Consider the following 72089-nt stretch of genomic DNA (forward strand, 5'->3'; position numbering starts at 1 on the left):
TCCTAGCCTTTTGGGAGTATTTTTCCAAATTTCTACTCTTTTCATGGGAAGTTCTACACACTGTTCCATCATTCTACTATGTCTTTCATTAGAATGGGTAGAGGCAGTTCTAAGTCAAATTGGGAAGAGTTGAAGCATAATTTGATTTTTTTCCCACTCTAGGAGCCAACTCTCCTGTTCAGTTCTTAGTCATCTTGGGCCTCCTCATTCACACCATTTATCCAATCAAGTCTTGTCATTCTAGTTGGACAAGTTCCAATCTCCCCATTCACACTGCCACCATCTTCCTACCTCACATCATTTCTTTGATCTACATTTTTGCAATGGTTCCCTAAAGAATCTCCTTGGCTCAAGTTTCTCTATATCACATTGCTTAATGTCTCAGGGAGTGGAGATCAGTGGAGGAAGAGAGAAAATTTGGAACTTAAAAATTTTTAAAGATAAATCTAAAAATTATACATGTAACTGGGAAAAAATAAAATGTTATTTGATTGTTTAAAAAGAAAGTAAGAGCATTTGGAGAATTTTATCACTTTTCGGAAATCCATCTTCTAATTGAACTCTGCTGAACTTTCTTCATCACATCTGCAAACACCTTTGGCAAATATACATGTCTCCTGTTTATGCTTCACTTGATAATGATGATCAAAGGTCACTCACCAAGTTATCTTTGTTGTGGCTAATCTTACAGAATTCTGCATAGGGGAAATCTTGTTAGAGAACAGTCTTTAAAGTTGTATTTTGCTCAAGTGAGTTAATTTTTTTAAAAAAATCAACAATCATAATTGAACAATGAATTCTCCGTGCCCTTTAGCTCATTTCATCTTGGTGGAGATTTTTTTTTTGCCATATAATATTGTCCATGAAAAACTTTTCTTCTCATATTTTCATCAAGGATACTCTTAATGTGTATGTAGGTCATTCTTATGGAGATTTTCATAGGAGATAGGGATGGGGATTAGAGCCAAGATGTTAATGGCACAGGTAACTCCCAGGTGAGAAAACTCCCTCTATATAGCACATTCTCTGCAATTTATAGTCCTGAAGTGTTTCCTAGGGCACTGAGAAGTTTGATTTCTTGCCCAAGGTTGCAAAGTCAGTATGTGTCAGATGTTAAGACTTTGAACCAAGTCTTCCTAGTTTGAAGGCTAGCTCTTTAGCCACCGTTATTCTGCCTCTCTTAAAAACAACAACAAAAAGATTTTATAGACATGAGAAAATAAACATTCAGGATTCAGTTGTTACTGAGGAACCGTTGAGCATTTTGGAAAAAATATATTAGCTTAGGAATTTCAAATCATAAGTTTGATTTTGGGCCTGAATTCCTTATTTTGTCTTTACTACCTCTACACCTCTTCTTTCTTGTTCTTGTTCTTCTCTTCCCTCTTCTCCTTTTCCTTTTTTTGTCTTCTTCTCCTTCTTTTCCTGCTCTTTCTCTTCCTTTTCTTCCTTCAGGTTTTTCAGGTTCCTCATTTATAAACCAGAGAATTGTACTAGTGAAGTCAAAGCAACAGGTACTTATTGAGGATCTACTATATGTCAAGCACTATGTTATTCACTTAGGATACAAAAAAAAAAAAAAGAAAAAAAAAGAAAAAATCCCTTCTAATTCTAAGATCTACTGACTTGAAAGAATATATAATTTTTATAGCACTGTCAAATATATACTATCTCAGCATATGTTTGCATCGTAACAAGAAAAAACTAAGGAAATGAAGTTCTAATTATGGAATCTCAGTAAGAAGAAATGGGAAGAGGGAGGGTTTTTACATTCCATTCATTCTTTCGGTTATGAACACGTGTTTCCAGTAATTCATACAAATAAAACGATAGACAAATCTACATTATTTATCATTATTTAATTGCTTTTGGATCTACCTTAGGCTTATCATGACTTACTGCAATAATTATCAATAATGCAGGGTTGAGAACAGGATCCACCCTAAGTTTCATCTCAAAACTCTTCTAAGGCCACAGGAAATACATTTTTATCAATGACAGAAGACCTCTGGTGATTAATTTTAGTTCTGCTTTTGTAAACATATGTTTTTAGTGTAACCTAAGTTCCAAAGCTCAGATGGTGCTGTCTCCCATAATCTCTCCAACTCCACAGAATTGGACTAAGGATGGAGAGTATGGAGAAGATGAAGAAGATGAAGATGGAGGATACTCTCCCCTCTTCAAATTGTTCAAGTTTTACCTTGAGGAAAGTTTATAGTCTAAAGAGTGGAGCTTCAGTTCTTTCCACCCCATCCTGCCCCTGACATATGTGTGGAGCACTGGGTCTAGAAGTCAGTAATATGTGAGTTCAGATCCAGCCTCAGACATTTAAACTATTTGTGTGATCCTGGGAGGTTTATATCACTTTCCTCAACTGTAAAATGGGAATAATCATAGCACCTACCTCCCATAGTAGTTGTGAAGATCAAATGAGATAATAATTATAAAGCACTTACCATAGTGCCCTGTCAGTAATAGGTGCTATGTAGATATTAACTATTATGATGAGATGGTGATGAGAGTCCTGCACTAATGGACTTTGGGTGTAGGGTTACCAGGGGCTTTAAGTTAACAGAAGTATGACTTTGAAGAGCAGTAGAGAGGAAGACACATGAAAAATGCCAGATTGTACCACCTAGCTGCCAAATGGTGATAGTTAAAATGTAAAAAGGAAGCCAGGTAGATACAGTGGATAAAGTGCCAGTCTTTGAGTCGGTAAAATTCCTCTTCTTGAGTTCAAAACTGCTGTCAGACACTAACTAGCTGCATGACCCATGCCACTTTATCCCATTTTCCTGAATTTTTTTCATCTATAAAATGAACTGGAGAAGGAAATGGCAAACCTTTCTAGTATCTTTGCCAAGAAAATCCCAAATGGGGTCATGCAGAGTCAGACACAACTGAAAAAGGATTAAACAACAGTGATCAGTTTGCTTCTTTGGGAAGATTGTTTTGGCAATCTGGAGTGGAGGATTGATTAGAATAGGGAAAGACTAGAGAAAGAGAGACCACCAGACCACTGAAATATCACCTCCCAATGTGAGGTGAAGTCTGCACCAGGTTAATGGTAGTGTCTCAGAGAACAATAATGCTTTTAAATACATAGATTTATAAAGGAAATCAGTTATATTGAAATAAACATGTCACTTTGTCTCTCCAAAGTATTAGAAGGGGCCCTGATCTAAAGTGTTAGTGATCTTTCCAATATCCAATATCCTCTTTCTTCTCAAGTTGCACAATGAAAGGCTGGATTTTCAGGCCCAGGTCCTGAATTTGAATCCTGTTTCTGACTCTTACTATGTAGGTAACTGAGAATGACTCAACCATTCCTGGCTTTGGAGTCAGAGAAACAGGATTTAAATCTAGCTCTGCTGCTTACTATTTTGGGGACCCTAAATGAGTCTCTTAATTCCACTAGACCTCAGTTTCCTCATGTGCAGAGTAAAATAGTCTGCTTAGATGGTTTCTGAGGGTCTCTCCCATGCTAGTTCTGTATGACTACAGAACGCTATAGTGTTTATAGTTTGTTTTTGCTGAGGCAATTGGGGTTAAGTGACTTGGCCAGGGTCACACAGCTGGGACATGTTAAATGTCTGAGACCACATTTGAATTCAGATCCTCCTGACTTCAGGGCTAGTAGTTTCTGCACTGAGGATCTACCTTATGCCCCTGTAGCATTTTCTTAAGCAAATTCAGGGTCTGTTTCCCTATCACCACTTGACCTCTCATGAATCTCTAGGTGGGAGCTGAGTTGGGAATGTGAGAAGACTAAGAAAATTCTTGGTTCTTCCTTCCAATGCTATCTGCAGCCTAAATAAAGATTCCAATGGCAGGTAGGGTTTGTGACCTCAGGGAAACCCGGGGGAGCAGAGCACTAATTAAGGGCTCTGGCTAAAGAGTCCAAGGTTGACAAATGATAGGCCCTCTAGGGTGTCAATGGAAATAGAACCCAAAGTGGTGGAAAGAGGCTCAGAAACTCTAGCAGGACAGATAATAAGCCAGAGCGGAATTTGGAATGGGCCCTGCCTTGGAAATAAGTTAAAATACACAGGACACCAAACAGCCATTAGCAGGGTCCCGGAGCTGTCCAAAGATTCCGGCTCACGTCAGCCAAGTGGAAAAAGATCCATCCAAAGATCCATCTCCAAAAGGAGGGCTTCCTTACTTAGCCACGCAGGTGTGAAAGCAAGACTGGGAGAGCCTCCTTTAATCTCCAGCAATCAACTTCAATGGGACCTCAAGTCCTTACAGTTCAGAGGCAAAAGAACCCAGGAGGGGAAACCCTGGTTCCAGACAGTCTGGGGATTCCTTTTGACCACGAAGCTGTTCCCCCAAGCGATTCACTGCTCCCTGAACTATGAAACAATCAAGAGAAATTAACCCTCTCATTTGTTAGCCTTCAATAGCATACTTTAACTGATCTGGAGCCACCGACTCTCTCAGATAATTGTCCTAATTAGTCTGGCATGGGGTGTGGAAGGGGAAGGCAGAACTGGCATCCTAAGTCATTAAAACTGAAACTGGGGGAGGGGGGAAACCCTGGTCACTTCCAGTTTTAACATATGGGTTACAGATGTTGCAAAGAAAAGAGCCTCTCTGGGGGTTTTCAGGGGACTTTTGGAGGAGGCAAGCAAGGAGTTGGGGCGGGGGCAAAGCAGAGGAGTGTGGGAAAGGAAGGAGAAGCTCTCCATTTAACTGCCAGAAGAAAGCTCCGGAGAAACCTCTTATTTCTTCAACAACATAATGCTAGAAACTTTTAGGTTGCTAAGCACTTCACCTATCATTTATTCGTTCAGTAATAAACATAGTTAACATGACATAAGGTTTGTAAAGCACTTTACATGTGTTATTTCTTCCTTCAATAATAATCATCTCAGCTAACATTTTTAGCATTTTAAGATTGGCAAAGCATTTAATATGTATTAATCACAACTGACCAATGGGTCTTCTTATTCAGTAGGTCAGTCCCCTTCTACATAGTTCCTTCCCACCCTGTCCCTTCCCAGTGAGGCAGCTCTTTCCCAAGGGAAAGAGTATTGGGCCCAGAGTGAGAAGATTTGAATTTAAATCCATTTTCAATATTCACTAGCTGTGTGATGTTAGGCAAGTCATTTGCCTGTCTTAGTTATCTATTTATAAAATGGGATAATAATAGCACCCACCTCCCAGAGTTGTAAGGATCAAATGTGATATTATTTTTTTATTAAAGCCTTTTATTTTTAAAACATAGGCATGCATAATTTTTCAACATTGACCCTTGCAAAACCTTGTGTTCCAAATTTTGCTCTCCTTCCCCCCACCTCTTCCCCTGGATGGCAAGTAATCCAATATGTGTTAAATGTGTTAAAATATATATTACATCCAATATATGTATGCATATTTATACAATTATCTTGCTGCATAAGAAAAATCAGATCAAAAAGGAAAAAAAATGAGAAAGAAAACAAAATGCAAGCAAATCTCAACAGAAAGAGTGAAAATGCCATGTTGTGATCCATACTCAGTTCCCATGGTTCTCTCTCTGGGTGTAGATGGCTCTCTTCCTCACAAGATCACTGGAACTGCCCTCAATCATCTTATTGTTAGAGTCATGTCTGATAAAATCAATGTAACCTTGTTGATTCTGTGTATAGTGTTCTCTTAGTTCTGCTCATTTCACTTAGCATCAGTTCATGGAAGTCTCTCCAGGACTTTCTGAAAAGGCCTTTTTTTTTTTTCTTTTGCTGAGGCAATTGGGATTAAGTGACTTGCCCAGAGTCACATAGAAAGTGTTAAGTGTCTGAGACCAAATTTGAACTCAGGTCGTCCTGACTTCAGGGCTGGTGCTCTATCCACTGCACCACCTAGATGGCCCTTGATCATTTCTTACAGAACAATAATATTCCATAACTTTTATGTATCACAATTTATTCAGCCATTCTCCAATTGATGGGCATCCATTCAACGTCCAATTTCTTGCCATTACAAACAGGGCTGCCACAAACATTTCTGCACATGTGGGTCCCTTTCCTTCCTTTAAGATCTCTTTGGGATATAAGTCCAGTAGAAACACTGCTGGATCAAAGGGTATATACAGCTTGATAACTTTTTGAGCATAGTTCCAAATTGCTCTCCAGAATGGTTAGATCCATTCACAATTCTACCAACAATGCATCAGTGTCCCAGTTTTCCCACATCCCCTCCAACATTCGTCATTATCTTTTCCTGTCATTCTAGCCAATCTGACAGGTGTGTAGTGGTATGTGATATTATTTGTAAAGCACCTAATTCAATGCGTGTAGTAAATGGCTAATAAATGCTTATTTCCTTCCCTCCTCCCAGTACACACATGGGTCTCTACCCAAGTGGCTGAGGCATTCTGTGCTCTATGTGCTTTAGCCAGAACTCATGGGACACAGTAAGCAGAAAAAACTCAAGATGAGCACTTTGGGCTTGTACCTGCAGCCCCATCCCCAAGCATACTCCATAGAGAGGGCTTCAATTTAGTTTTATCCCTCTTCTCCCCATTCATAAAACACAACACTCTAGAATTCTATGTAATATAGTCTATATACTGTTCTCTTGGTCTTCTTTGAGAATGAAGGACAATAGCCAGCTCTATATACTGTGGAGAATTATACAACACAATCCAACTGTGTCTACCATGTGTCAGACACTATACTAGGAAAGACACAGAGAAATCTTTGGTGGTATCAAGGAACAAATATTATATGGGGGGAAGGGTGGGAGAGGGAGATGTGATGTTTCCCAAAAGAAAAGAGCATGAGCTGTGGACATTTGGATCTTAACCCATGAGAGCAGATTTCTTAAACTTTCTAAATATCATAGACCTTTTTGATAGGTAATCAGTCTGGTGAAGGCTTAAGGACTCCAGAACCAAGTAGTGTTTTTAAATATATAAAGTAAAATATATTTTATTACAAAATTACAAAAGAATTACAAAAGAAACTAAATATATTGAAATGTCATTATCAATCTACTAAGAAAATAAGTTCCTAGACCCCAAGTTAAGAGTCCCATGTTCTGAGAACTCTGAGAAATCCTTTTTTATTATATGTCATACTTATTTCTTTATTTTATCCCACACTCTAAAAAAATTCTGTGGATTTTTACATTAAAATCCTTAATTCCCTGACTCGCCTTAAGATGCATTCCAGTACCTCATAGAAACTAAGAGAGTGATAAACTTCATCTCCGAACCACACAGAAAAACAATAATTATGCCAGAGGTATAAATGTACCAGTTGAGTTGGAAAGGATTTCACTAACTCCTCTGTTTGAGTAAATTTTTAGAGAAACCAGCAAAGAAAAAGGAAACATGAGCAGTGCTGGATTCTGGGTACCAGAAACATGTTGAAATGATTATAACAAAGCTCCCAAATCTATGGAATGAACTTTTCTTCAGATAGATTTATTGACAAGACCAGAAAAGCAAGGAAAAAAACTATGTGCTATAGAAGGGATTTTCGAATTAAAAAGGAGCTTGGTTTATATGATCTCCCAAGTCTATTCTGACATTAAGATTTAAAATTTTTTTATTAAAGCTTTTTATTTTGCATGGATATGTTGAATAATTTTTCAATATTGACCTTGCAAAACCTTATGTCCCAAATTTTCCCTTCTTCTCCCCTATTTCTTTCCCTAGATGGCAAGTAATCGAATATATGTTAAACATGTTAAAAAGCATATGTTAAATCCAATATATGTATACATATTTATACAATTATCTTGCTGCACAAGAAAAACCAGATCAAAAAGGAAAAAAATGAGGAAGAAAACAAAAGGCAAGCAAAAAACAACAAAAAGAGTGAGAAGGTTATGTTGTGATCCATACTCAGTTCCCACAGTCCTCTCTCTGGGTGTAAATAGCTCTCTTCAAAATCATTGGAACTGCCCTCAACCATTTCATTGTTGAAAAGAACCACATTTTGTGTAACCCTGAGCAAGTCACTTAATCCCAATTACCTCAGGAAAAAAAAAGCCATGTCCATCAAAGTTGATCATTGTATCATCTTGTTGTATAATGATCTCCTGGTTATGCTCACCTCACTCAGCATCAGATTGTGTAAGTCTTTCCAGGCCCTTCTGAAATCATCCTGCTGGTTGTTTCTTATAAAACAATAATATTCCATAACATTCATATACCACAATTTATTCAGCTATTCTCCAATTGATGGGCATCCACTCAGTTTCCAGTTTGTGGCACTACAAACAGGGCTGCCACAAACATTTTTGCACATACAGGTCCCTTTCCCTTCTTTAGTATCTCTTTGGGGTGTAAGCCCAGTAGAAACACTGCTGGGTCCAAGGGTATGTACAGTTTGATAACGTTTTGAGCATAGTTCCCAATTGCTCTCCAGAATGGTTGGATCTATTCCTTGTTCCACCAACAATGTATCAGTGTCCCAGTTTTCCCACATCCCCTCCAACATTGGTCATTATCTTTTCCATCATTTTAGCCAATCTGAGAGGTGTATAGTGGTACCTTAGAGTCTGACATTAATATTTCATGTAACGATTATGACATTAAGAATCAAATTATAGTTTGTCCAATTGCTACTGATAGGCAACAAAGATACAAAGACTCAAAAAAAGAGAGTTCCTACCCTCCAGGGTATTATATTATATTATATTACATTACATTATGTTATATCATATTATATTATGTTACATTATATTACATTATATCATATTATATTATATTACATTACATTGCATGGAATATATGGTCATATATACACATAACCCTCATTCTTCTCAAGCTTGGGATGGTGTTTTTGAATGATAGCAATATGTCATTTATTGCTCTTTACACAGAAAGAGGAATGACTCCTGATGGACTGAGGGAACTACTCTTTGTAAAGTGGACACACGCACACATCAGGGAAGGAATTGGAGAAGGCAGTTGAGAGATCTCAGAGTGGATCTTTGAATGACAAATTGGTCACAGAAGCACCAAGAGGCTAGCAATCATTCTCCCTCAATTTTCAGTGTCTGCAACCCCAGAGATTGCTAAGGGAAGACCATACCTTTCATCTCTCCTTGATTGAGCTGGTATCTTAACTCACTCCCATCCAAAAATCTCATTTGCTTCTCTGCAGTCTTTTGGTCTGTATAATTTCTCTGCTTTCCATTAACTCCTTGCCTTGATAAAGAGTTGTAATAGCTATCTATCATGGCCTTTCATGTAATCAGCACTTGTTGGGAAGAAGCTAAGCTAGTGATATCTTCTCTTTGAGAGCAATCAGGGCCTTTTATTCTGAATCTATTGTGCTGCACTCCTAGACTACAATTTTTTTTTTTTTGTGGGATAGATATATAACTCAATATTCTTCTTGGAGATAAGAGAGTGAAGATAATCCTGCCCTGGGAGTCCTGGACTCTGTCTGTCTTCTCTGATAAGCTATTACTGATGCTTTACTATCTTTTTCCTACTCTCCACAAGGGTAGAAATTGTAGTCTCCTTTGGATTTCAGATCAGATACCCTTCTATGCTACATGTAAGCCAGCTGTACTTATATTGGACAGCTGTTATCTCTAGGTGTGAGTATATTCATATATATGTATGTGTGTGTGCATGTATTCACAATGTACATATCCTATATATATATAATATTTACATATTTTGCATTGATATATATATACATATATCAATGCAAAATATGTAAATACAAGGTATAATAAAATTTTTGTTGTTTAGAAATTTTCAGTCATGTGACACTCTCTGCGATCCTTTTTGGGGTTTTCTTGGCAGAGGTACCAGAGTAGTTTTCCATTTCCTTCTTCAGCTTATTTTACAGGTGAGGAAACTGTGGCAATCAGGACTGAGTGGCTTGCCTGGGCTCTCACAGCTAGAAAGTGTCTGACTGATTTCTACTCAGGTTTTCAGCTAGGTGATGCAGTAACATGCTGGACTTGGAGTCAAGATTCATCTTGATGAGTTCAAATTCAGCCTTAGACACTTACTAGTTGTATGACTCTGGACAAGTCACTCAATCCTGTTTGCCTCAGTTTCCTCATCTATATAAAAAGAAAATGACAAACTACTTCAATATCTCTGTTAAGAAACCCCCAACTAGGGTCATGAAAAGTCAGACACGACCAAAACTACCAAACAATAATCAAATTAGTACGGGGTAATTTGGGAGTGGAGAGACATTTATAGCTAGGGGATCAGAACATGTCTCACGTGGGGGCTGCTGAACTAAGCTTTGAGGGAAGCGTGGGATTCTATTAGGTAGAGGTAGGGAAGGAGTGAAATTATTGGCAGTATAATGGACAGAGAATTGACTCTGGATCGAGAGGCCCTGGATTCAAGTGCTCACCACTTATTTGTTCTTGGGCAAATAATTTAATCTCCATGAGCCCCAACTTCCTCATCTATAAAATAAAGGGATAGATCTAGTTAGACCTGGAGAGTCATTCTAATTTTTCATCTATATCCCAGTCATGGGGGATATTGTGTGTAAAAGCATAGAGAGGAACTGTCGGATGTGACATTCAAGAAAGCCCATTTCCTCAGCTTGAAGAATGCATGAAAAGGAGAAATGGGCAGATACAATTGGAAATGTAGATTGGAGTTGGATGGTCAACAATGTTTTGGGGAATTCTTAATCTGACTCCATTCCTATGACCTTGGGGAAAAAAATCTCTCACCCCTTTGCACCTTCCTAATCTTTTTTGCTGGATCACCAAATTGCTTCCACTTTCTAGTTGTGACCATACCTCAGGACACTTTCTTAGCTCCCTTTATCTTCTTTCTTTACAAACTCTCTTTTGTTGGGGTTTCTTCTTATGGGGGAGCATATATACATATATATATATATATATATATATATATATATATATTTAAATGACTAGTTTTTGACTTTTTAACAAGATTTCAATTTCCATTTTTCTCCCTTCCTTTATCCCTCCTCAAGAGAGTAATCAATTTGATATGTTATACATATACAATCATATTAAACATATTTCCACATTACAAACTCTGCCTTGTTAATGTTCCGTTTTTCCATCATGTTTTGTAGTTTAATCATTATCTCCATATGGACGAATCCCATATCCATCTCTATTTCCCATGTTACCAACAGCTTACTCAACATCTCTATTCGTAATCCCAAAGGCACCTCAAAGCAACATTGAAATACCCAAAATAGAGATCTATTTGCTCCCAAACCTATCATTCCTACAAACTGCTATTTCTGTAAGGGAAACCACCATCCATCCTTCCTGTTACTTTGGTTCTCCACCATAGAGTCATACTTGACTCCCTCTTCTTCAACCCCACCCAAGCCAATCGATGGCCATACCTTCTCTACTTTTCTTCCTCTATATCTATCTCTTTTATCTGTCTCTTCTCAATCCATAGGATCTCTAGAGGCTTTTAGGCCCTTATTATCTCTCAGGTTATTTATTATTATAATCTAATTTATCTCTTTATCTACATTCTCCAATGCATCCTTCATATAGTTATAAAGCTTTTTTTTTTTTTTCCTGAGTCAATTGGGGTTAAGTGACTTGCCCAGGGTCACACAGCTGGAAATGTTAAGTGTCTGAGGCTAGATTTAAACTCAGGTCCTCCTGACTTCAGGGCTGGTGCTCTATCCACTGTGCCATCTAGCTGCCCCTAAAGCCAATGTTCTTAAAACAAATATCTGGGGTTTTCTCCAGCTTCCATGATTTTGTACAGGTAGTCCCCCATGTCTGGAATAAACTCCTTCCTCACTTGTGTGAGATATGATTCACTGGAACGCCTACTCTATTCCAATTAGTATTAATCAGTTTGATATTTTGCATAAATCACATCAGGATAATTAGATAAGATAGCTTCTTATAGTAGCCCTCAAACTTTAATGTTCACTACTTGTTTACCGGTTATGAAGTTCACTCACAACCACAAGAATGTTGACAAGTTATCTCCATCCTGTTGTGCTCAAATTCCACGTCCAAGCCCAGCGTGGGTTGATTCTTTGGAAAATTCTCCAACTTATTTCTGTACTTTCAGACCGTTCTCTCATCCAACGTGAGCAGATGACCGTCTTGTGACCATTTACTCAGTGGCGATTCCCCATGCTTCACCCCACCCATATCCCCTCTACTAATGTGCCATTTCTAGCTGACCCATCATTTTTGGTCCATGAGGTAAGGTCATCAACCAGTGGGATTCTGTACTTTGTGTAGCTTCTCTAGGGTGTTCAACTATTACATCTGCTATCAAGTCTTATAAAAAGTAAGCTACTGAATGGCTCTTTTCAACAATGAGGTAGTTCAGAGCACTTCCAATGGTTTTGTGATCAAGAGAGCCATCTACACCAGAGGGATGACTGTGGGAACTGAGGGTGGACCACCACATAGCATTCTCACTCTTTTTGTCGTTGTTTGCTTGTGTTTTATTTTCTTTCTCATTTTTTCTTTTTGATTTGATTTTTCTTGTGCAGCATGATCATTGTATAAATATGTTTACATATATTGGATTTAACATATATTTTTACCATGTTTAATATATCTTGGATGACTTGCTATCTCGGGGAAGGAATGGGAAGAATGGGGGGTGGGGATTGGAACACAAGGTTTTACAAGGGTTAATGTTGAAAAATTATCCATGCATATTTTTTGAAAAATTAAAAAACTTTAATTTAAAAAAAAGTAAGTTCAGGGCAACTAGGTGGTGCAGTGGATAGAGCACCAGCCCTGAAGTCAGAAGGCCCTGAGTTCAAATCTGACCTTAGATACTTAATACTTCCTGGCTGTGTGACCCTGGACAAGTCACTTAACCCCAGTTGCCTCAGCAAAAGTAAAAGCAAAAAAAAAAAAAAAAAAAAAAGATAAGTTCCTGGAAGAAGGAGACATCTCAGTTTGTGAGGAAGACTTCATTAAAGGGGACCATGGACCCTTTAACGAAATTCCATTGGTTCAGATCTTTGCCTTAGTGATTTTTCTTGTAGATTGGGCAATTATAATCCCTCTTCCTCCTCCTTTCAGGATTCCTAAATTCCTTCAAAGTGCAGCTCAGGGGCCATAATCTCCAGGAGGCCTTTCCCCGTATCCCTCCCAGTCACTACATAACTTCATTTTGTATTTGTTTTGTTTTGCTTAATAGCAAATGTAATATTTCTTCCTAGAAAATGTGAGTACTTTGAGGGCGATGGCTGTTTAATTTTTGTCATTGTATTGCCAGTGTAGATAGTATACTGGCACATAGTAGGTGGTTTAACTCAGGTTTGTCAGATTAAATTATCCCATAGTAAGAATCTCTTTGAAAAGAAACTCCCCAAGCGAAATGTATGAAGAGATTCCCTCCTAATCAACATAGCCCGATCTTGGAGCTTTTATGCACCAACTCTGCCATGGGTGCTGTTCAAATACTGATCCTCTCTGGAGATGAAACAAATCTGTTATTCACTTTGTGGTTACAGACCAGACTGTAATGTTCCAACAAGGGCTTTGAACAGTCGAAAAACCCAATTAGACCGCCCGTTCCTAGAAAAACAAGATGGAGGGCGGGCAGAGGCGGCTCCAGGGGGATGGAGAGCATAAGGCAGAGATGAACATGGGCTCCAGAGACAATGAGCTGGCTGTATGGAGGCTGCCCCAGCTGCAAGTGGTTAAGGAATTGGCTTTCTGCTAAAAAAAGAAGAGCTGTTTGTTCTCGCTGGAGAGGGGAACGGAGAAGAGCCAACAAAGATGGAGTATCCCAACATCTGTATAACAGACCAAAAGAAGAGCAGGGATTATTTTTTTTACACTATGTGAAAAATGAATCTTTGTTTCCCTTTCCATGCTTTTTTTGAACAATAATAACTGACACCCAAAGGCCAATTTACTTATGTTTTTGTATATGATCCCTCATGTCCCACCTATGAGTTAGGGTTAGTTATTATATTATAGAAGAGGAATGGGAAGATCAGTAAACTTAAGTGGCTCACGGAAGGTCTGGGCAGAGGGCATAAGCACTGGGCTCAAGGAGGCTCAACTCTGAAATATGGGCTCGGAGCTCTTAGCAGTGATTGCTCTGTGGATCAGTCCCCTCATCTGTCAAAATGTCAGCTGCCTGGAGAGTCCCTTCCAAGGCCCCCTGATAGAGTCAATCAGCAAGCATTTACTTATCAGACCCACACTGTGCGTGACCACTCCAGGCAGGCGGTGACAGTCCCTGTCTCCAAGGAACTTCTCTCTCAGAGGAAACGAAACAATCTGTTCATAGACAAATACAGAGGAAGGAGGAGGGAGGGCCACGATTGGAATGACTGCCTAACAAAAGCAGAGGAGCTTTTTGGGAGGGGAGGCCCCAGTAATTGTGTAAATAAACACCTCACACAGGAGGCAAGTTGGGGCAAAGATGCAGCCAGTAAGAGCCCACTCTCTGTCCACTCTTCCAGGTACGTTATTCCAAAGGGAATAACAGGAGAAGTTCCATTAAAGGAGAAAGTTCCAGTTGTGTAGGATTAGAATGGCATGGCAGAAAGAAGCGCAATGCTGTTTGCACTCAAGTTCAAATTCTATCTTTGGCACTTGGAGCAGTTACTGGTACCCACTGGGCCTCAGTTTCCTAATCTGTAAAAAGAAGGGATAGTCTAGAGATTATAGGAAAGTGAAGTAGCAAAGGGGATAAAAGGCTGCACCAGGGGGTCAGGAAAACTGGAGTTCCAATCTGGTCTCAGATACTCTGGGGGTGAACTTGGACAAGTCAATGGAATTTATGATAGCACTCACTAAACATCTGCATCCCAGCTCAAGGGTTTACTTCTTGGATAATCTTGTTCAAGCTTCTTAACGTCCCCGTGCCTCAGTTTCCCCATCTGTAAAATGGCGTTTGTAATAGCACCCACCAAACATCTGTATCCCACCTCAGGGAGTTACTTCTTGGGGGTTTACTTCTTGGGTAATCTTTTTCAAGCTTCTTAACGTCCCCGTGCCTCAGTTTCCCCATCTGTAAAATGAAAGGGTCGGCTTACATGGACTCTGGGTCTCCTCCACCTTTGGCTCTGTGCTCTCATGAGCTACACAAGGAGTCTTTTTGGTGTGAACAGCAGGGACTCTTTAGGAGAGAAGGTGAACGACTCACCCTCGGCCAGAAACCCTGGAAGGGTCCTCTGCCCATCTGGTGAAGGGTCTGGGGTAGCTCAGAATGAGAGGGGTGGCTGGCAGCCATTCCTAGGACGCTCCTCTGCCTCTTACTGGGCAGATGCACCTCAGAGCGCACAGAGGGGTAGAACAATTGTGGGCTGTTTGGAGGTCTCTGCCACCCCCTGCTGGCGGGCCCAGAAAATTTCCAGGCCACCTGTTCTTGCCGGCGACCCTGTGTCTTGAGGGGAAATCTCTCCCTGGAGAAAGAAGGAGCTGGGCCCAAAGTCAGAGAAGAGCCGGAGGCCGAGCTGGATCTCTGGAAGATTCAGTCCCAGCGAGCAGAGCAAGGGCAGAGAGCCCCAGCAGACGTCCCAGGAAGGGAGGACGGCTGTCCCGGATGTCAGGGGAATGGAGACCCTGAGCATCCTCCAGCCCTGTCTCTGGCGGGCCGGCCTTTGAAACTACACGAAGAGAAGCCAGCTGCAGGTTCCAGGGCCCATCCTGATGTTGCGCTGGCCTCTCAAACTCAACATTCCCTCTCCCCGAAATCTGTTCTTCCTTCCGACTTTCCTCATGCATGCAGCCTCCTGTTTGTGACTGGCTCTCCTGGGGTTATGAGAGGCCGTGTGCTGCCGTGGTAAGAATAAGAATAAAAATAATAACATCCTTAAAGGCCCGTCCGTTATGTAGCAAAGTGGGGAAACGTTAACAAGGGCACTCTACATTATGTCAGCTGGGAAGGCCCGTGAGGAACCTTGGACCTCTGGTGAATTGGATCATGGTGATAATTAGCGATTGGGTTAGCGTCCCCCAAGAGCCACCGAAATGGATGAAGCTTGAAATCATCACAATCAATCAGCTTGATGTGAAGGACTGAAGCTTTGATTTCTGTGATATCAAGAAGGCAAGATAAACGCGACCCAACATAAGCAAGGATATCCTACCCTTAAGAAATGCTTTATTGCAAATAACTGTTTGGACATGTACACATATATTGTATCTAAGTTACACCTTAACATAGTTAACATGTATTGGTCAACCTGCCATCTTGGGGAGGGGGTTGGGGGGAAGGAGGGGAAAAGTTGGAACAGAAGGATTTCCAACTGTCAATGCTGAAAAATTACCCATGCATATATCTTGTAAATAAAAAGCTATAATTATAAAAACATTAGCCCTAAAAAAAATGCAGGAGTTCATCAAAAACAAAAACAAAACAAAAGAAGAAATGCTTTATTACAGATAGTTCTGGCCACTAAATTAAGCTAAAGATGAGTTTGCTTGGAATAGGCTGAAAATGTGAATGCTTTCATTACGTGACAATATCATAGCAAAAATGAAAACAAATTGTATCAATAAGAAGCAAGGACTTTTTACCATCTTTTGTCAATAGTATCCTCAGCCCTAAGTCATACAACAGTATACAAAGCAATTGTAAGATATAACTTTATCAGGACTCATTTCCAAAATATATAGAGAATTGATTCTAATTTATATGAAATCAAGCCATTCTCCAATTGATAAATGGTCAAAGGATATAAAGACAATTCTCAGATGAAGAAATTGAAACTATTTCTAGCCACATGAAAATTTGCTCCAAGTCATTATTAATCAGAGAAATACAAATTAAGACAACTCTGAGATACCACTACACACCTGTCAGATTGGCTAGAATGACAGGGAAAGATAATGGGGAATGTTGGAGGGGATGTGGGAAAACTGGGACACTGATACATTGTTGGTGGAACACATCCAGCCATTCTGGAGAGCAATTTGGAACTATACTCAAAAAGTTATCAGACTGTGCATACCCTTTGATTCAGCAGTGTTTCTACTGGGCTTATACCCCAAAGAGATACTAAAGAAGGGAAAGGGACCTGTATGTACAAGAATGTTTGTGGCAGCCCTGTTTGTAGTGGCTAGAAACTGGAAAATGAATGGATGCCCATCAATTGGAGAATGGCTGAATAAATTGTGGCATATGAATATTATGGAATATTATTGTTCAGTAAGAAATGACCAGGAGGATGATTTCAGAAAGGCCTGGAGAGACTTACAGGAACTGAGGCTGAGTGAAACGAGCAGGACCAGGAGATCATTATATACTTCAACAACAATACTATATGATGACCAATTCTGATGGACGTGGCCCTCAACAATGAGATGAACCAAACCAGTTCCAATAGAGTAGTAATGAACTGAACTAGCTACACCCAGCGAAAGAACTCTGGGAGATGACTATGAACCACTACATAGAATTCCCAATCCCTCTATTTTTGTCTGCCTCCTTTTTTGATTTCCTTCACAGGCTAATAGTACATTGTTTCAAAGTCCAATTCTTTTTGTACAGCAAAATAACTGTATGGGCACGATATTGTATCTAACTTACACTTTAACATATTTAGCACATATTGGTCAACCTGCCATCTAGGGGAGGGAGTGGGAGGAAGGAAGGGAAAAATTGGAACAAAAGGCTTTGCAATTGTCAATGCTGAAAAATTACCCATGCATATATCTTGTAAATAAAAAGCTATAATAAAAAAAGAAATAACTTTATCCTTAAACTTGAATTAGATGAAATAAAACATGGAATTATGGTATTGCTAAAATCTGAAGAGGAAAGTTGAATTTGTGATCATTGAAAAAGACAAACCTTCATTTAATGTAAACCCCTAAATTCTACTTCTAAATGAAATTAGTAACTTTATTATTTATAAAGATAAAACACATTTATTATTTATAAATAATATAAAATAAAATATTAAAAAAAATTCGAAAGCAAGTAAATAAATAAATAATGAACTCGAATGACTTTAATGATTTTAAAAGGAAATAGACCTAGTTAGGTTGGAATTTCAAAAAAGCTCTGAGTTCTATGCTTTAAATCTTTAAATGCTTTAAAGGCGACCAATTATGAAAAATTGGAATTCAATTGAATATGAATTCCAAAAAATTGGAACTCAATATGAAAAAGTGGAACTCAAAAAAGCTAGCATTGGCTATAAATATCAGAAAACATTCTCCCATAATTTTTGACAGATTTAAGTCCTAAACTGAGATGTTGATATTATCACTATCAATAGAAACACCGGAGTCAATAGCAATAGATTTTCAGAACATGAATTTGGTTTTATTTATGTTGACTTTCAAGTACTGGTGGGATTCCCTGGTACAACTATGCAACTGGCAGTCAGAACTAATAGGACAGAAATTCAAGAGAAAAATAAGACTGTATATGTAAGAATGAACATTGCTCCCATTTTTATGTAGGTGTTTGAGCTACCTGGAAAAAGATGAACATCTTTTTTTTTTTTTTTTAAGAGATGCTCATGGAATGAGATCCTATTATAACAGAATCTCTTCTATAATTGATTTGTCAAATAATCATCTGCCTTCTGCTCAAACGTTTCTCCAGACTCTCTTCCTCCCAAAATGATCCATGTATGTCATTTTTAACCAACTATTGCTAATTAGTCATTAATCATCTATGTGGTTGGAAATATGATGGCAGAGTAGTAGGAAGAAGTAGCTGAAGTCTTATCTCATAGGTCCTCCAAATAGATCTAGAAAATGTACCAGTTTAGGTCCTGATTGGGAAATCCAAGAAAATTTCAGTGCCACTTGGAAGGAGGGGTTCACTACTCCGTTGTGGGCCACAGGCTCAGGGTGGAAGGAGAAGGGCACCTGGCTGAGATGGTGTGCCAGGTTAAGAAGCCATCACAGGCCCCAGGCCGTGGAGCAAGGAGAAAGTTCAGAAGCAGACAACCACTGTGTGGTTCTCACTCTAGGAGCAGAGGAAGGTCTCGAGCCTAATCTGAAACCTTCAGAGCAATGCAAGACTGAAGGGAAACCTGCTGTTCTGTCCTTCTGAGTCAGCAGCAGTTTACTGCAACTCCAAATGGAGTAAACTTATTGCCTAGACCTGAACCCAGGTCAGGAACTTGCAGAGCTCATACCAGGGGCCAGCCATCACTTTGCTCTGTATCAGACCATTATGGGAACACTGAAAACTTGTAGGTGTTCAGTCTGAGTTGTCACTGAGATCTTGGCTAATACAATACTCAATTAATGGAAGAAACAGCAGGACCAGTCCATATATTCCCTCCAGAAATATCCAGAAACTGGCCCTAAGGCCAGTAAGTTAGAAGGACATATAAAAAGTTGTTATGGTGAGAGGGGTGCTCATAACACAAATCAAGCAGAAAATGACACCAAAATATTGATAAAGAAGGCCTCAAAGAAAAACACAGCTCGAGCACAATTTCAGCTAGAAATTCCTAAGAGACAAAGCAAGAGTTTGAATTTTTTTTTTAAAGTTTTACAAATGAGAACACTAGAGGGAAAAAAAAAACTGGAAAGAAAATAATAGCTTTGTAATACAGATATGGGAAGCGAATTTATAGCTTGGGATAAAGAGGTACAAAACCTTGCCCAAGCAACAAATCCTTGAAAACTAGACTGGATCAAATAGAAGATAAAAATTCCATAAGACAACAACAACAACAAAAAAAACCAAAGTCAAAAAAAGACTGGAAAAATGTAAAAATGTCATAGAAAAATAAAGTAACCTACAAAACACTGAGAGCTAATTTAAGAATCATCGGATTGCCTGAAAGCTATGACTAAAAATAAAGAGCTTGGTCATCCATATTTTAAGAAATCTTAAAAGAAAACTAGCTAGATCTATTAGAACCAAAGAGCAAAGTGGAATTTTTAAAAACAGTCTACCATTTATATCTCCTTAAAGAACTTCAAAATGAAAACTCCCTGGAACATTATAGTCAAAATCAAGAGCTTACAGGTCAAAGAAAAAATACTGCAGTTAGAAAGAATTCAAGTGCTGAGGATTAAAAGTCAAGAACAAAAGTGATTTTGCAGACACTGCTATAAAGGAGTAGAGAGCTTAGAATATGATATTGCAAAAGACAAAGAATATAGGCTTATGACCAATAATAATGTATCTAACAAAACAGTAAAATGTTACAGGGGAGAAAATGGACCTTTAATGAAATAGAAAATTTCCAAGCATTCCTGATGAAAAGACCAGTACTATAAAGACACTTTGAAGTACAAACACAGGAGTCAAGAGAAACATAAAAAGATAAGCTTATAAGTGAATAATCATAAGGAACTAAATGATTTAAATTTTCTCATGGGAGATATATCTATTTCCCCTGAGAATCTTTTCATGGATTCTAGAGTGACTCCAATTAGAGGATTTGGGAATGGTTCTGGTATGTTTTGATGATTTTAACAGTAGAATGGAAAGGGAGGGAAAGAATACACTAGGCAGGGGGTGGGAGAGGAAGGATGAGGAAAATTAGCTTACATAATCAGGATTTACAAATAGAAATCTATGAAAAAAAAGAGGAAGGTATAAAGAGAAACACTTGAATCCCACTCTTATCTAAACTGGGCTAAGGAGAGAAAAACACACACCTGAATTTCACTGATCAGTCATTCTAATCATATCCCACTCTCAGTGACCCCATTTAGGGTTTTCTTGTAAATGGAGTGATTAGTATTCGGTAAAACAAACTGTACTGAAGTACAAAAATATCGATAGGAGCTTTTTGGGGTGGCAAATGATTAGAACTTAAACCCTTAGGTTTCTAAATTGTTTAGTTGTTGTCCTTTGTTCTCTAAGAGAACCATAATGACACCACTTACGATAAGAGTTCAGTTACAGCCTGTCTGACTGGGGCTGATCAGACCAAGGTGAACTCAGAATGCTCTGCCACAGGTTGGTCACAAATAGTGACAATATTGTAAAGACAAACAACTTTGAAAGAATTAGGAACTTTTATCAATACAATGTCCAGCCACAATTCCAGGGGACTCAGGATGAAATTCATCCCCTAATAGTGACAGACTGAGATATACCTCTTTATGAATATGGCTAATATAGAAATGTGGTAAATTCTGGGAATATAAAGACAAAAATGAAACACTCCCTGTTCTTAAGGAACTTTTCCTACCTCATCTAAAATCATACAGTGCTCTTCATACAGGTGTCTAATAAATGTCTGTTGAACTGAACTAAACATTTCTGTGGACAGCACCATAGAAACTGGACATTGATGGCAGCCACCAACTTGAATTTTGTCAGTTATGAATTTAAAATGAGGTAATGATGCTAATAATATTGAATAAGTAATTTTATTTTCATGATCTATTTACACTGTACAAACATTTTGGAAAAGCACCTCATCAGTTCACAGTACACATACAATATATTTACTTTTAAAATACACTTTGTTAGAAAAGATTCCAAAAAACAATGGCAGGTCAACAAATGATAAAATTCTTGGAGCAAACCACTAATTTTGTGAGGGCCCTGGTGTTTCCACCAAGAATGATAATTTTCACAATCACAAAGTCACAATATTTGCAATAATTATGAGTTTTTAATGAAACTTTAATTCTTCAGTGGAAAAGTTTCTGATGCCGGACTAACTTGTGTGCTTTCCAAAAGGGAAGATGCTTTATGGAAATTTAAATGTCCCAACACTGTCTGGATTACGAACAGCACATTGCTCACTCCACTGTTCAGGGTACACATTCTCTCTTACTTTTTCTTTTTTCCTTGTTCAGTTTCCACTTTACGTTTTTTTGAAGTAGGTTCATCTTTTTCATCATCTTTAAAAAAGAAAATTGTTTTGATTAGTAATTGTGAATATATATAGTTCACACCAGAAATTCCATTACTATTCCCCTACATATTCATGACTACAGTGGCTAAATTACCTCCCAAAGCTAATTTGCAAAAACTGAAAACATGTTCCTTTACTAAGTAAAATATGAAAACAAGGAAACCTTTCATTTGAAGTATTTTAAGCACCCAGAGTAAATTATTTATAACAGTGTAATTTTAAGGTCATTGCCAGGAAATTAAAAAGCTTTCTACCCTTTCCCCCATCTTAGCTTATAGTTAACTTACATAACATTATACAATATGCATTTGCAGGACAGTAGAGTGATCAGGATGACTATTTACAATAATAAGATACTCTTTACTTAACCATTAGTCATCTAGAGCTGGAAGGAGCTTTTCTAGTACAGCCCCTTTCATTCTACTGTTGATGAAGAGACAGGAAGTGCCTTGCCTAACTAAGAGAACAAGATTTGAACTCAGGTCTCCCAATTCTAAATTCAAGTCCTTTCCCCCATTATACTAGATACTTCTTCAAGGATATTCTTCTCCAAGGATCACTGATCTACAGTTGGAAGGGACCTCAGAGGCGCTCAGTCCAGATGACGAATCAGAGACATAGAAACATATAAAGATCCAATTCAGGCCACACAGGCAGAAACAGGATTTGAATCTTGACCCACTGAGTCAGCCTTCTTTTCTTTGTACTGTGCTGCCCTTGTAACTTTAAATGAAACATTCTTTAATTTAACTTGTTCTTCTATTCATAATAAAAATATAAAATCGAGGGAACAAACCACTTTATACTTTGGGTTCAGAGTGAGTGACTCACAATTAGGAGTTGATGCACAATCAATCCACAGCATACTTTGTTCCTGGTACTGAGCTAAGTAGTGCTGGGCCTCCTGACTTCAAATCTGGCTGTGTGACTTGGGCAAGTCACTGAACTCTGTTTGCCTCAGTTTCCTCAGCTGTAAAATGGACTGAAGAAGGAAATGGCAAACCATGCCAGTGTCTGTGCCAAGAGAAAACCCCAAATGGGGTCACAAAGGGTTGGATAAGAGTGAAACAACTGAATGACAACTATTTGCATTGCTCATATCATGACATTTTCCCTTCTCTAGAGAATATACAGTGACAGAATGTGTTCCCAACATATAATTATCACTCTAAAAAGTCACTTCCGTGCAGCCAAGTTTCCATGATCAGCTTCTAAGCTAAGTGCTGTAGGGCCCACCAGTTACTTGATGTTTTTCCTGGTCCATCTCATTTTTGTGCCTCTGTACCATACCCAAATGGGCTTCTCCTCTTTGCCCCTTAGTTTCCCAGCTTCTTTCAAGACTCATATCAAATGTGACCTTCTGCAGAAGGCCTTTCCTGGTGTCCTGCCCTCCCCCCACAGCCCTGGCTGCTCCACTCCATAAGGAATCCTCCCCCACCTCCCACTCTGAGATTAGCTTCCATCTACTGTCTCTCTATTTTTTATATACTTCTCTCATTAGGATGTAAGCTCCTGGAGGGATTATTTTTGCCTTTCTTTGTAATCCTAATGCTTAACACAGTTCCTGGCACATAATGCGTGTTTAATAAATCATGTTAAGTAACTGACAGGAATTCTCTCCAATTGACATCTTAATTATTTATGATGCCAATTTTGTTTAATTATTTAAATCTTGCAGCCTTTTCTCAAATCTTAATCCTTCGTTTTCTGAAGCCCCTGGGTTGACTCTTCTTAGGTACTCCTCCTTTCACGATTCAGCTTTTGTGACAGTGTTCTCCCTCTCTGGCTCCACCGTTTATCCAATCACTCCTCAGTTTCCCCTTCCTCTTATCCCCTAACGTATATGCTTCAAGTGCACATTGTCCTAAGACCTTTTTCTCTCTAAAAGCTCTCTTTTGATTCCAAATATTGATATAATTTTAAGGATTATCTCTGTACAGATTAAGCACTAAGCAATCATTAGCCTTAGTTCCAGTTTCACACTTCCAGGTGCTGTTAGAAATGTCCACTTGGATATTCCAAGAATAAACATGTCAAAAAAGGAACTCAACACCTTCTCTTGTAACTTTGCCCCTCCTCCCAGCTTCCCTATTACTGTTGATGGAATCACCAAGAACTCGGTCATGTTTCCACTTAGGTACCAAGTCTTTAGTCCTCCCATCACAGTGGCCATTCTACCTCAAAGCCACCAACCCAAGATTCAAGGTCTCAACATCACTTTCCCATTGGAAAAATCTACATCGATCTGGAAGCACCCATTCTTTCCCATTCCAATCTAATCTCCACATCAATTATCATCCTAATACACAAATCCCTTCATGTGTCACTTGTGTTCAAATAGTGATTCTATATTGCATCTGAGATAAAACAAAACAAAGAACCCACAAAATTCTTCAGCCTAGCATGTAAGTCCCCTCTATCATCAGGCTCTAAACCTACTTTTCTAACCTCACTGCTCCCTTCCAGCCAAACTAGATTACCTGCTATTCCTCACATTGGGCATGGGCATCCTAACAGGCCCTCATACATGGCTAGAATGCATGTCCTCATCTCTGTGTTAAAATCCCTCTCTTCCTTCAGGATTCTTTCTGGTACTGTCTCCTTTGTAATGACTTTCTAGTTGGGGATGGGGAAGAAATATATTTGGAAATGAATGTGATAAAAAAAAAAAAAAAGGCATCAATTTTTAAAAAGAAAATGGGCAAATCTGGACAAAATGTTGGTTTAAATAAAAAGATGATGAATTCCCCTTTAGAAAGAGTTTAGCATGTCAATAGGCCCTCCAGGCAGAGATATCCAGTGGAAAGCTGATGATGAAGAACTAAAGAGAGAGTTTAGACCAGAAAATAGAGATCTGGCAGTCAGATTCTACAACTAAGTAAGTGGGAAGAGTTCCAAGACAAAATGCTTTGTGAGGACCAAAAGGAGAAGAATTATTGACTGCAGACTTCCATTGACTTGAACAGCTTCAAGGAAAAGAGTTAGGTTTTAAAGAAATGAGAGGGAGGGACTTAATTCCAGGGATCAAAATGAGTAAAAGTATAAAGACAAGAGCACAAAACATGAGAGAAAAGAAGAGAGGGGTTCAATTTGGATGTAAAATTGAAGAAATAAAGAGTAATAGTATATAAGATTAGAAACAGACATCTTAGTACCCAACAGTGGAGGGTCTTGAATGCAAACCATAGGAGTTTAAACTTAACCTAACTGGCAATAGGGAGCTACAGAAAAATTTCTGAGCAAGAGAAATAACATGAAAAGACCTTTCAGAAAGTTTATTACTGCAACAGTTTTGAGATGGATAGCATGAAGTTAGAAGTCCTATTAAGAGACTACTAGAGTAGTAGGTGGATGATATTGAGGAATTGACTAAAGTTGTAATAGTGGAAATAGAAGAGAATTTAAAAAGTAACACAGTATAGTGAAAATAACATATAAAGGAGAATTCCAGTCTTTTACCAGCTATGTGACCTTGCAAAAATTCTTTGTCTTCTCTGAGTTTCAGATTTCTCATACATAAAGTGGAAGGATTAGACTAACCAGATTCTAAACTGTTTTTTTGACAACTGTTCCACTACTCAGACTACTTATTTATTAGGGAAATATTTGATCTTATATCTGCATTAGCACATATATCATGAAGATCAGACTTCATTAGAGTATCTGTTGTAAAGATTTTTTTTCCCTTAGTTGATCATTTCCCATCTTATCTTAGTTGCATTTATTTTATTGTTGCAAAACCTTTTCAATTTCATGTAATGGAGATTATCAGCTTTTCATTTTTACATTTTCCTAATAGCTCTATAAGGTAAATATTATCACCTCTATTTTTAAAGTGGGAAAAATATGACCCAACATAATAAACTGATTCATTCATCTAGATAATGAGAGAGTTTGTTTTTAAATCAGCCTTATCTACTCAGATTTCTATTAGAGGCAAAATAAAGTGAGAAAGGTAATTGCAAGGTAATAAGTTGTATATTTTTAGATTATACATGAAAATCCAATATTTTGTTGATACATAGAATATCAAAAAATGTGTTCAGCCTATATAGACCAATCTGTAAATCTATTTCAATTCAGATGACTACTATTTCTTGAGGAACAATTCAAAAACCCTGCTCTATTGATGTTGCATCAATCATCCTCTTCCTGTTGGAAGGTCAAATTCTTTTCAATTCAGAAACTCAATAATAAGATTTATTGAGTTACTGCTACCTAGTCAAAGTCAACAAGCAATTGCTTAAATTTGTAGCTCCTAAAGAAAGAAAAGTGAAAATCAAAAATTGATTCTATTTGCTATTATGGGATACTATAAACGTTCTGATCCAAGGAAAGTGGGATTCAAATCTAATTCTAATTCTAGTAAAAATCAACTACTAACTACTCAGCGGACAGATTAAAAAGCAGCCATATTTTTAGAGTGGACTTCACCTTGACAGGCAGGCTGCAAGCTTTGCTTCCCAGCTGATCAAGAGCAGTGGTCATATTCTTGGGCTCATCTTCCCTTACAAAGGCTGTTCACATCAACTATCTATGAAATCTAGTTCTTGGACCATCCCTCTTGACCTCTCTTTACCCTCCATCCATCCTATAGCTCTTTTTCATCTTCACAGCAACCTCTTCCCACACTACACTTCCTTGCTTCTCCAGGCCATTAACTCTTCTCGGGCCTTGATTCTGTGCCTTCAAAAGCTTTCTCCTACTGTTAATCAGGCCAATTTGACACTATCTTCTCCCCTTGAGTTGCCTGACACTTGCATTCTTCCCCAAACCGCAGGTTGGGGGTTCTTCCACCATCAGCATTCTTTGCTCCTGCTCCTGCTACTAATACCAATGAAGGAAATCACACAACATTGCCACCGCAGGCTCCTCCCTTTGCAAGCCTTTTACCTTTCTCTGCCTGACTCACCAACCTGCTCTCCTCAGTGTCTCTCCCAAACTCTTTTTCTCCTAAGCCACCTGGCCCAAGGATACTGCCAAATACTTCACAGAAACAAAGTCGAGGTCCTCCTGTCCAAGTTCTTTCTTTCCTTCCATTCCACACTTCAGCATCACCCTGACATTATTCCTTTGCTCTAGTCTCAAATATCAATCTCTCTACTTATGCCTCTCATCTCCTCTTAGAATCTGCCCCATGATCATTCCCTCTCTGGACATCTCTCATGAAAGCTGATCTGCCCCACCCTACACCCAGCACTCCAGGTCTGCCCATGACCCCCGAGTTCTTGGATAGTGAGAATTCACTCTTATCTACTCAACCTCGGACCCCTCTTGATATACTCTGCCCATGTTCCTGCCACATCGCCAATAGAGAAGATATTTCCTCCTCATTCAGCCTTTTAGAATACCTAGGTTCCCTCTAATCTCTGCTCAAGTGCTGTACCAATCAAAAAATAAGCACTGATTAAGTATCAAGCATCGTATGCAATCCTGGAGATACCAAGACAGAAATGAAACTGTTTCTGCCCTCAAGAAGCTTATATTCTTTTTTCTCTATATTTTAAATTTTTTACTTTTTATTGTGAACATAATCAGCAGCAGAAAAACATTTTAATAAACAAAAAGAATAAGAAAGAAGATTGCATAAGAAACTTTGAATAACTTTGGCTTAAGAAGACTAATGACATGTAATTGCCAGCACAAAATGGAGAGAAGAATAGTGAAGAATTAGAGATACCAAATGAAACAAACATTCACATAGCAAAAGTGCCGATTTCTTTTGTTTGTGCACATGCATGTTCATATGTTTGTGTATGTAGAATAATATACATGTTTCTATAAAAATATATTAATGTAATGTACATATATATCTCTCTATACCAGTAGAAGTATGTGCATACATATTATGTATCAGAACCCTTAAATGTAAACATGTTTTCCCAATTTATTGCTTCCCTTCTAATCTTGTCTGCATTAGTTTTGTTTGTACAAAGTCTTTTTAAAATAATATAATCAAAATTAAATATTTGGTGTTTAATAATGAGTTTCAGTTCTTATTTGGTCACAAATTCCTCCTTCTGCACAGATCTGAGAGGTAAACTATCCTTTGTTCTTCTAATTTGTTTATAATTTCATTCTTTATGTCTAAATCATGAACCCATTTCAACCTTATCTTGGTATATGGTGTTAGGTGTGGGTCAATGCCTAGTTTCTGTCATACTAGTTTCCAATTTTCTCAGCACTTTCTGTCAAATAGTGAGTTCTTCTCCCAAAAGCTGGGGTCTTTGGGTTTCAAACATATATGTATTATGAGTACGTTTTGACCTGTGTTCATATAGGTGTATGCATACTCACTAAAACCTGGTAAGATATCTTAAGATTTACAGGTAAGATAAGAAGCTTATATTCTAACAGTAGAGATAAATATGTACATCTGTAAGTAAAATATATAAAGTAATGTTGTGGAGAGAAGGTGCTACTAGCTAGAAGAAAAGATTCAGGAAAGGCTTAAAATAGAAAATCACACTTGAACTGGATTTTGAAGGAAACTAGGTAGTTTAAGTGGTAAAGACATGGAAAAAGTGCATTGTGGGCACAGCAGGCAGCCAGTGCAAACACAGAGTCAAGAGACAGTTAGGAATGAAAAACCAGTTGAATGAAAAAAGGGAAATAACATATTAGGCTAGAAAAGTATGGCTTGATCCCCTCATCACCACTTCTAAGTAACCTTATCCCAGAAATGACATACTCTGAATATGTTTTGTGTTTAATTTTCTATCTCCAATTGAATCTAAATTCTTTGAGATATGGCCTCTTTCCTTTTATCGTGGCATTGCAGATGTTTGACACAGGGTCTGGCATCTGGAACTAGTGCTGGAAAAAACCTCAGATGTCTTCAAGTTCAGCTCCTTCACTTTACAAATTAAGACACTGTGGCCCAATAAAGTTAAATAACTTGCCCCAGTTATTTAAGGTCACACAGGAAGGAAGTATCAAGAGGCAAGATTTGATTTTAAGTCCTCATACTTTGAAGTCAGTGTTCTTTCCAAAACACAGAGAGATTTGGAAAGACTTGTATGAAGTGATGCAAAGTGAAATTGTGCTTCATTCATTAACAAAGTCTATTTCTTTAATCATATAATAATATCTCCTCCATTGCCATTCTCCTCTATGGATCACTCTCACATCTTCCTGTTGATTCCAGGAAAACATATGAATGCCTAAAAATATGTACATGTTATGTACCTCAAACAAAATGTAAGCATCTTCAGAGTAGAGACAGTTTCATTTTTTTTATTTGCATCCCCAGTGTGTAAATAGTACCAGGCACACAGTAGGGACCTAATATTTGTTGATTTAACTACAGATCCATTACCAGACTCATGGAAGACCTGAGTTCAAATCCAGTCTCATATATTTACTAGCTGTATGATCCATGGCAAATCATTAACCTGTTTGCCTGAGTTTCCACATATGTAAAACAGGAATAAATAACAATAACCCTTCCAGGGTTGTTGTGGGAAGAAAATGAAATATTTGTAAAGTGCTTTGCAAATCTTCAAGTGCTATGTAAGTGTAGTTATTCAGAAACTAATTTTTTTAGGACTAATAGTTAATCTTATGAAAAATCTTTATACTGATTAAATAGAACTCTCCTGTTTTTGTCTGTTCTTGTAGGAAGCACGGAGTTCTGAATTTCTCAAGAATGCAGAAGAATGATAAAGAGGAAAAAGGTACAATTTTCCCAGCTATCTGCCTGCAGCATATTGAAAGCCCCCAATTGGGAGAAATCCAACTTTCTGGTCTTTCTTTTGATATAATTCAGGCCATCTCTGGCCTCAGAACTACAGCCTTTTATTATAAAACCTCAGGCTTAGAACCTTTATTATAGAGATAGAGCTGCTTCCCAGCAGTTTCCAAGAGATCAGACTCCACAGGCTCTGCTTATCCTACAGGGCATTTTATAATTTTTAAAAGAACAAGACATTGTAGCTATATAAATAGCCCACTTCAGCTAAACTCTTTACATTTCTATGGAGATTGTCCATTTGTCAAAAGTGTTTCTCAATGTACTGAGCGTCAATTATTCATGTGCCTTGGATGTTCTCAGGAAAATAGAAAGCAGGCTAGAATATGAAAGAGGGAGACAGGTTGTCTCAGTTGCCTCCTTTTAATATCGACCTATAGGAATGACGAGAACAAAGGAAGTCCTTCATTTCAAAATGGCTTGAGATCTGGTTTAAAAAATAATGAAAGTTTTTCTCAGTCTAGGATAGATGCTATTGTCACTATCTTCCTGTTACTATTTGGAGTGATGCTCAGCTAAGTTCACTTTTTCCCCCTATCCTAATCTTAGTACAACTGCTTTAATGTAAAAAGGTGGCTTTAGTTTTTCACAGTTGCAATCACAAGGAAAGAATAAATAATTGTGTCACTTTAATTATAGAACATCTCTTTATCTATGGAAGAGATCATAATGACCCCTAACAGTGCCCTTGGACTTCAGCCCATCACTTTAATATCAGCTCAATGTAAATCTCATATTGCAAAACGCCAAAATCTGAAGACTATCATAAATCACTCGGAGAAGCCAAAGACAGAAGCGCTTGTGGCACCCAGGAATGGTGCCGATTTGGGAATCAGATCTTGGGTTTGGGATTCAGATCTGTGGTTCAGAGCTTGACTCCGCTCTTTACTTTGGACTTCAGGTTCCTCCTCGGTAAACTGGGAGAGGTTGTTCCAAGCGATTTCCAAGCTGCCTTTCAGTCCAACAATGGGCTTACCTCCCATTCATTCCGCGCGCAAACTACACGCGGTGGAAGTTGTGGCTCCTAGAACCCGGCGCTCGCGAGCGGCATCGGATCCCCCTCTTTCTCCCGGTCGGAAGCGCGAGTTTCCTCGTCTTCCTCACAACCCTGCCTCCCCCCCCACCCCGTACCTGACTCCAGAGTCTCCTCTCCTTCAGGCAGTAACTTCACTTTTTGAGCATTCTGGGGGGCATCGTCCCCGTTGTCCTCGTACATGCTGGACCACTTGATGGCCATGTCCAGTTCGGGAGGAGGCGGTGGCTTCTTCTCTTTGACTCCGTACGACTCGGGGGGCGGCACGGCGTTGTTCTTCCAGGCTCGGAACTCCTTGGGGGGCTGTGGAGCAAAGTCACCGGGGTGAGAGCGGCTCTCGGAACCCCCTCCTCCACCCCAGTGTCCCCCGGAACCCCTGAATGGCGCCGGAGGCGCTCCAGAAATCGCGCTTCGGGGATACTCACAAACCAGCGCTAACCCTCCCCGAGACTTCGGGATTCAAGAAGCCCTGAGTGTTCGAGTTAGGGGACATTGGCGATGTCAAGGACCTCCCCCATCAGGGGACCCCAACTCTCAAGATGACTCTGGGGAAAGGGCAACGAGTCAAGCCAGAGACCCCAGAAGGATGGGGAGTCTTGGGAAAGAGCGCTGGGTTTGCAGCTCAACTCTGTCCCTCCTCCCCAGGTGACCCCAGCCTCAGTTTCCTCCCTGCTGCTAGGGGAGGTCTGGGGTTAGCCTCGGTTTTACCCTCCACAGAATGGGTTTGGTGTTCGGTGAGCTGGGTCCGCCAACCTGGGCTTCTCACCTCTTCGGGCGCCTTCCGGACATGCCGCTCCCAGTCAATCTGCTTGTTAAGCGGGTTGTAGAGGAAAGCCGGCCGGGACACGCTCCGGAACAGCTCGTCCGGCTTGGGCAGCCGCATCCCCCCTGCCGCGCCGCCCCCCGTGGCCGGCTTGGCCGGCTCCCTGGTCACTCGGCCCGTCTCCTCCGGCTCGCTGTCCTCTGAAGACGAGGACGACGACGACCCGGAGTTGCTACTGCCGCCGTAGGCAGCAAAGTAGCCCAGTGGGTCCTTCTCCTCAGCGGCCATGGCGGTATGCGAGAGCCCGGCTAGGATCCCGCCGCGATCTCGAACCGGATCCGCCTCCTCTTCTTCAGCTCCCTCTCCGGGAGGCGTAAAGCCGGAAGTGGCCGAGCTGGAGCGGCCCCGCCCGCCCGGTGAGGCCCCCGATTGCAGGGAGCCCGAGAAGCCCCGCCCTCCGGGAAAGGGGCTAAAGCGGGAAGGCCCCGCCCATCAACTGGGGGAAGCCCTGCCCCTGGTACCTCCCACTCCAGAGAAGCCCCACCCCCATGGGAAGTGAGAAAGTAGGAAACCCTGCCCCTTCGGTGGGAAGAGCCACACAACTGAAGAAGCCTCACCTCTTCAGACTGCCCAGGGCCGGAAGTTCCGTCCCTTATGGAGAGAGAAAGAAAGAGACAGAGAGTGAGATAAGAGACAGACGGCCCAGTCAGGAGAAGCCCCGCCCCCTGAGGAGGTGTGTTCGTGTGTGGGGAAGGGGAGGCCGAACTGGATAGCCCCGCCTTTTGGAGGGCGGGATGACTCTCAACAGGTTAAGCCTCGTCCCCGCCGATACTTTGATCCCACCTCTTAGGTGGGAGGAACCCCTGCTCTTAAAATCGCTCCCTGGAGAGGGGCAGAGTAGCCTGGGGAACTAGGAAGAGCAGTTAGGTAGCGGAGTAGATGGAATACTGGGCTTGAAGTCAGGAAGATTCTTTTTCATTTCAAATCCAGCCTCAGACACTTAATTAGCTTTGTGACCCGGGCGAGTCACTTATTCCTGTCTGCCTCGGTTTCCTCGTCTGTAAAATAAGCTGAAAAATGGAAACGGCAAACGGTCCTCCAAAATCCCCAAAGGGGTCAGGACCTAAAGGATTCAGCAACAGGGTTGGAGGCCCCGCCCCCAGCGGAGTTGCCTCCTAATTTGGAGAGGAAACCCCGCCTCCAGAATGCCCGGGTCTCTCCCCCTGGTGGAGAAACCTCGCTGTCTCAGGTCCACGAAGCCAAGGCAAGCCTTCTTTCTTGGGAGGGAGAAGAGGCTGAACTGATAGAGGGCCGCCCCAGGGGGCGGGCTCCCAGGGTCCGGAGAGCCCCTCCCCTAACAGGAGGTGTGGTCTAATGGAAACCCCGCCCCCCAGAGGAGTGTTTCTGGAGGAGTAACCTCGCTCCCTCAGATCTAGCAAACTAAGGCAATCCTTCCTGGAGAGGGAGAAGAGGCTGAGCTGATTAAAGAAGCACCGCCCCAGGGGGCGGGGTCCCAAGTCCGGGAAGCTTCGTCCCTGGGACGGAGGTGGGGCTTCAGGAAAGCCCAGCCTTCTCCAAAGGCGGCGGACTCGTACCTTTCACTAGGTTCTAGTCAGTGAGTCCCTGGCCTTTGACCCTCCGATGCTGGCCAGACTTCTCTGCGTCCCGGAACCGGGCCGCGTTTTGGAAGCCCAGGAAGGATTATTCCCCGAGCTGTGGAACTGACCGGTTTTGTGGGAAGTGGACTGTGCCGGCATGCCATAAGAGCTTAATAAATGCGTAGTGCTTCGTAGCTTGTTTGTCTTTGGGCGCCCCCTTCTGCGGCGTTAGGCTTCCTCTCTAAGGCCCTCTACTCTTATGCTGAGTGTTTTCACTTAATCAATTGCATCTCTTCCTCCTTCTCCCCAAATTTACCCCCTCTTTCCCTCTCCTCTCCCCTCCCCCCCCCATTCCTGGAGAGGCAGTGGGACATAACGGAAACAGCCTGGGTTCAAATCCTGACTCTGTTACTTAGTACCAGTATCACTTGACCTCCCACTCTCCTCTTCCCTAAATGCCACGGTCCTCTCCCCTTCTACATCTATGGCCCTTAGGCAGCTTCGTTCCGGACGCGGTCCTGGACGACCAGGTAGATACATAGGTTTTGAAACAGCAAGTCTCGGGTCAGGAACACGAGGTTCCGATTCTGAAAGGTGGCCCTGGGCACACCTACCTCTACATGCCTCACAAAACCTCCCAGGCACTGGTTCAAAGGCCAGAGACGATCTGCTCTGAGCGCTGATGCTGTTGTGTGCATCGTTGGACCATTTTAGCAGCCTAACTAGGGCTTGTCTCTGGAGGCTCCAATCTACTTTCACAGAATTCAGAGTGTAAAAGCATGGTAATACTAATCCGGCCTCACCCGGTGCTCCGGACTCTTCAGCGGTTTATAGCACAAAATACTAATTCCTTATCAAGGGATTTCAAATCTTCCACAGTTTGGACACTAATCTACCAGTCTGGCAGTATTTCATGGGTCCTTTTTATAAACATTTCATTCTATAGACAAAATTGACTATTAGTCATCCTTCTCCCCTTTCATCCCTATAGTTACCAAATGATATCTATTTGAACAGCAGTCCCATGTGAATGCTTATTTAAATCCTTCTCTTCCATTCAAATCCCAGCTCAGGTGTAAACGTCTTGAATTCTTGGTAAATTCTTCTAGACTGAATTTCATTTCACAACTGTTAATGCTCCCTTCTAAATTCTATTAGAGTACTCACTATCTGCCTTTCCTATATCAAATTCCGTCAGTTATATTTTCGAGAATGGAGTGACAGTGGGTTGAGGAAAGACCCATTCTAAGGCCACTCCAATCTTTATAATTAGGGGCAATTCATCAAATCTCTCAGGGTCCCCTCTACTGCTCATCCTCATTTATCTGTAACTTACAATCTTTAGAAATGGAGCTTATTTCTATAACAGAGTTCCTCACATAAATGAAGACACAGGTCTAGACACCCTTCCTCAAAGGACAAAACAAACATGTAAATATCCCTTATTAAAGCCTGTCATTTATCATATATGTATCCTTAATATCAAAGATTTGGAAAAGTGGAAAAATTAGCCGAGTGGTAACCAACAAGAGCCAGAGCAAATGCAATCATATTTGTAGGCATTGAATAGCAGAGGTGGCCAATGGTAGGAAGAGCAGCTTGGCTAGAATGGAAAATATGACAGGAGGTTGAAGGTCAATTTGGATTTTGGATATAGCCAGTTAACAGCCTTAAATGCTAAATTGAGGAATGACAATGATTTGCTATTACTTCTTCTCAAATCTTTTTCATATAAGTATTTAAAAAATTAATCAGTCCCTCCTACTACTCCAGTTAAACAAACAAAAAAAAAAAGATTCCAAATCCTCAATATATAACTAGTTCAGCAAAAAAACCTAATCCACCCCAAAACCAAAACCCCACCAAACTCGATATTAGCCATGGGGGAAAAAAAGATCAAATTCATCTTTTTGTTACCCCAAGGCATTTAATTTTATTTTTAGGGGGGAGGCAATTAAGATTAAGTGAATTGGCCAAGGTCACAAAGACTGTCTGAAGCCCAGTTTGAACTGGGGTCCTCCTGACTCCAGGGCTTGTGTTCTATTCATTGCATAACCTCGATGTCCCTCATTCATTTGTATTTGTGGTTAATTATTTCATTGATTAAAATTCTAAGGTTCTTTCAGTGTTTTTCTATAAAAATTTATTTTATAAATCGGTTCTGTTCACTATGCTCTGTCAATTCATAAGTTTTTTTAGTTGATTTTGAAATTGTCCATTTAGCGTTATAACAATTTTCAATTTCAATCATATAGCACAACTTACTTGCTCATTCACCAAATGGACACCACTTTTAGTTTTTAATTTTTCATTACCACAAAAAGAGATGCTTTATTTTTGCATATACAACTCCTTTTCTTCTGATATTTTTGGAGTATGGGCCTAGTAATGGCTTAGCTGGGTCAAAGAGGATGCAGGATAGTAATTCAAGGTATAATTTTACAAATTATTCACAGAATAGCTGGAGCAATTCAAAATCCTGTCAACATTTATGTACTGTTTTCCCAACATTCTGGTATTTTCCTTTTCTCATCTTTGCCTGAGTGTGAGATAGAATTTCAAAGAAGCTTAATTTGCATTTCTCTAATTTAATGAATTGTTTTTTCTCTTATGATTGATAGTTTAGATTTCTTCCTTTGAAAACTCTTTGTTCACCCACACCTAACATCACATACCAAAATAAGGTCAAAATGGGTTCATGACTTAGACATAAAGAGTGATTTTATAAGCAAATTAGGAGAACATAGGATAGTTTACCTCTCAGATCTGTGGAGAAGGAATTTGTGTCCAAAGAACTGGAATTCATAATTGAACACCAAATAGATAATTTTGATTATATTAAGTTAAAATGTTTTTATACAAACAAAACTAATGCAGAGAAGATCAGAAGAGAAGCAATAAACTGGGAAAATATTTTTACATTTAAGGGTTCTGATAAAGGGCTCATTTCTAAAATAGAGAATTGACTCAAATTTATAAGAATTCAAGCCATTCTCCAATTGATAAATGATCAAAAGATATGAACAATGTTCAGATGAAGAAATTAAAACCACTTCTAGTCATATGAAATAGGTGCTCTAAATCACTATTAATCAGAGAAATGCAAATTAAGACAACTCTGAAATACCACTACACACTTCTCAGATTGGCTAAGATGACAGGAAAAGATAATGCAGAATGTTGGAGGGGATGTGGGAAAACTGGGGCAATTATACATTGTTGGTGGAACTGTGAATGCATCTAGCCATTCTGGAGAGCAATTTGGAATTATGCTTAAAAAGTTATCAAACTGTGCAGTGTTTCTACTAGACTTATATCCCAAAGAGCTTTTAAAGGAGGGAACGGGACCCACATGTACAAAAATATTTGTGGCGGCCCTTTTTGTAGTGTTAAGAAACTGGAAACTTGAGTGGATGCCTGTTGGAATCTTTACAAACTGCTAACTAATTAGAGTTGATCTAATCTTACAAGAAGATGTTTTGGGCAGAACCTGAAACAAGGTACTAAGTAGAACTAATTAGTACAATGCTTGTGTTTGCACCTTTACTCATTGGAGTTCACAAGTATGCCAGCTTCACAAAGTAAACTTTGTAACTTTGGGAATTCACACCTCCCTTAAAGCTCTTAGGGCCAGAGAGCACTATGGGAGAAAACCCATAATCCCTCTCTCTCGTATCCCACAATTCATCCCTCTTGTATAAAAGAAACAGACGGAGGCTCTCGGTCAGATTTCAGCGGAATTACGCCAGAAACCCTCTCTCCGAGGCAAGGCAAGAGAGAATATATTTTCCACTTGGCTGGCTGGTCGCAGAAGAGAGTTCAGCTGGACTCTGGAGCACTCTGGTGCAGATAGAGAGCACTTTGAGAGATTTCACCAGAATGACATGAAGAGTGGAGCTGGCTGGAGGCTAAAGAAAGCAGAGGCAGAGGTTGAAGGACAAAACCTTTGGATTTGGCGACATTTGGAGGGAGCTCTTGGAACCAAGCAGAGAGATAGACCTCTAAGCTAACCGGGCTAGAAGAAAAAGATCACCACAGATGCCCATCAGTTGGAGAATGGCTGAATAAATTATGGTATATGAATGTTATGGAATATTATTATTCTATAAGAAATGACCAACAGGATGATTTCAGAGCCCCCTGGAGAGACTTACAGGAACTGATGCTAAGTGCAATGAGCAAAACCAGATCATTATACACAGCAACAAGAAGACTATACAATGATCAATTCTGATGGATGTGGCCCTTTCCAACAATGAGATGATTGATGCCAGTTCCAATGATCTTGTGATGAAGAGAACCATCTACACCCAGAAAGATGTCTATGGAAACTGAATGTGGATCACAACATAACATTCTCACTCTATTTGATGTTGTTCACTTGAATTGTTTTCTTACTCATTTTCTTTCCTTTTTGATCTGATTTTTCTTGTGCAGCAAAAGAATTGTATAAATGTTTATACATATTAAAACATTTTAACATATATAACATATATTGGATTGCTTGCCATCTAGAGAAGGGGGAAAGAATTTGAAACACAAGGCTATGCAAGAGTCAATCTTGAAAAATTATCCATGCATGTTTTAAAAATAGTTTAAAAAAAAATTTCCTTGTTCATATCCTTTGACCATTTATCTACTCAGAAATGGCTTACTCTTATAAATTTGTTAAATATATAGATATGTGCATATAAACCTTGAAATAGCTTTATTGAAGTACTATGTTGTAAAGACCCCACTTAACCCCTCCCCTAATTTTTATATTAGATCTGTTCATGTAAACTTATAAAATTTCATGTAATTGTCCATTATATCATTTCCTTTCACTTTAGTCATGAACTATCTTCTTACCCATAGATCGGAAAGGTTAATTTCTCCATTGCTTTTATAATTTCTGATGTTTATCATATATCCATTTGGATACCCTTGGTATAGGATTCCTATCTTAAACTGGGGAATGATGAAGCCATATGAAAACAACTGAGCTGGCATTCCATTCTGTGCTGATTTTACAGAAAATGTTCAAATGATGAATTTTACAAGAACAGCTGTGTTCTAGATACTTGGGCAGGCATTCATCACTCAGAAGTGAAGTTCTAGTCTCAAAAAGTGAGTACTTTTCCCAGAAGCTGGAGTCTTTGGGTTAATCAAACACTAAATTAGTAGTCACTGACTGCTGTGTCTTGAGACCCTAAATTATTCCACGGATCTACCACTCAATTTCTTAGCCAGTATCAAATGATTTTAATGACCACCACTTTATAATACAGGAAGTCCTATTCTCAGTTGCTTTTTTCTAGGACTTTGTAAAAGGCTGAAACTCTGAGTTGATGCACTGGAATAGGACAACCAAGCACTTAAGGCTAATTACCAATTGGACAATACTTTATTAGCATATGTTTGGAAAATGGCCCTTCCCAGTACTCTGTGCTGGCTCAGTCTTTTGATGTATACAGAGAATTGTAGGAGGGATTAGGGGGTGGAGTAAGACAAGCCAGAGTCACTTTGAAGGTAGAAGGGAGGTTGTGGAGATCCTGCATCCATCCCCTTCACCTCTATCCCTTAAGACCAAGGGATCTTATCCTTGCTTATCCTGACTCCAGCTAATTCTAAGGCATCCAGAGTGCTAACTCGGTCTTCAAAAGACTTAACTTCAAAATCTGCTGTGTGTTTCATTATTGGTTTGATGCAAGGCAATGGTAAAGCATACACATCACTTGAAGGTGAAAAACTTTAGAAAAGTATTTATTAAAACATAATTACATAGAGTTGTAAAATAATATTCTCTTCAGACTTTAGTCATGAAATATTTGAGGAAAGTGACATTCAGACTTAATGCAGCAAAGTGATTTTCATATTTATTAAATATACTTTTGCCTTCAGAAATATATCATCACTGAATTATACTGATATTACATATGCTTCAAATTCTTACATTCAATGTCTTTTATGCTATTCATTTCATATTTCTGACTTCTAGTTACATTTTGACCTGATGAAAATTGTTAAAGAAAACACAAGAAAGATCAAAAAGGCACTTGTTTAACTTTGGATAACCTTATTTGACTAACTTGAAAATGTGCGGCACTTTATATTGGAAATAGCTATCTTTTCAGGAATACAAACGATCTTATTAAAAACTAAAAGATAATCTGCAAAAATTTCACTAAAAACTGACACCTTTCAAAAGAACAAAAATCCTTAACTCCGGAAGTCAACCAAATTGAAGTCAATGATTGGCTCTGCCCGAGGTCCAGCCAAGGCACGTTTCAGAAGAGGGCCAAATCACACACACACAAATTCATAAATTCTCAGAAAGTATCCTGTGGCATGTATGAATTTAAACTTAAATCTACAGTATTGTTCCAGTGACACAATGACAATGAGGTATTTAGAATGATCGTTAGACACCTCTTTGATTAGGAACTTCCCACTTAATTGAGCTTTAACTTAAACACTGAACATTAAACATTTAGTATATTAAATATCTTAAGAGATTTGAGATCTTCCCCAAAATTTGAATCTACATGGCTGTTTTTTCAATGTAGTTAAATTTCACAGTATGATTAGTGCAAATATATAACCGTGAATATTTTGAAAATGTGGGACATAATTCATTAATTTGCAGGTAACTCAGGAAAATTAAAAATAAACTAGTTTTTTTTTTTCCCCCTTCAGTAATAAAGCTCCATTATGACAAATATACTAGGGTACTAGAAAAATATAATCAATTTCTACATTATAAGCTTAATGAAAAATGTTTTTGTGTAGCAACACCATTTAAAAATTTAATATTTACATGATTTGGTATAGATACAAATAATTTCTCTGAATACATTTAAATAAGTGGATACAGATTTCATTTAAAAGCATGTTTTTCTAAAATTTCTGCTCCCTCTGCTGGGGACAGGAAACATAAATCAGTCAGTTTTCTAGTTTTTACACATTAAGAAAATTGGGCCTCATAATATTGAGGAACCCAAATAATTCTGTTCATTCTCTCACACTAAATTTGTGCCCAAATGAATACTTTTGCTAACGATACGTGATGAACAAATGCTGTTTCCAAATCTTCCCAGGTCAAGAGAGTACATGAGAACTTAAGCACAAGAACCTTCCTGTGACTTTGAGAAGGTAGTGCCTCTTGGTCCCAAGTATAAATTTTTACAAGTTTCCAGTAAAAATTTCTAGTTATAAATGTTAATAGCAGCAGGTTTGGTCAAGAGTAAAGAGAGGAGGAAGGAAAATATTAAGTTGGTAATATCCAATAAGAAAAAATTCTTCAGATACAATGTATATATTTTTTGCAAATACTGAATTTTTCTAACAACAGTGCAAACTCCTGAAGAGAACGGATGCCTATCATAGTTTCTGTAAAATCACCATAGCACTTAGTAGTTTTCTTCACATGAGAGACCAATGTATGTTGGTCATGTTTTCTTATGAATCAGGTTATAAAATCCCCTTTCATCCATCACTACAGTAAAGATAATGTGAACAGATTGGGATGAGATTCTTATTTGGAGGGGAAATGTATTCCTGGGGAAAATGTATTATTGCTTTCAACTCCAATACACTGACATATGATTTTTGACTGCAAAGAACTTTATATATATATATATATATATATATATATATATTATATATATATATATATATATATATATATATATATATATATATTTTTTTTTTCCCAAAGAACTTTTTTTTGGAGAAAGAGGATACCAGGGCTACACTGGTTTCATTAATCAAAATCTAAGAATGGTATATAGCTGATAGGCAGGCTTTGTTTATTTTAGGAGGGAAACAACATAGATACTAAGGTATGGTATGTAAAGCTTTTAAAAAAAATTCAAAGACTATTTAAGGAGAAAAATATTGATTATTTGAAGGTTTAAAAAACAAATACTCTGTAAATTAATTGTTTAAAAGATGGCAGTTTTTCTCTTGCAACAAAATGTCTCAAGTTATGAGTGAACAAAAAAATTAAATGTTCAGAACTATTCTTATGAAAAAATATCATAGTAGGTTTTTTGTTTGTGGTTGACAAATTCACAATTATTTTCTAGCAGTACACATATCACAATCATTTGAAAATAAATTAAACTTAGTGTACTGCTTTAAAAATGGAAATAGGTATTTAGATTCTTAAAGAAAATTCAACTTAAAAACAACATTTCTGCCCATTGACTTCTGCAAATTTAATATAGTTAAGAAAAATCTTATGTGTCAAATTGATAAGTAAACAATAACAAATTTAATTATATGAGATAAAATGCAGCAAATGAATAAGGAATGTGACATTCCATTATAATAATTGATAAGACCACATGACAAGATTGTCAGCAAATGCTCTACTTATTTCAAGCAATGTTCAATAAGACTGAATTTCCTTAAGAAAATAATTTGTTCTAAGAGTATCTACACTTGAGATAATAACCTGGAGAAGTTAAAAGCACAGAAATTAAAAACATAAAATCCCTGTATGAAATATTAATGACTGATGTTATAAAACTTTTGTCTTAATAATACAAATCTGACTAAGAACATAAGAATCTTGAGAAATGCATTCAAGTCATTCTTGATGGGCATATCTGGCACAATAGATTAGATTAGGAGGTAGAGGCATTACATGAATTACAGAAGGATTTTGTGTTTGCACACACTACACTTTGAGCAAAACCTATACTGCTGCTGGTTCGCAGAAGCTTCATCAGTGAGCAACAGGTTCAATTCCAGAAAACCTCTGAAAATTCTATTGGAAGAAGTCTCAATTGTTGGTGAGAACTATTAAGTGGGGCCTGATCACTTCCAGAACACATTCTAAAATAAAACAATGCCTTAGTAATAACAAATTCAACCCAATTGGCCACATTATAAAAAAAAAAAATGTCCCTCATGGAAAAAATTCGATTGAAGTCATATAAAAAACAAAACACCACCAAACTAAAACTCCTACAATGAAAAAGCAGGAAAAGTAAACAGCATAATCAAAATGCGCTTCTTAGTTTCCTAAAAATGCATACATACTCCATTTACACAGCATGACAAAATGTTAAAAACGCTATAGTAGCTTGTTAATAAGCATTTACAGTAACTTCTCAAAGTTTGATAAACCCTTTTAAATATTTCTGAGATAACTTTTTAAAGAAGTGGTAAGTGTCATTGTCGACAAAAAGAACGTGATCTTAAGGGAAGAAACATATCACTGGAGTTCCCTTCTTCTTCTGCCTGTGATTCTAATGGAAGAGGAGGGGCCCCGGGGTCTCCAGGCCCAGGAAGGGGAGTTGAAGAGAAGACACTGTTTTCGATTCTGCCCACCTCTACCACAGGCAAATTAAAGGATGCGTTGCTGGAATAAAAAGAGGCCGTGCTGGCCTCCCCCGCTGGGTGGTAAATACCAGTGACATCTCCATCTTTCAATTTCTCAGAGAAGTCGCCCTCATTAGAATCTAACCTGGATAGGCAATTTGTTGCTCCGGGTGGAGGCGGCATGTAGCTATTGTGGTGCAATCCTAAAATAAAACCACAGAAGATGATTAATAAACTAATTAGTAAACCCAATCAGAGATGGTTAATTCAACAAACATTTAATCAAATAACTGCTATTAAAGTGCTAATTACCACAACATTTTGGAGGCCCAATATTGGAGGAAAAAATGCCCAATATCTAGGATGCCTCTGAAAATGGAATTAAGCATTACTGGTCAGAATTGAAAATAAGCCCATTTCAAATTTCTTCATAAAAGGAATAGTTTTCCGAGCTACTGAATAGCTAAAGTTTGTGAACTAACTGACATCCATTTGGGATGAGCAAATGAGTAGAATCTTTTCTGGAAGGCACAACTTAAACTTGTACTTATTTAAACTACTAACTTCTAGGACTTAGGAAGTAGAGAAAATTTTTGTAATTAATAAGCCTAGCTCAGCAACTATCCAAAGTTGACCAAGCAGCCCGCAGCAGAATCTGTTGCTTTGCAGGCTGATAACCTCTAATCCAGGTTACTCATTTCTGTGAGTTTTTCCAATTTCAAAACTCAAGATACAAAAAAGATGGCTTAGTTGCAGGGGTCCCTTTGGTTTTTTTCCCCCCTTAAAGTCTTTTTAATAATTGAATGTGTGTGTGTGTGTGTCTGTGTCTTTAGTTGGTTTTCTTGCAATCCTGTATTTTCTTGTATACATGTAAAAACAGAATTGTATGAAGGGTTCCGTAGACTTCAGACATAAGACACAAAAAAAGGCCAAGAATCTCTGTCCAGGGTTCAGGAAGATCTGACACACATTCTGGTTGAGGGATCTGGGGCAAGGCATTCACTTTAGCTCTCACTGCTCTGGGTAATATCAAAGCTTCTATGGTTTAAAGGAGATCAGGCCACATTGGCTGAGGAAATCTTATTTGAGAGTTCCTAATAACATTGAAAAATTACAAATCTAGTCCTTATTGAGCAAAACATTCTGCTGATCCACTAACTAAACTGGTATGACATTTAGCTGTATTACAAGGGGAATTGCAGTCCCATAACAGAGGCATCAAAAGTCTTGTTCCTTACACTCAGTCCTGTGCCTTTCTTTAGGAAGCCACTCATCACATCTAATTCTGTTCCTCCATTTGTAAAGTAGCCTAATTAAGTTTTACCTCCTAACTTCCGCGGATTTGGGAGGAAGTGCTATATAACTAAATCCACACATATCAGCTGTAATCAAATAGAAATCTCCCAATAACTTTCTGTTTTGTTAACCTCATAAAACTTCTAATACAGAAAAGGCAGTCTTAGTAGAATTCTTGGGGTAAAAACTCTGGGGAAAAATCAACTCTACTGAGTAAATTATTTTATTTTCCCTCTTTTCTGTTTAACTTGTCCCCTCACATATGCTTGTCACCTTACCTTTCAGATATTCAAGTTTGACAATCTTTAGTTTTTGTACTTCATCTGTGATCTTCTCTATCAGGAAGCTCTGTGTTTTTTCTCGTCGAATAGATTCAACCAGAGTGTCAAGTCCCTTTGGGTTTTCCTGTAAGTAGTCCAACAGCTTACCAGCTCTTTTTTTACTTGATGTTCTGCAAGAAATTTCTTCAGTGTCCTCTCTGGTGAGTATTTTCTTTGCACGTAGGTGATCAAAATGTCTCTCAGCTATGATTTTTTCACATAAATACACCCTCAGATTTTCTAAAGCCTAAAAGATATAAAACGTATTTTAAGATGATCTCGAATGGAAAACATAATGGTTATTATGTATCAAGCACTGTGCTAAGTACAGATGATACAAAACTAGGCAGAAGCCCTAGCTCTCAAGGAGCTTATAGTCTTAACTGGGGACACAATAAGCAGACAACTATGTACATACAAGATATCTATCTGTCTATAAATATAGGAAATAGTCGATAATCTTAGAAGGAAGGGACTGGGGTCAGGAGTGAGAAGGGAAAAATAACAGCTCACAAATCTAGACTAGGAACATAAATTAAATAGAAGACAGAAACAATTTTTATTAAGTAAATCTAGTTTGCTTCACATTTCATCTGGAGGAAATCTTCTACAAACATTTTCTTGATGCAATAACTGACACTATGGTTACTCTAAAGCAGTTTCTTAACCTGTAGGTCCTGAAGGTAGGGGTTGCAAAAAATTTAACAGTAAAAGATTTCTGAATAACCAGTGACTAAAAATTAATTCAAAATCAAAGATATCATGAGTCTGAGGTATTTCTGGCAGTGCATATCTGTGTTGCATTGCATAACTTCACTATAGTCTTGGTTCTGAACACACAATATATGCAGCATAATGCCATGTAACACCAATGAATGCTATCAGTAATATGTTAGCTCAGATTTGAGACTTTTGTATGTTATGAATTGCAGTGTTTGTACTGGACACACAGAGTTTTCTGTTCTTAGAGAAACAGTAGTTTAATTATGGAAAATGAAGACTTTAATATTTTCCTACCATCATTTCTCAGTGTGTGTTAAGTATCATATTAGTATAACTTTGGATTTTACAGTGTTAGAATGTTTGATTTTAAAATTTGCTTTTACCTTCTTCTTTTAAAGAAACATACTATACATATTTAACCTGTACCAGAATGTTTGCAGTCTTGAAAAGGGTGGAGGTAAGGGAAAGAGGGAGAAAAATTGGGAACACAAAGTTTTACAGAAATATTATTCGAAGTAAGTGAAGACAAAAGCCCTTTAGTTATATTTCTTCATCATCACCACTATATATGTTTGTAATGTGAACATTAATTTTTTAAATTAAGTGCAAATATAATTTCATAAACTGAAGTTAATATTTGAGAAATTAACAATATTTATATTTTAAGAAAAAAATTTTTTTCTTCTAGAAAAGTGGCTAAATTCAGACAGAAGAGGTAAAAACACTGATAATATATATAGCAGAGTCTTTGCTACCAAATACATCAAAATTGACAAGAAAAAGAAATTATGTCAAATTGTTTTTCTAATATGGATTTACTTCTAATGATGATAATTTTATGGAAAAATCTCTTTGTTTAATTTGTAATGATGTTTTGGCTGCAAAAAAGCATGTAACCAGCCAAACTAAAATGATATCTTAATACTAAGGATACAGCGTTCTGCAATAAACCAAAGGGACATTTTGAATGACTTTTAAAATCTTCAAATAAAGAAAAACAATGTTTTGAGAAATTTGTTACGTCAATGAAAAGTGTTTACTTGCATCTGGAGAAACTTATTTAATTGCAAAAACTAAAAAGCCCCATGTGACATAAGATCTTTTTACCTGCTGCTATTAAAATGTCAGAAACAAATTCATGGGAAAAAGTATGAGAATGAAATTTATAAAATTTCTTTATCAAATGATACTATTTCCAAAAGAACTTCTGAAACTAGTAATGGACAATTTCAGCAGCTTATTACTAGGCTTGGGAGCAGCCCAAAGGTTGTAAATACTTAAGATGAAACAACTAACATTTCTAACATGGAACAGTTGTTACTTCATATAAGATATGCTTAAGAAAGAAGCATGCATGAAGAAATATTGTTTTGTTGTCCTTTGGAATGTCACACATTGATTAATTTTTCACAAATGAAGATTTACAGTGAAAGAATTATGTTGGAATCTGTATAGATGGTGTTGGAGCAATGATGGGCGAGAAAAAAAGACCAAATAAAAAACTTTTTAAAAGAAATATTAACTTCAACTAGAATTAATCTGCCCATTAACTTGGATCTATCTTTATCAAAATATTTTTAAAAATTAGATCTCACTTTGCAAATTAAAAAACTGAGTCACAATGCCACATTTCTTCACAGTACAATGACCAGAAAAAAAAAATTGTGTAACACTGGACAATACTTGGAGACATATTGCTAATAAAATTTAGGAAGTTCATTTTTTAATGAAATAACTATTTTAGGTTTCTCTATCACTTTTGTAGTAGCCTCAATATCCTTTATCTTAAGAGTTTTATCTGAATACATGTTTAATAAATAAGTTTATTCTTCCTTCACAATAGCTGTCTCTTCTTCAGGCTATATATTTCTAGTTTCCTCAACTATCAGATGCTTCTTCATCCTGGTCACTGTCTTCCGAATTCACTTTAAACAGCCTATGTCCTTAGTGAAATGTAATGATACTATATAAATTCTAACCATTATTCAACTACCACCAAGTATAGTAATGTCCATAATCCAGACATTAGATTCTTGGACATTTCATCTACTCTCTTAGCTCCATTACCACTTTTGTCCACATAAATTTCAAATATAGTTCATTATCTCTAGAATGTCTGTGGCACATTTCTACCTATCTGTTCTGACGACAACTCAAACTTAAACAGTCCTAAACTGAACTTGTTTTTTCCCAAAATGCTGTCACCAACTTTTCAATTTCTTTTGATGTTATTACTAGTCTATCTCCACAATCTCACACATCTTCCCCTCCTCTCTCCTCATTTGGCCTCTACCCTAGTTAGTTTCTTATTATAGCTTGTCTGAAGTATTTTAACAGATTTCAAATGGGCGCCATTTCTAATGCTTCCAGATTCTCATCTTTAACCCATCTTCTACAAAGCAGACAAATTTCTAGTCTTTCTTCTTCTTCTTTTTTTTTTAAAATAAATAACTTTTTATTGACAGACAAATTTCTATTCTTAAAAAAATTACTATGTTACTACCCCATACATCAATCTCCAGTGGATCCTCAATGTCTTTTGGATAAAACACAAACTCTTCAGTATATTTTAGGAGTTCTCCACAATCTGGCTGATTCTATGTTGTCCTCCTTTCCCCATACGTTGAATTACCATCAAAGCTACTATTCCTCAACCTCAGCACTGTTATCCACTTCTGCCTGGAAAATACTTTCTCCTCAATTCTATCTCTTGGATACTCTAGCTTTCTTCAAGGGTAAGTTCAGGTTACCATTCCATCTTGCTATCAGTTTTTCTCCCGAAATTACTTTGTATACATGCTGTAATCCTCCAGTAGGCCATAAGCTCTTTGTGGGCAGTGATTTGTTTTTTTTTTTTTTGACCTTTGTAACCTTGCAGCCTAGCCTTCCAAGGTACTTCAGAAACTTTCTGAATTGAATTCCCTCACTTTATATCCCTCTTCTATGTCCAATCAATTCTACTTATTCTGATGATTCTACTTGGTCCAGTATCTCTCACATCCTCTGCACCCTCATCATCCATTCCCTTGTTTAGGCTCTTATAAAGATGAATTGCTATCAAGACAGAATTCTGTAAGAGATTCAAGCAGGTAAAAGAACCTCAATATCCAGACTCAGCATGGTTATTATATTCATCTACAAAGAGAACAAACATGCTACAGAAAACACCAAACAGAGAAAAAAAGCAAGAGGGAAGAGATGTTTGATATCACTTTGGTTTATTTTTGTTCATCAGTGACTTATCTCCCTTCCTTGGCGATGCTTTTATGATTGCTAATAAGTGTGGTTGTCAAAAGCATGATTGTCAACATTAATGACAAGTTTTGGCAAATTCTCTTATTTTTTTCTGCTTATTGTATTAAGATTCAGGTGGTTTTCCCGCCTGTCACTTCTCCTTGGTTAATGAACAGACTCAATTGACTTCTATGCCTAAATCAGTTTTGTCAATATACCTATAAGAGGACTTCAGGGTGAAGCTCTGTCTAAGCCTAGGTAATACCATCTATCCTATCTGTATATGAGGGCTCCAATTAATCTGATCAGATTATAATGTAACATCTTGATTTTGCTACCCATTTTTAACTGAAATGAAAGAGAATACAAAATTCTGGGGGGAGAGTGTACTGATTTGGAAATATACAGCAATCGTTTTTTTACAATGAAGTTGAATTTCTTTCCCTGCAAACTCAGAAGGCTCTCAGAACTGCTATTAAGTACAGGTAGAAAGCCATTTTAAATTCAAATATAATTTTAAAAACCTACTATTTTAATTTAATGATATAATAAATAGCTATTGCTAGAGTTAAGTAAGATTTTCTAGAAAAAAAATTAAATTGGCAGTCCTAAGCCAAAATTCTACTTGCCACTAGACAGCAAAAGAAATAAATTTTTTGACAATGTTATGACTTATGACTTTCTGAAGTACCTCTGAGGGGGCTGTATTTTATTGCAGCATTTTCACTGTCTTGAAACTTATTTCAATTGCTGTATTAGTCTCTAATTGCAGTTTTTCCCAAGAAGGTCCAAAGTAGTAACAGGGTCACTGAAAAATCTGATTTCTGTACTAAAGTTTTCTTAATTCCATATGAAAAGAAGTGTTTTAGAACTTGGAGATAATATCAAGGCTTCAATGTGTGTGACTGGTGCTGCTGGCAGAAACAGGGAAATTAACAAGAGGGGGGTGGAAAAGGTAATGAGATCTGTTTCGGAAACGTTTAATTTTGATGTCTACAGAACACCAAGTTCAAAATGTCTAATAACCAATTGATTAAGTAGGATAAAGTTCAAAAGAGGGAGAGCAGGTACCATAAATCTGGTAGCCATTTGAAGGATGATGTTTGAGCTCTAGGGGGAGTGACAGGGTCATCAAGTAAGAGAAAATGTAAAGAAAGAAAAAAGAATCTAGGAGAGAACCTTGTGAGCACACCACATTTAAGGGATGAGACACGGATGATGATCCAGTAAAGGAGATTTAGCAGAGATCAGACAGATGAAGAACCATCAAGAGAAGACAATGTTGCAAGTACTCAGAGAGGACAGAGTATCCTAAGAGAGACCCATTAATTATGTCAAATACTACAGAGAAGACAAGAAGTGTGAGGATTGAGAAAAAGCCATGGATCCTAAAGTCCTGATATAAAAGATTGGCTAAAAACAATACTTAATTTAAAAAGAACAAAAACAAAACCTCGCCTACATACTCTTTATATTTGGCCTCATTCTGCAATTAAGTGTATACACATCTCACCTTCCTGACTTTGTCATAAATAAGTCCTTTGAGTCTGCATTTATCATTTATTCACCTAGGCATCCCCCAAATAACTGCTGAATGAAGACAGGGAGATGGTTTACATTTGTTACAATAATTCACAGGGTTTTTTATAGTTATTATTTGCAACATACAAAATAACGCTATCCTAATTACTCAATTTAGGCCTGCATCTTGGCCCTTTCCTGTCAAGGACAACGGGGATTTTGCCAGAGGGAGAAGGGGCCCAAGGATAATCAAATCAAGACTGATTTTATTAAAGTTTTGGGGGAGAACCTTATATTCATTTGCTGTCTTGCATTAATTAAGTTGTAGCTACTTTACCTCAGCTACTAAAACTGTAAGTCTGAGCTTTTATTCATCTTTGTACTCTTCCTATATCTGGCAGACACTAAAGCACAAATACAGAATCACACAACTAAGCTTCTAAAATCTTGTGAATTAATCTTTTAGTTAACAATATGACAAAAGTTGAAAGAGAGAAGAAAAAGATGAAAAAGACTGTATTAGATATACTCTAAGGTTCTCGGTTCTCTGCAGCTATCAATCTATGATAGTAAGACATTTAAAATACTAATAAGCTTTCTAGAGTAGTTCTATGGCCCCATATTGCAATCATTTCCGCCAAAAGGGACAGGTAAGTCATAATTATTTTTATAGTGAGTTAAAAGAATTGAATCATACTTTGGCATTTAGACAAAGTAATGTAGTCTTGAAAGGAGACACTAGAATTAACCTTTGTTCATTCTGTCCCAGGTTCATTGAGTTCAAAGGAAGCAAAGTGTAAGGGAATGAACATTAAACAGTCCCAAATCTGCCACTAATTAGTTATGTGAACTTGAACAAGTCACCATCACTGTGGGTGGTGACTTTCCTAATCTGCCAAATCAAAAAACACTTAAATAAACATTCATTAAGTGAATTTTATGTACCAGGTACTGTGACTAGCTGTATGGCTAAAATATATTAGCTCCCAGCTAACTCCAGAATTCCAGGAATGCGATTCATAAAAACTATATTAGAATCAGCAAGTCAGAACATTGGCTGCTAAGGTTTCTTTTTCATTTTAAAAAAATAAAATGCAAAATGATGGATAATTATTACTCATGCTTAGACATCTAAGAGGGCAAGTACTTGCATGAAAAACAAAGAAAATGTAAACATGAACAATACATTTTATCTTAACTAATCATTAATATTTATGCTACTTTATAGAATAAATGGGTAGAAGCTTTCTCTTTAGGGAATTCTAATAGTTTCCTCTCTGGGATAATGGCCTTTCTACATTTGGGACATCATCTATGCCAAAACTGAAAGGATGACTTTCATTTTCCACTTTGGGCTTTCCTATACCCATTCTTTTTAGTTTGGTTTTTCCTTTCAACATTCATTAAGATTTTGAGTTCCAATTTTTAAGCAATTTGATATAGGCTATACAAGTACAATCCATTTTTTTTTTTTAAACACATTTCCTTATGAGTCATGTTGGGAAAGAAAAATCTTATCCCTATTCTGAGATACAGTTTAAAGCCGGCCACTCAGGGGTTTTGGCTCCTACAGAAATGACCTGTCAGCTAGTCACCAAGCACCTGAACTAAGTGCAAAGACGAGCAGCATCGTCAGGAAGTACCTGTTCAGCCGCTCAGGGATGTCAAATACAAGTGACCGGGTGAGTGTCAGCTCTCAAAAGAGCAGGGTGATGTGGAGGACACAAGCACGGGTAAAAGGGAATTTGGGGACGTGCTCGACCATGGCCAAGGGACTCAGCAGGCAACGAAGGCCCGCAGACGAGGGGCTCTCTGGCCGATGTCACTTTATCTCGGGGATCTCACTCCCCTCTGAAAAATGAGGGCTGGGACGAGTGATCCCTGGAGACATGAATGATCCCAGATTCAGGACCTTTGGACTGGATGGCGGCAGAGTGGCTAGAGGACACAGAAGGTCCTCGGACCCGCCCCCGACCACTCTGCTCCCTCATCCTCACGGGCTGTCCCGTGCTCCCCGAGAAGCCAGAAACTTCGCACGGACGCCGGCTGTTACTGCTTTACTGATTCTTCCCATGGTCCGAGCCCGGCCCAATCCGCCTCCTAGAAGGGGCACTGCCACGAAAGGAAGCACTGAGTTTGTGTCTTACAAAGAACATTTCCTTCAATCCTCTTCACAGCCCCGGGAGATAGGGGTCATTATGATTATTACCATTTGACAGTGGGGGAAACTGAGGCAGGCATTCAGAGAGCCGGCTAACAGGACTCCGCATTTGAACTCGGGGCTTCCTGACTCCGGGCTCCTCGTTCCACACACCACACCTCCTGGGGGTGCCCGGAAACCGCGGCCCTTTCCCCGGTCCAGCTCCCCCGGGAGTTTCTCCTTAGGCTGCCCCGCCCAGCCCCGGCCCAGCCCCCGTCACTCACATCCTTTTTTACTTCGGCCATGTCTTCCTCGGTGAGTGCGGGCGCGGTGGGCTCCATAGCGGAGGCGCCAGAACCCAGACCGCGCCGCCCCCGGTACTGAAGAGGCTTGAGAGACCTCCCCGCCCCCGTGCCCGCCGTAGAGGGGCAGAGTGCAACAGAGAGAGCGGAGGGGCTCGAGGCCCGAGAGCGGAGCGGCAATTTCCGCTTCCGGCTCTCAGTCTTAACCCCGCCACTGGAGCTCCGACCGGACGTACCAGAACCGAGCCTCCCGCCCCTAGTCGAATCTCGGAACGCGACTGGATCTTACAGCTGTCAATCCAGCTCAGAGGCGGTTCCGCTCCCACACGGTGAAGTCTTAGAGCCTATGCTTTACATCCCGCCTTTCACGGGACAAATCTCGTCCCTTACGGGCAAACTATGCTTCTCGCTTCCGGTGCTGAAACAAAACCACGCCTCTTTCTAAAGACCCTCTTTTAGTTTCCTATCCCCACTTCCCGTTTCATATGAACCACACCCCTTTAGGAAAATCCTCTCTCCATCTCCTCCTGCCATGGGGCCTAAGTCACGCCCCTTTCTAAAAGTTTTTCTCGTACTCCGCATGCTCACACACCCCATTAAAGCCCGCCTTACGTCCGCTGTCCTACAGGACTGAATCCCCACCCCCTTACCTGGGTCGCTCCCCCTCCCTCTTGTCTCTAGATACAAGCCACACCCCTCTCCTTTTATGGTCCACTGCTAGTCCCAAATTGCAAACCACTTCTCGTGAGATGGGCCCTCCTCTTAGCGCTTCTCCTTTGCTATAAGCAAGCCACTCCCCCTTCCAAAGATTCCCTTCCCCTCCAACTCCACCTCCCTACTAAGGAATCCCCTCACTCAGGGGTGTAGGAGAAGGCCCTCAAACCACGCCCCTTCGGAGGGCACTCCCTCTCCTTCCTCCTGCAGGACGCAGGCCACGCCCCTTCTCCCTGGTCCCAATCTTGGTTCTGGCGCTGTCCCAGGCTTATCCCTACTGAAGTGAGTTTGTGAACGGAGGATGATCAGACTTAGAGTCGGAAGGAGACCTGGGCTATGGGACCTCTGCCAGATCCTTTAACCCATCTCTGCCTCAGTTTGCTCCTCTGTAAAGTGGAGATGATAATAGCATCTCCCTATTGTCATCCTCCTTTCTTATTCACGGAAGCATCGCAGGCGCAGGAAATGCTTGGACTCCAGGACTTAGGGGGATTTCCATTGATTGCACTCAATAGGCATTTATTAAGCGTGTGTTGAGTTCCCCGAATTAGAAACATAGCCCTCTTTTTACAGTGTAGCAACAATAATAACAACAAAGCTACCGAAAGGGTCGGCGATTTTTTTTATTCACTCATTTTTAAAATACAAGGTATATTTAATATTTCACGGGAGCCCCAGATCGGCTTTGCTATATCCTCGGGGGAAAAAACTTTAAAAATCTTTGGTATTTCAATCAGAGCAACATCGAGTGCAGATATCTCTTAGGCTGTTGTGTTTTTCTACCTTCTTTTGCTCTCTTCACCTTTTTTTTTTGGGTTGGGGGGGTGTTAAGTGACTTGCCCAGGGTCACATAACTAGGAAGTGTTAAGTGTCTGAAGACAAATTTGAACTCAGGTCCTCCTGACTTCAGGGCTAGTGCTCTATCCTGTGCGCCACCTAGCTGCCCTTTTTTTGGTTTCTTTCTAAAAAGTTTTGTGGTAGTTTTTTTTTCTTTTTCTTTTAATGTGACCATATCATCGGTGATTTCTCCTCATAGAGCTCTTTCTTTTTACACTCATTGTTTCTGTGACACGGGGGCAAGCTATAGATATTATGCAAGGTGACCCGAAGTGGCAGCAGCAATAGCATCCTGATGCACAGCAGCTCCTACTTACTTGCCACAAGCCTACAGAAAGACAGGATCATTTTTCTATTAACTAGCAAAAGAATATAATGTAATTTCTCCCCTACTAGATGGCGACCTGCTTAAGTTTTTTAAACCCTAACACTTTGTAAACTTCTGGCTTAGTTCAAACTCTCTGATTATAATCAAATAATTTTTTGGCTCCATCATTTGTTGAAAGTAGTAAACATTCAAAAGAAACTATTGAAATGCTTCACAAAATCATTCCACAAAACTCCCACATTGGGAGGTCATCGACTGCTGCTGTCCATGCTCTGCGGAAGAGTGAAAACATTAAAATAGTGAAGTGCTAGCCAGGGGTCTGAACAGAGTTCCATGAGATATCACAGCAATTGCCAGCACAATACTGCTCCTACCTCTGTGCATTCATTGGTCTCTATTAGGATGAGTCTGGTCTCCAACTTCAGGGAGCCCCCCTTTTCAGCACTTAACTCAGAGTTTCTCTTTTTCCTGGACTCAAAGTAGAGATCACAGCAAAATGGCAAAAACCCAGCAGCTTTCCTCTTTTATCTCCAAGACTTGTTGGCTTTTATCTCAGTCTACAGCAGCAAATTGGAAGGGAAATATTTGGTTCAACTACCTCATTTTACAGAAAGGGAAATTGAGACCCAAAAGAGTAAAAAGCCTTGGAGTCAGCTTTCAAGGAGCTTACAGTCTGGTAGGGAAGATATACTCAAATAAAACAAATGAGAGATAGTCTGAGAACAGTACATATAGGAAAGAAGTGAGGAAGGAGGAAGGAAGGTAATAGGATAATAGAAAGAGATTTAAATGGATTCTTAAATGCCTAGGATTTACATGAGATTTTCTTTTTGTCACCTCTCCTCACTATGGGCAATAAATTCTGTCTTAGTAGATTGTGAATAGTCAATTTTCCTGGTAAGTAGAAGAAGGGCAATTGAAAAAAGATAACAATTGATTTGGCTGTTTTCTAGCTGGGACAAGTGCTGACAGGAATTGTGAAGTCACTTAAGAGAGAAGGTAATAACACAGGTCAATATAAATAGGACCTTCTGCCCTTGTCGAAGTGAATCAAGAAAAGCCAAATATGAATTTCTTTTTTTTAAAATAGCTTTTGACTTACAAGTTATATGCATGAGTAATTTTACAGCATTGACAATTGCCAAACCTTTTGTTCCAATTTTTCCCTTTCTTCCTCCCACTCTCTCCCCCAGATGTTAGGATAACCAGTAGATGTTAAATATATTAAAGTATAAATTAAATACAAAATAAGTATACATGACCAAACTGTTATTTTGCTGTACAAAAAGAATCAGACTCTGAAATATTGTATAGTTAGCCTGTGAAGAAAATCCAAAATGCAGGCAGGCAAAAATATAGGGATTGGGAATTCATTGTAATGGTTCTTAGTCATCTCCCAGAGTTCCTTTGCTGGGTGTAGCTGGTTCAGTTCATTACTGCTCTATTGGAATTGATTTGGTTCATCTCATTGCTGAAGATGGCCACGTTCATCAGAATTGATCATCATATAGTATTGTTGTTGAAATATATAATGATCTCCTGGCCCTGCTCGTTTCACTCAGCATCATTTCGTATAAGTCTCTCCAGGCCTTTCTGAAATCATCCTGTTGGTCATTTCTTACTGAACAATAATATTCCATAACATATGAATTTCTTTTTTAAAAAAGTCAACTAGACTTTGCTAAGTTCTCAAGATATGCCAAGTACTGTGTTAAACCCTAGGGGTACAAAGACAAAGCTGAAAAATTCCCTTGGGAATTTACACTCCAGTGGGATAGACAACATGTATGCATATTGTATTTAAAGATTATATATAAAATTAATATGAAGTAAATCCTTTATCAATTAATGACAAAGGGAACTGCATGAGATTTTGCTTTCTCTGCCAAAGAGAATGATCTTTAGACTGGAAAGAAGTGAATAAAAATGGATATCAAGGATCCTACTCAAGTTCATAACCAGGTAAAATGAACCACTTTGTGAGAAAAGATGAATTCTTCTCTCAGTCGAGGTCTTCAGGTCCAGATCCAATAATGATTTAAATATGACACTTCCAACAGGCATGAAATGTCTCTTCCAACTCACAACCTGTGATTCTGGCACTATCTCACTTGTGCATTCTTGGACCACTCACATTGGTTTGAAATTCCTTTTTTTAGCTGAGGGAGAGTCAACCAACAAAATCTTGATTGCTGCTTCAGCTGACATTTTAAACAACTCACATTTTTGTATAATTAAATTTTAGAATTAAAAAGCTAAGATGACGATTAAATGTTTCCAAAGTCACTTCTTTTTTTATTTAAAATAACCAATCACAATTAATGTTTGAACTTAATTTTTCTCCTGAATAATACATACATTGTAGGAAACAGAATTTTACAAACATCATTCTACGGTGGATCAAAATGTGAATTTCAGAAGCTCTAAAATTATACTGATTACCAAAAAAAGCCCATTAGTAGATACTGGTATAATCTTGTGCTATGAATAGGGGGGAAAACATGTAAAACAGAATTGAACTCTGTAATACAAATACACACATGTAAATATACACGTCTGCATGTTAATATACATAGGAACACATGCACTATGTATGGAGAGAGTAAAGACATTCAATATATTTTTACATATATATTATGTATATATGGAGATAGATACACATATATGCATATCTATCTTTACTCTCTCCATGTAGACCAGGAACTTCTATGCCATCTAGTTGCCCCTAAATCTTTTTATTTTAAGAATGAACAAATTCCAGAGAAGTTAGATGATTCACCTAAATCACACAGGCAATACCTGTCAGAGGTAGGATTTGAATCTAAGTTTTCTGTCTCTAAGGATAAGCTAGATGGCACAGTAGATAGCGCATCAAGAAGAAGAGTTCAAATATGGCCTCAGACATTTACTAGCTGTGTGATCCTTGAGTACATTACTTAACTCTGCCTCAATTTTCTCATCTATACAATGATCTGGAGTAGGAAATGATAAATCATTCCAATACTCCGCCAAGAAAACTCCAAATGGAGTCACAAAATGTAGAACATAGCTAAAAATGACTGAACAGCAACCAAAAAACCTTCTGCAAATGACTCCTAGTCTTCAAAGCTAGAACTCCCTGGGGCAACTGCAAAAACAATTAAATGGTTTGCTTTTGGTCACACGGTTATTCTGGGTCAAAGTCTCAGGGCATACTGATTTCAAAACCAGTTTTCTCTTCCTTACTCAATACTGTATGTTATAAAATCTATAGCTATCTTTTATTTATGTTTTACCTTAGTTTTCGTCATACATGTGCCCACAGAAAGCTGTTGTAGGTTCAAAATACTTTGTAGGTTTACATCTATACAAACTCAAGCCTTGTAAGTACCCAACAATGTGTAATATTATTTCAGAGCAAATGATATTTCATCAAACTACGTGAGAGTAAAAATCTTCTCCCCCAAACACAAAGGGCTATATATACTTTTCCACAGGTTACTATACTATCAGTATGGGAGGAAGCATATGCAGGGACCATGCCTAATCAGGGCAACCTGAATTTTTCATGCTAAGGAGTCTCTGTTAACATCATCAAGATGACTTCCGAGCTGCTCTCTGGTACATATTCACATTGAGCTGCTCTTGCTCTCAGCTGCCAGGTGTGGCTTATTTGTTGAATAGAAATAGCAGTCAGTAGGATTTCAACTCTGAAAAGCTCAGTCACAGTCCAGGCTACAGACTTTGAGTTACAGAGAGATTCCCCACCTAGATAGACCTAACTAGTTAGATAGAAAGCAAGTTCTCATATACTTTGTTTTTTAAACTCTATTTTTTTCATTGCTCATGTTCTTTCAGTCTAAACTCTTATTTAATTCAAATTCCTTTCAATGTCTTTCCATTTCCAGGATTCCTGTGTAAATTATAGGAGAAGAGGGTTGTGGTCCCTTTAAGAAACTATTTCCTATTGATCTGTGATTCCTTTCAGATTCCCAGCCCCTCCTGGCTGAGGCATATCCTCCCCAGACAAGTTGTCTTTCCAGGATGCCAGAGCCTTTGATTCAATTACAAATCCTGGTCAAAAAGCATCCCTTTGAATTCCAATAGGAGATTGGGGCTTGTCCCAGCCCCCAGTGGTTCTGATCTGGTCGGGCTTCCCAACCTTCACCAAGACACCCAATATAATAAGCTTCCATCAACTAAAAGTCTTTTGCAAATGGACCTTGGCAGCTCCCTTTTCTGCCAGGACTTTCTGTCCACTGAGAACTGCATTCTCAGTGCAAAATTCCATTTTCTATAGATCTGCCACTATAGAAGTCAGTCTCTGGGTAAACTGATTTCTATCTAACAATAAATGTTCATTTTGCAGCTAATATTTGGGAATGAGTGAATTCTTTCACTCCTAAAACCTGCGGCTGATTTAAAGGGGATTTTTAATAACTCTCTTATAGCCACTAACCTCTAGACTATCAGGAATCAAGACCACTCAAACAGCATCATATTGACCAAAAGGGAAGAGATCAAAAGAGGTTGGTGACTTTTGTCTTATTCCTCCCAGTCCTAGGAGCTAAATTGTTGTTTTTCCTGCATTTGCAAAGTAATAGGTTTAAAGAGGAAAAGTCTTTCTTATAGCATTGTATGGATGTGCTCTTTCACTTATTTTCAATCTTTCCTTTTCTACTACCTTATTTTTTGCTGCCTACTGTAGCCATGCTCTTGTCTCTTCCATCCTGAAAAAAAAAGCAAAACAAACAACAACAAAAAAACAAATCTCTGACTTTGATCCTCTTGTCCCTACTCTCATCCCATATTCTGCTCTTCATAGTTAAACTCCTCAAAAAGATCATCTGTAATAGATACCTCCATTTTTTTCTCCTCTTATTTTCTCCTTAACCTTTTACATTCTGGCTTCCAACCTTATCATTCCATTGAAATGTATTTGTTACTGTTACTGATGATCTCTTAGTTGCCAAATCCACTGGTCTTTTCTTGATCCTCATTCTTTCTCTTCTCTGAAGCTGGTGATACTGTCAATCACTCTCTCCTCATAACTCTTTTCTCTCTAGGTTTTTGAGATATCACTTTCTGCCACTTCTTTTCCTACTCATCTGATTGCTCTATCTTCTTTGCTGGATTCTTTTCCAGATCACACTCTGTAACCATATGTGTCCTTCAGGGATCTGTCCTGGATCTTCTTTTCTTCTCCCTCTATATTGGGCTTCTTAAACTTTTTCCGCTTGTGACTCTTTTATACCCAAAAAATTTTTCCTTGACTCCAGGTATACAGGTATATGAAATAGGTAAACAAATCAAATATTTACTGATAATAAATCATACGGAAATTTGTTTTAAAATGATTCTTTGATAAACATATAACATTAACATTTATTAAAGATGAAAGCAAATTTGCATACTAATGAGATAAATGTGCTTGTTTATTTTTACATAAAGAATTAAAATCTTGGCAGAATATTTGATATTGCAGGATGTAGAACATTCAGAAACCTTTTACTGTTGCCAATTTTTTTGACTCCCCCCATTTAGGAAGCCCACCATTTAGGAAGTTTTGATCTATACCATTTTAATTAGTGATCTCATCAGCTCCCAAGGATTTTCAAATCTATGTATCCCTTACAACCTAGGTATCTTCCTTAATTCCTTACTACCACTCCTCACCTCTCCATACACAATTTATTGGCACAGTGTCTTGATTTCACCTTTGCGACATCTTTAGTATATGCTCCCCTTTCTCCTCTGAAACTACTTCCATTCTAGAGCAGGACCTGGCACCTCATGACTGGAGTATTTCAATAACCTGATGGTGGATCTCCTTGCCTCATTTCTCTTCCCACTCCAATTCATCTTCCATTTATCCACTAACTTAATTTCCTCAAGCACAAGTCTGATTATACCATTTCTTCTCACTTTCCCCAAATTTCAGTGGCTTTCTATTGCCTTAAATACCCAACACAAAATGCTCTGGAATGAAAGCCTTTCATAATCTAGCTACCTCCCACCTTTCCTGCTTTTTTTATACCTCACTCCCCACCATATACTTTTTGAACCAGTGACATTGGCCTACTGACTAGTCAACAAAAAAGATACTCTTTTGACCCTGGGCATTTTCTCTGGCTGGTCCCCATTCTTGGAATGTTTTCCCTCCTCCTTTCTGACTACTGAACTTTTTGGCTTCCTTTACTTCCCAAGAATTATCTCATCTTCTACATCTTTTCCATCTCTTCTTAATTCTAGTGCCTTCCTTCGTTATTATTTCCTATTTATCCTGTTTATAGTTTGATTTGTATATATTTGTTTGCAATTTGCTGAGGTACAGCCGTTGTGCATGCTACAGTTTCTTGGAGCCACAGGTGAAAATTGGGTGGATCAGGTGGACACTGAAGATGGACACCTGGTAGAGGGCTCAGCAGCCCTCACTTCAAATGTCCTAGTCTTCCCCAAATCCACCCTACACTCCAGAATGGAAGGAGCTCAGAAGAAATGCAAGATGGACAAAGTGAGAAATGCCATCCCAAATGTTCATAGGGACTATTTGTGGCAGACTTGTGGCAGAGCATTCCGAGCTCATATTGGTCTGATCAGCCATAGTCAGAAACACTTACTTGATTCTAATACTCTAATACTTGACTCTAATATAGTCATGTCACTTTGATCCTCTTCAAGTATGAAGGACAACAACTAACCAACCAATATGAATGTTGTTTTCCCCATTAGAATGTGAGCTCTTCAAGGGCAGACACTCAGCAGTTAGCACAGTACCTGGGATATAGTAGGCACTTAATAAATGCTTATTGATTGATTGATGGTTAATCTTTCAGTGCTCTGTGCAACCTTCTATGATTATAACTAGCAAAACAGGTGCTGATGCACACTGGGAGAGGGCATTCCCTTGATCTCTATATTAATGAAATCACAGTTTGGATTGTACTGTAGATAGGAAGACCAGAAAGACATTTATTGCAGCAGTAAACAATATAACTAGCATTTATATAGTGCTTTAAAGCAACATACTTTTACAAATATTTTCTCATTTGATCCTTATGACAATCCTAGGATATGGGTACTGTTATCATGCTCATTTTTTAAAAAAGAAAGTTGAGGCAGAGGGAAATAGAGTGACTTGCCTAGAGTTACACAGTTAAGTATCCAAGGCTGGATTCGAACTCAGATCTTGCTGACTCTTGGTTTATACACCAAGGTACTCAGGTGTCTTTTAATAGAGAAAAGCTAATGGAAGTTTGAGTTAGAAATATACTCAGTGTTTTTTTTAAAATCATCATTGCCATTTCCATTGGGAAAATAATTGATCCTCCTTCTGTCAGTCACAGTCAACAAACATATTTATTTATTTGTTCACTAACTCATTTATACATGCATTGATTTATTTGCTTCTTTATTTTGTTGATTGTGTCCAACTCTTCATGATTCCATACAAACACATATACACAAACACACACAATTTGGTGTTTTCTTGACATCAATACTAAAGTAGTTTCCTTTTCCAGCTCATTTTATAGATGAAGAAACTAAGACAAACAGAATTACTTATCCAGGAGTACATAGTTAATATGTATGAGGTCATTTAACATTCTATCCACTGTCCCAAGTATTTTAAAGTGGTTACTGTCAAGCATTGTGCAAAGAGCTAGGGATATGAAGAAAGGTAAAAACATTGTCTCTTCCACAACTCAAATTTTAATGAGTTAGACAAATGCAAAAATTATACAAACAACATGAATACAGTATGAATAGGAGATGATGTCAGATGGAAGGTGCTAACAGTGGCAGGTGAGAAAGGATTACATTCTGGGCTTGGAGAATAGTTAGTAAAAAATGTGCAAGTGGGAGACAGAACGTCATGTTAAACAGGCATCAAGAAAACTGGTGTTACAGGATGGTAGAATGGAGATTCTTGAAATTTTTTTCACTGATGACCCCTTTTTGCTTGAGAAATTTTTACAGGACACTGGGTATATGAGTATATAAATAGGTATACAAATCAAACATTTACTGATAATAAATCATAAAGAAATTTATTTTTAAAATTATTTTGTATAATTTTTTACTATTTATTAAAGACAAAAGCAAATTTGCATATGAATGGATGAATGTGCTTGTTTATTTTTATATAAAAAAATAAATCTTTGTGGAATATTCGATCCTGAAGGATGAAGAACATTCAGAAACCTTTTACTGTTGCCAAATTTTTCATGAGTCCCACATTCACTTACATGATCACACAATCTATGGTTTAAGAAGCTTTCATAGAATATAGTGAATAAATTGTAAGATGATTAGAAAAGAACTATGTTATAAAGGGCTTTATTGGCTAAGAGGATTTTGTATTTATATTTGTATTTAATCCTGGATATATTTAATCCTAATTGGGAACCAGTGGAGATTATTAAGTGGAGAGGAGGTGGGACCAAAAATCACATGTACTCCAAAATCATTCAGTGACTGAGAAGATGGATTCAAAACATAAAGACCAACAAAGAGGCTACCACAAAAATTCAGTTTTGAGCTGCTGAGGGCCTATTCTTGAGTAATGGCAGAATCAGAAGAAATACAGGGGAGGATACAAAAGATGTAAAATAAAATTGACAGAATTTAACACCAGATAGGGGTCGGGGAAAGATGGAGCAAGGAGTTAAAAATGACACTAAGGATATAGATCTGGGTGACTGATAGGTTACTGATAACTTCAAGAAGGTTAGGAAGAGAGGAAAGTTTGAGAATGGGATAAGATAATGAGTCTAAGATGTCTCTGGAACATTCAGTTGGAGATGTCCATTAGGAAATTGATGATGTGAAACTGGAACTCAGAAGAGAGGTTAAGGCTGGATATATGATATGGGAATCACCTACACAGAGGTGATTATTGAATCTTTGGGGGCCAATGAAATAAACAAGTAAGATAATTTAGAGAGAGAAGAGAAGATAGAAGGAGAAGCCTGAATAGAGCCTTAGGAGACAACCACAATTAGCCGGCATAATCTAGATGAAGATTTAGCAAAACAAATTGAGGAGAATCAGATAGATGGGAGAGACCACTGTCAGGAACACCTAAAAGAGAGAGAATAACTAGTAGAAAAGAGTGGACAGTGTCCAAAATTAAATAGGTTTCAAAAGGAAAGAAGTTTTTTTTAAGCCATTAAATTTGGCAAATAAGATTTGATCATTGGTTATTTTGGAGAATAGTTTCAGTTGAATGGCTGTGTCTGAAACCTGATTCAGAAACCTCATCAACTATCATTTGGATCATCAATTTATTATTTAGCATCTCTGATATAGTTTCTTTCTGCTCCAATCCTTTGACAAAATAATCTTCCCCAAACTCATTGCACACTATTGCAGAGGGAAAATTGAGAAGAGAGGAAGTTGAAAAGCTGGTTATAGATGGCTTTTTCAAGTTACCTAGCTATGAAGAAAAGGAATAGTCTGTATTTTTCCTCTCCTTCATGGCTAAATATCTGGAAAAAGCCATAATAGCTAGTGGTATTAATCAGATCAAATGAGGGCAATAAAAACAGAACCTTGTAACAAAATAGGTGGAATCAAAGCAGAACAATTAATTGGCCAAATCTTCCTCTTTCTTACCTTACTTTCCATGATTTCTCTGTTTAGGAATATGAAGCATTCTTCACATCAAGTCTGATAAACTTTTAATCACCAATGATCTTAACTACTTCTTCTTCTTCTCAGCCCTCCTCCTCTTTAACCTTTGTAGCTTTTATCCCTCCTTCCATTATTTCTCCTTCCTTCCCTGGATACTCTCTCCATTTTCAACTTTCCTGATAACTGCTCTCCCTGGAGTCTCGTAACTCTGTTATCTCATTTCCCGAGTACCATCTATCTCCTATTCTGTTAGGTTTTCTGATTTCTTTATACTCTTTCCCCTGGTGAACACATGGTCTCTATTATCATTTGTATGTTGATCCCCAAATTTATATATCTAGACTTTATGTCTCTCCTTGAACTTTATACTCATACCTTTAACTGCCTCTGTATCTCACTACCAACCAGTCTCAATGTGCATAAAACAATCATAATTTTCCCATAAATTGTCATCTTCTTCAAACTTCTCTCCTTTTGTTCCTGCCTTCAGAATGTATTATCTTCCTCTTTTTATGGACATAGTTACCATCCTGATTCAGACTTCATCACCTATCATGTGGATTATTATAATAGTCTGGTTAATGATAACTCTTCCTCTAGTTTCTATATTCTCCAATTACTTTTCTACACAGTTGACAAAATAATTTCCCTAAAATAACATTACTTGAAAATCTTAGGGGAGTCTAGAACATAGGTTAATCTTTTTGGTTTATTATGCTTTTGTTAATTTAATTAAATATTTAACTAACATGCATTTGAGGCTTGAATAATTGACAATTGAATTCTGCTTAAAGCAAGGAGCGTGTCCAATAGTTGGAGATATGAGTCAAATGATCGATTAACATATATATCTCTAGATGACATAAGAGCATTTGACTTTGTCAAAGACGAGGTCAAAGAGTGAAAAATATCCATCATGCACCTGGACCTTTCTGATGACTTCAAGGAACTAAATAGCTGGTTCTATACCCTTATACTATCACCTGGGGGTCCAATTTGTATCGCTACTTTTTCCAAATAGAGAATGGAGAGCTGGTCTTAGAACTAGAAGATGTTCAGGTCCTGCCTCTGACACATACTGGTTGTTACTTAAACTCTCAGGGCTCTGAGTTGCGTTGCAGAGGAAAAATGCTAGCCTGCTTTATTATAGAGAGTCCCTTCATTATAGATTTCCCTATACTTGTAGTAGCCATCTCCAGTTGTTCTGATCTGTATCTTGCCATTGGACTTAGATGGCTCTGGAGGAAAAACGAGGCTGGTGACTTTGCATAGCCCTCCCTCATGTAAATCCAATTCACTTGCAAGTCATGGCATCACTTGTCTGATATCATGGTCCTCTCTGAGAAGAAAGGACCACCACCACCAACCTTATCCTAGAGAAATCACAGGTCCAGTTCTTATTTCTTCATAATTTTTCAATTGTAGATACTCTTGTGTTTAACATAATACGCATTCATTTAAAAGCATTACAGAATTCTGTTATTTTTAATTGACATATTTTTTCAATCAATGGATATTAATAATATATCTACTATCTAATAATGATACTATTACCAAAGACTGCAGAAGGTTCTGACATGAATTCATTTCAATTCAATTCATCAAACATTTAAAAAATAATTCATTTATTTATTTTTTAACACTCATAACTATGAATTATGTTGGGAGAGAAAAATCAGAACAAAAAAGAAAAAACATGGGAGAAAGAAAAAAAAATAGAAAAAAGGAAGTGAACACAGCACATGTTGATTTACATTCAATCTCCTTAATTCAAATTCTGGATGTAGATGGCATTTTTTTTTTTTATCCAAAGTCTATTGAATTGCCTTGGACATCAAACATTTTAAAGTTCTTACTATGTCATAGGGACTGTGTAGGGCACTGGGAATACACAGAACCGAAAAACAATCTCTGCCCTCAAAAAGATCATTCTACTAGAGGGAGAGCATATTTATGTTCACAGCTAAATAAACAAAAGATAAGTCAGTATAAGGCTAATATTTATGCTCTGAAGATTTCATCTGCCATTTGGGATTCTAGAGTATATTGAATAGTACATGGATAACTTGTTTTTACTCTCCTTTTGGATTGAGCCCCCTTGGACTGCATTCATCCCATTTGTTAGGAGCCAATAACTACAGTCCCACTTCTATTTATCCATTTAACATTGGGTAGCTTTTACAAAGAAATATTGATTTCAAAGCTATAGCCAAAAAAAAAAAAAAGTACAACACTCTCTCCAACATTTCCAGGGCATAATTTTTCTAATACAATCTTAGTCTGTGTAAGTGTGGGTTTAGGCTCACACAATCCCTACATAGTACTGATCCCATCAAGTTCTTGTCCAAAATTGCCATCATTGGCAGCTTCTTCTGCATTGGAGTCTCAAGGGTCATTTCAGATTATTGCTTTATATTCTGCAAGGCATCAAAGCTGGGACGACTATAACATAGCCTGCATTCCTGGACTTCTGGATTCCTGTGGCTTGTCCTGTAGGCTTTGAAAGTCCTCAGAGTCTAAGACTCCACATACCCTATGTAAAATGGGAATAAAAACAAATTAAAAGGCCAATATGGCCTGTTTCTCAGGGGGTAATTGATCTTGTGGGTAGGTAGATGGAGGTCATATAGTTCTTTCCTTTAAAATATGGTATCATTGAATGTTGTAAAGGAAATCTTTTTTTTCCCCATATTTAAATACAGCAAAAAGAAGTGGCCCATAACTGAGTTTTTTTTTTTTAACTTTTTATTGAGGCAATCAGTGTTAAGTGACTTGCACAGGGTCATACAGCTAGCAATGTGTCTGAGGTCAGATTTGAACTTAGACCCTCCTGACTCTGGGATTGGTGCTTTATCATGTCCTTTTGAAGATATTTCCAAGTCTGCATCCAATGTAAAAAGGCTCCTCCAAACATGTGTAGCCAATTGGAACCACAGAATATTCACACGTAATCCAGTCATCACAATTCTCTTGGAAGCAGCTCCTTGGCATCCTTAATCTGATGATGAGGTCTATATATCTGTCAGGTCTTTCTCCCTTACAGAACTTGAAAAACAAAAAAGAGAGAAAGAAAAGGAGAAAAGGAGGGCAAGAGGGAGAGAGAAGAGAGAAGAGACAGAGAGACAGACAAGAAATGCAAAGAGAGAATATTGAAAGAAGATTGAACAAGAAAGCTAGTACATGAGTTCAATGTTGAAGGAAAATAAGAATTCTGAGAGTTAGGGGAAAGGTAGAAGTACATTCCAGGAATGGAGAATTTCCTATGCAAATAAAAAGTTGAGAACCAAAGCCATGAGTGATTGAATGAAGGAGAAGGCTTAGACTGTGGAAGGGAAAACTTAGAGACATAAGCACTGCCTTCATATATTTGAAGGATGGTCATGAGAAAGCTGGATTGCATTATCTCTTCCTGGGCAGCCTCCCACTGATCCTAGCCTTGCTTGGGCTCCGAATGCAACACTAGGATCAATCTGTGGTAGTTATAAGGAAGCAAATTTTGGGCCAATGTAAGGAATTATTCCTAAGGATTAGAGCATTCTATGAGAAGTGGAATGGTCTGTTATGTGTTTTCTCTCAAGAGCTAGATGACCAATTTTTAGGACTATCGTAGAGGACATTCATATTTCTGGTAGAGGATAATTAGGTGGCACTGTGGATCTGAAGTTAGGAAGACCAACTAGCAAGTCACTTATCTTCTATCTGCCTCAGTTTCCTCAACTATAAAATAGAAATAAGAGCTGCTAAAAATGGTGAGGATCAAATGAGCTATTTATAAAGCCCATGGTACAGAGCTTGGCACAGAGGTGCTTAATAAATGCCTTTTTCCCTTATATCCTAGATGACATTAAAATTTCCTTTCAAATGGGAAATATAATGATTTTGTATATGAAAAATTGGGAGTCCATTGACTGTCCTCCCCACCCCAGGCATATAGACACTTATTCAAATTTTACTCTGAATATTAACATGACAATCTCTACAAGTAAGGACTTGATTTATTTTGTGGATTTCTAGACTTAAGAAAGTGGTGTAGAAAATAGTATTAATGCAGCTTACACTTAAAAGTGTTTTATACACATACATACAAACATAAATATATACACACATATGTTCAGAGAGCTAGTACTTAAAGATTTACCAACACACCCTAGACTCCACCCCATTTGTATCAGTGAGAACATGTTTTTTTGTTGAATCATTTGATCAATCAATCAGAATACTCTGAGAAGAAGACCTGGACACCTCCTCTTAGCTGTCAAAAACAAGTAAAATGAAGGTGCTAAAGGAAAACTGTTCCCATTGTGTAAGGGCCTTGGTAATGCCCTGTGGGGTCTGTATAAAATCAGTGAGCAAATTCAGAAACCAGGAAGTCTGAGCACCAAGCAGTACTGAGGAGAGAATATTCAGATGAAACCACAGAGAAGGAACTGATTGAGGGAGAAAGGGATGGCAAAGTCTCAGACCTCAGCCTGGACCTCAGTCTCCTTCCTTTCCTTTTGATGAAGAGAAGATTTTGTGAATTTTGGAAGTTTTGAAGATTTGAGGCTTCCCATCTTCCCATTAAGTTCATCATTTTCCCTGGCATAGCTAATGGCTGGATCTATATCAGGAGCTGAGGACAGAATGAGTATAGTTTCAAAGTTCTACAAAGAGCATCACAGAAAAACTACCTCAAAAACTGAGGAGGACATAATGAGGATTCCAACAAAAGGACTCCTGGGAGCTGGGTGTTAGTTACCCCCTTTACCACTTGTGCTAGATCATATGAAGCCCTCTTTCTGCCTGAAAAAATATGTGTACTTGTGGGAGAACATATTATACTTGGGCAAATGCTTTATAACAAATATTCTTATGCCATTTTAGTAAATTTAGCATTATTTGTTATTTCAGTTTTGTCCCATTCTTTGTGATCCTATTTGGGGTTTTCTTGGACAAGATCTAGAATGGTTTGACATTTCTTTTTCATTTTATAAATGAGGAAACCAAGGCAAACAAGGTCAAGTGACTTGCCCAGAGTCAGATAACCAGTAAGTTGAGATTTGAATTCATGAAGACAAATTTTCCTGACTCCAGACCCAGAACTCTTATCTATTGCACCCTCTAACTGCTCCTATAAGAGCCAGCCAATGTTAAATAGAACAAAATTGTTAGTTATGGTGCAGGAGGGGAACAGTTAGTTGGGACCTGAATTGATTGTAGAGGAGATGTTCTGACCTCTTGGGTCACTCTAGAATCAGAGGTGTGAGATGGAACCAGCTTGACTCTGGAAGAGGGAGCCATAGTATCTACTGAACATGAGGAACAGTATATAGGTTAGTATTCCCAGATCATAGAGTACATCAATGGTACTAAAACTAAGAATATTGAAATGGTAGGGAGAGCCCAGGTTCTGAAGAGTTTTAAATCCTAAACAAGGAATCTGATGTCAGATTCTGGAGGAGTTTAGTGAGAAAGATCACAGGTTTAATTCTATGTTTTACATTAATGTTATTGATATTTCTAGACCATTATTGTTTCCTCAGAAGAATAAATGGAAGATAGACTGCTACTTTTATTGTTTATTAGTCTCCTGTAGGACTTAGTGACTAAATAATAGCTTAATCACATGCTAAGCATAAATGCATTTTATTAGTCCAGTTCTTATTCTTGGGATAATCTGTAGAATGTAAGTGGATTACTTTGATTCCCTACTGCTTGAAGGCATCCTTTTGTACATTTCTACCCTTCCTCCAAGGTTTTCTGATACTCTTAGAGTGATGGGGGAGTCTTTGTCTCTTCCATTGGCCCAAGTTTCACTAATTGTATTTTCCCAAGTTTTAGGGGTCCAAGCACCCCAGTTCCACTTAAGCTCCACAGTCAGATTGACTTCTATAAAGAAATATTTACTTCAATCAAAACAAATATGTATCTATTTCTCCTCAAACCTTTAGAGTGTTATCTCTCCTTCTCTGGGGGTGGTGATGGAGGGAGTTGGGAGAATGTTTAGGAAGAAAATTCAGTTCAAAGTCCAGTGTCTATCTTGGGCTTGTGCCTTATGACCTTGGATCCTTAGAGCTTCCTTATTGGATTGGGCACCACTATATTACCTGAAATTGTAGGTTCCAAAGTACTCAAGCTTCAAGTTCAAGTGTCTCCACTCCCCACACCCTTTGTGTTTCCCAGAAAAGTACAAAAAACACAAGCCCATTTCTAAGGAGGTCAGGGCCTAAAGGGGAGGAGAAATGGCTGTCACACCCCTTTCTTTTCAGCTCACTTTCTGGTACCCCTGCTGTGAGGGAATTAGCAGCACCTTTGGATGCTACAGTTCACTTGAGAACCAGCAGATGGAAGCAGCGACTCGCCCAGTGTTACTCTAGTAATTCTCTGAGCCAATTTGAACATAGGGATTACTGACTCTTATTTTATCTACTATGTAGCACTGCTTTTATACTTTGTACAAATGTTTGCTGTGGTTACTGTTTTGTACCCTCAGTGTCTAGTCTAATGCCTGGCACACTGAAGGCAATTAAACAATTAAAAACAAAACCCAATTGAATTAGTAAGGATAGTGGAGCAAAATTTATAATTGTTTTTTTTATAATATAGTAGATGTTATGTAGGAAAAGTACTGATTTTGGAACCAGAAAATCTGGGTTCAAATCTCAACTTTTAAGCCTTCTTTTCTTTTCTGTAAAATGAAAAATTTGGTTGAGATGACTCTAAGTTACCTCCCAAGTCTAGATCCTGTGATTCTATGCTATAATTATGTCATGGCTTGCTGACAACATGTTTTCTCCATTTTGGTGAAATGAGATTGCTGATATATAAGCATGAAATTTGGAAATATGTTCAATACTGGGATAATTTATTTTTTAAAAGAAATATTTCTCTTTGTGCTAGAAATTGAGGTAAAAGAATTCACACAAGATGAGAAAAGAAATTTCTTTTGTTTATGGAAGTGGACCATTTGGCTCAGATTTTCCCAAGGGATACTTTAGGATTCACCGACACCAGTTTTGTCTCTCATCTTACTCCACAAGCCCTCAGGAGGGAGTTTGCCTGTGGAACAATATCTGATGTCATTGTAACTCGTGTACTGACCTTACCAGGCAGCATTTCTCCCTCAACAGAATTTATAGATGGTGCCAGAATCAATCTGAATTGTAACCAGATTGTTTTTACTCCAATTTGTTCCCAGGAATAAATCTAAGGCATTCTTTTGATCAGGGACATTCATTGTAATTGACATCTAAGAATGAGATCTACTTTCACACCTGGATTCACAGATTTGCAAAGTGATTGACTGAATCAAATATGCCTCAGCAAAGAGACAAGGCCTTGGGAATTGGTCACATAATTGCCACCAAAGAAAGTGTCATGAAGTCCTTCAGAGATAATATATCTTTCCCTGAAATAGTTGGCTTCATCTATATATCTACATCTACATCAATATCTATCTATCTATCTTAGATCAATAAATATTTATGAAGCACCTACCATGTGCCAGGCACTCTGCTCAGTGATGTGTGTATGTAGCTATGCATTTTAGAAGTATCACATAAACTGCTGTCAAGACCCTCAAACATGAGAAAGAAGGGGAAGTAGTGGACTACTTCTAGAACATGGGTGATTTTCTGCTTTCTTGGACAAACTAAATAATGCAATGTTTTTAAATTATCAACTCAGGATCATTAGACTCAGTAAAGATTCAGGTGGCTTATTTTACTCTCATTTTCCTGACCCTTACTGTCTAACTCATTTAGAGCCCTTTTAAATCAGAGGATTTGAATCACTTGTATCAAGGACAGTGAAGAAAAATATAAATAAATTCAAACCTCCTGGCTAATAGAAATAGTATCAAAGAGTTGGAAAAAACTTCAGGGATGATCTTGTTCTTCTCTTTCATTTTACAGATGAGGAGACTGAGAACCAGGTCACACAAGTAGAAAACGTCCAAAATCAGTGGTCTGAATCTAAGCTCAGAAATTACCTAAGAATTGACTGTGCATTAAAGAATCATAAATTTAGACTTGGAAGGAAATTTAGAGGTCAAGCTTAATCACTTTAAAGATGATAAAACTGGGGTTTAAAGAAATAAAATGACTTGCCCAAGATTGCCTAAGATCCCCAAATAATATGAAGCAGAGATTAGATTTAAATCCAGATTCATTAATCCTAAAGCCAGTACTATACTGTTTTCACTCTACCACATGGCTCACAATAGCTGTCCTACTCTTTGTAGACATATTCAAATCATACACAAATACATACACAGACAAGTTCCTTCATACCTTTTCCATAGTCCACTCTGAACTTGACTGACAGAATCTTTAAACATCTAAAAATTATCACAGGGAACCATTCCTATGATAATTCTGCCATGTTCAGAGACCATATTCTTCATGACATTTCACTTCAGAACCTGGAAGGGCAAACTTCCTGAAACATTTACCAATACTTCTCATTTTCCTACCTTCTTTCTTCCTGTTGATGATCTATATCCTGGTAGGAAAGAGAACAGGACATTGCTGTTACAGATTTCCTCTCCATCTTTCCCCGTAAATATTGTTGGTCTAGGGATACAATAAGTTCAAAATAAAAGTTGCTTCCATGGCCTCCCTTAAAGGGCAGGGTTCCCCATGTTTACACTTGTTGGCTTAGTTTCTTCCCATTAAATGCAAATTATATAAAAGAACATCACAAATAGTGAACTGCAAAGACAACTATGTAAGCAAAAAGGCAAACAAATTGGACAAGTTTTTAAAATATAACAAGAATATTAGCTGCAAATATATCCAAAAAATGCACAGAATGAATGAGTTCTTTAGATATGAGATGTCAGTTCAGTCAAGAGAGCAAGATCTTGGCCAAAGAGACACTACTAGATGTGGCTAGGAAGGTGGTCTTC

At 38.3% G+C, this 72089-nt stretch overlaps 2 protein-coding genes across 2 annotated transcripts; both read right to left on the reverse strand.

Moving 5' to 3' along the window:
• Positions 1 to 21203: 21203 nt before the first annotated feature.
• On the reverse strand, positions 21204 to 31652 carry C4H1orf52 (chromosome 4 C1orf52 homolog). Its single transcript, XM_051999245.1, has 3 exons — positions 31266 to 31652; positions 30598 to 30802; positions 21204 to 21702 (listed from the first exon to the last, which is right to left on the reverse strand). The coding sequence occupies exons 1-3, from the start codon at positions 31548 to 31550 to the stop codon at positions 21632 to 21634; spliced, it is 561 nt and encodes a 186-aa protein (XP_051855205.1). The 5' UTR covers positions 31551 to 31652; the 3' UTR covers positions 21204 to 21631.
• Positions 31653 to 40722: 9070 nt separating this feature from the next.
• Positions 40723 to 51912, reverse strand: BCL10 (BCL10 immune signaling adaptor). Its single transcript, XM_051999247.1, has 3 exons — positions 51691 to 51912; positions 43747 to 44035; positions 40723 to 42375 (listed from the first exon to the last, which is right to left on the reverse strand). The coding sequence occupies exons 1-3, from the start codon at positions 51745 to 51747 to the stop codon at positions 42023 to 42025; spliced, it is 699 nt and encodes a 232-aa protein (XP_051855207.1). The 5' UTR covers positions 51748 to 51912; the 3' UTR covers positions 40723 to 42022.
• Positions 51913 to 72089: the final 20177 nt, after the last annotated feature.

The sequence above is a fragment of the Antechinus flavipes genome, chromosome 4, assembly GCF_016432865.1.
Source record: "Antechinus flavipes isolate AdamAnt ecotype Samford, QLD, Australia chromosome 4, AdamAnt_v2, whole genome shotgun sequence".
Classification (NCBI taxonomy): Eukaryota; Metazoa; Chordata; class Mammalia; order Dasyuromorphia; family Dasyuridae; genus Antechinus; species Antechinus flavipes.

Excerpts from the sequence above, each read along its gene's own strand:
- C4H1orf52 (XM_051999245.1), bottom strand. The coding sequence starts at position 31,550 with ATGGCCGCTGAGGAGAAGGACCCACTGGGCTACTTTGCTGCCTACGGC. Across the intron at positions 30,803-31,265 it reads TCCGGAAGGCGCCCGAAGAG|CCCCCCAAGGAGTTCCGAGC; the intron begins GTGAGAAGCCCA and ends TTTGCTCCACAG. Across the intron at positions 21,703-30,597 it reads AGAGGAGACTCTGGAGTCAG|ATGATGAAAAAGATGAACCT; the intron begins GTACGGGGTGGG and ends TCTTTTTTAAAG.
- BCL10 (XM_051999247.1), bottom strand. The coding sequence starts at position 51,747 with ATGGAGCCCACCGCGCCCGCACTCACCGAGGAAGACATGGCCGAAGTA. Across the intron at positions 44,036-51,690 it reads TGGCCGAAGTAAAAAAGGAT|GCTTTAGAAAATCTGAGGGT; the intron begins GTGAGTGACGGG and ends TATATCTTTTAG. Across the intron at positions 42,376-43,746 it reads CAAACTTGAATATCTGAAAG|GATTGCACCACAATAGCTAC; the intron begins GTAAGGTGACAA and ends GTTTTATTTTAG.